Below are 72,089 nucleotides of genomic sequence, written 5' to 3' on the forward strand. Positions count from 1 at the left end.
TTTAAAATTCAGTGATACCTCCATTAATCTGGACTTCTGTTTTCAGAAAACCTCAAGTGTTTTTGAAACAAAAGGGAGTCAGACTGAGTCCAGGGATTTCCAAAGTAACAAGTATAAAGTTCTGCCATTAAGTCAATCATTTAACAATTATTTGGCAAATATTTATTTTCTGGGAGTCCCTGTGTAAAATGTTACAAAAATTTTGATGGACAGGTCTTGAGGCAACTTCCCTATCCAGGAAGATGCAGTAGACAAAATTTTCTCTATTCTTCCCACCAAGGAAAATTAAAGGTCCTAGATATTACATATAGAACAAACTTAAGATGACCCTGAAAACTGGACAGGATAAGTCAAGGGATCCAAGGGATGATGGTAGTGTGTTTCCTAGATTCTGCTGTGACTTCATGTATCCCAGACTGTTCATGAAGAAGCTGGTGACCTTGAACTGCCAGCAGATGCCGACAAAAATCCCCAAGAAAAGCCTGTCCTCTGTGGCCAAAAGACCAGGAAACAGACAGCCTAGCAAAACAGAAAACTTTTTTGGATGACAACTACTTTATCCCAGTCAAACACCATAGACCAAATTGGAACTCCACCCTAGCAAAGGCCAGGTAGTGAGCCTAGACTTCCACCCTTGCCAGGCTGTAGCAAGATGACCCAACTTACCTGCCAGGGTGGTGTCAGAGAAGACTGAGTGAGGAGCTAGAACTTGCATCCCAGCTTGGAGTAGAAAGCTTACCATCCCTGGTGCCAGTGGAGTCCAGCAGGGAGCAGTGAGGAGATGCTCTCCCAGCCAAGGAGTGTATCAGCAGATGCCTAGTGGGAGGGTCTGAATTCACACTGCAGCCCAGCTGTCATAAAGATTCTCTCATTTCTGGGTATTAAAGAAGGCTGCGTGGAGTACCCAAAACTCCACCCCACCTGGCAATAACAAGTAGCATCCCACCACCTTCTACCCATCAGACAATACCAGAGGAAGCCTGAAGAAACACAAGACTTAAATGAGATCTGGAGTTTTATAATACTGAAAATGTTCAGATTTCACCGGACTATAACTCATTGTGCCATCAACCAGGAAGATTTCAAACTGAATGAAAAAAGACACCAAGAGACTCCAAGATGCTGCAGATGTTAGAATTATATGACCAGAATTTTAAAGCACTCATAAAAATGCTTAAATGATCATTACATATATTTTTGAAACAAATGGAAAAAGAGGAAACCTCAGCAGAGCAGAGAAATAGAATATGTAAAGATGAACCAAATGGCCATTTTAGAACTAAAAATTATGATAGCTGAAATTAAAATAACTCGTGGATGTGCTCAACAGCAGAATGGAGAGGACAGAGTTAAAAATCAGCGAACTTGAAGAGCATAATGGAAATTATCCAACCTAAACTAACCAAAAAAATAGGGTAAAAAATAATTAACAGATCCTCAGAGACATGGTGGAGTATAATAAAAGATTTAAAATTTGTGTCATCAGAATCCCAGAAGGAGAGGATAAGTGTGCGTATACTGGGGATAATGGAGAAATATCTGAAGAAATATTGGCTGAAATTTTCCCAAACTGGGGCAAAAATCATAAGCCTATAGAATTTTCTCATTCCTTGAAAGACTGTGTATTCTAATTGCAGATTGGGAATATGGAGGGAGGAATAGATGTCAATAAATGCAGTACAATGGTGTAAGCATTACAGTAAATATTTGAGCAAAACGATGATGCAGAGGTGATTAACTCTGATTGCAGGAGGGAAATACATTTCACAGGGATGAAGACCTGAATCTGATCTTCAAGGTACAGAGGTTAGCAAAGGGAAATGTAAGAAAGAGATGTAATAAGCAGGAAAAGTCTTTGGCTTCTTTGTTACTCTGACTCATAGTGTTTTTTTTTTGACTTTCATTTTATATGTACCTTTTAAATTTATTGTTCGAGATTTGCAAATACTAACTACTATATATGAAACACTATAAACAGCAAGATCCTACCGTATAGCACAGGGAACCATTTCGAATACCTTATAATAGCCTATAATGAAAAAAGAATATAAAAAGGAATATATATATATATATATACACACATATATATATGTACTAAACTGAGTCACTATGCTGTGTGCTGGAAATTAACATTACCATATAAACTGACTATACTTCAATTTTGTATGTGCCTTTAATGTGAGATGATGTAGACTCTAGGCTTGAAGTAGATTGGCAGTAGCACTTCAGAAAATAGGAAAGATATGTGTGGATTTAATACTTCTAGGCAGATCCAATGATAACCGGAGAATTCTAACTGCAAGTATAACATACAGAAAGGAGCACGTAGGAAACTGACTAGCAGAATGGCAGGTAAGGACCTCAGTTAAACTCACTTGCCCTCTAAAACAACACTAATAGGGACAAGACCACTAACATCAACCATTTCAGGACACTAGCAGTTAATCAAACCCACAGAATCAACTGGAAATTGTCTCTCCAAGAGAAAGTACTGAACCTCCGTAACACAGGAGGGTCCATGGCATTTATCTTCAGGTAAAGCATCAAATACAGGAAACAGTCCAATTAATTGGTTGTCCAATAAATTATACCTGATACCAAAACCAGACAAAGGAAAACTACAGACTAATATACCCTATAAATACGGATACACAAATTTTCAACAAAATACTAACAAACCAAATTAAGTAATGTATGAGAAGGATTATAAAATGTGACCAAGTGGGAATATCCTACAAAAGCAGAATTTTTTGGATGATTCGCCTATGAAAAAACAAACATATTTTATCATATTAATAGAGTCAAACATAAAAACCACATGCTCATTTCAATATAGGCGGGAAAAGCCTTTGACAGAATCTAACCCTTTTTCATTAATAAAACACTTAAGATCCAGGTAGGAGAAAGAAACATCTTCAATCTGATAAAGAATATCTTCAAAAAGCCCACCACTGACATTCTACTTAAAGGAGAAAGAATGGATGCTTTCCTCTCATGATCAGGACCAAGGATGTTCCCTGGTAGCTACAGAAGGTAGCTACCTTTATTTAAGAGTGTACTAGCATTTCTACTCACAACAAATAGGCAATTCTCCTAACCCTTTATTTTTCTTTTCTGTAATATCTCTTCCAGTACCTTGATATAGGACATTTCCTACTTTGCAAAAATAAAATAATTACATTTATCACTTATTTTCCCTTGTATTAATTCAAAACAATGGAAGCAGAATATTTGCCTTAGACAGAACTTCAATGATTTCACATGTATGCTTGTAATTAATAGACAGGATCCTAGAGTCATTTACATATTTTTATTCTTAGCTTGGCCAAATTAGGTGCTGTGAGTGTTATGACATAATTGGAGAAAACATTTGTTTGGCTAGGTTTTTCTTTATTTCTAGACGCAAATATATCACTCAGACTTAGTTGTTGTGATTAATAATAGTGTTTCTAAATTTTATTCTTACCTTCACGGAGGTTTCGTGTTTCTTTATTTCTCTATGTTTATCCTTCATCACTCATTTTATGACACAATTTATTTTCTTGGTTTTTCTCACTCCCAGCTCCAATGATAATATAACAAGATCTTATTTGTGATTCAAAATATCTCTCTTGCCTTTTGTGTACACCTTTCATTTTATCTCCTTCATCTAGATTTATAAATTGATCAACTTGGTTCCAAATACAAGCCTTCAGTAAAATAGACACTGATTCTATGTTAATTTTAATATCTTCAAAGAAATTAACTATTACAAACCAAAACCAGAATGGTTTTGATTATGATACTTATCCTTATTTTAGTTTGGATTTTATTATTTCTAAAGACAAAGAACACCTGCCTAGCTATATCTATTGGTATAACTCTGTAACACATATCCCCTAAGACATCTTTACAAGCGTGTTATGTGAGAAAAGTACAGAAAAAAAGAAGGGAGAATTATTCTCTCCAAGGAACCAGTGTGATATGATATTGAAGGTTATCTGCACACTTAAGAGTGATTTTTTAGAAGTTTCATTGAAAGGAAATGTCATAACCTATAGCCCATTCTTATCTGCTTTAATAAAAAAGGCAATGAATGTCACAACTCCTTGATATCTCTTATAAATTTTAAACATGTCAAAATTGCATACTATTATTCCCATAACATTTCCACGAGGTATGAAAATCAGAAATATCAGTCTGAAAAGCCATGCAGTATATTCTAGGGCCTTTAAATTTGTATTTTATGTGATATTATGCAAAATATAATTTTTCTTTTCTTGTGGACATCTCCTATGAACTTACCTTATCCTCTCTTTTTTGTTTTTGAAATCATCTCATAAATAGCTAGCATGCTTGCTAGGGTGCTGTACAGATTAAAAGTAGTATTACTATTATTGTTGTGATGATCAGTGCTATTTTAGGTTGAAAGCTATATTTTTCATGTTCAGAAAACAGACATCTATCCATATCTATTTGTAAATGTTTCCAACATATTCTAGACACTTGGCCAAGAGGCTATTCAGTAAAACATAATACAGAGAAGGAAGAATAGCTTTCCTAAATCTCAGCATGACGTAATATCAAAGCTGTCTATTAATTTAGGAATGAGTTTTAGAGGTAGCCTTGAATAGACAGATCATGACCTATAGGTTAGATAGAAGAAAGTGGGGGCTAAGCAAAGGTAACTTACATCCTTACAAAATAAGATGTAAGTTACTAAAGAAAATGGTATTGTGTTTTGTGGAATTTCAGGGGCTGAGTGTCAACATAAAATAATTTTTATTGCACTCTAACTTAAAATATTCAAATGACTGTGACATTTAAAAAAACACTGCTGCTATACTCTGTATAGCACTACAATGCAAATAACAAATCAATTAAATGGTTATTATTTATCAATTATTTCAGTACACACACCTTACCCTATGTAATGGATATATTGACAGGAAATTATATATATTACATTTGGGAAATTCAATTTTATGTTTGAATATATTCGATAAAGCTCTAGACTTTAAAAGACAGAGCCTGAAAAATCTTTCATTAACATTTGTTTTACAGATAAAAATATTGTTGTATTTCTTTTTAAATATTCTTATACTTTTTATAATGTTCATAAAAATGTATTATTATGACAGGTAATTAATTAGACAGAGCCAACAAAATGTATTCATTTATCCATTCAACAAACACCATTCATGAGTATGCAAGATTCTCAGGCAAAATAATAAATGAAGCTATCCTCAAGGTTAGAGTTCAGAAAAAAAGGGAAATGATTACATTATCTATATTTGAGAATCATACATTATAATTAATACCTTTTCATGATATTCATTAATCGGAAAGAGCATTAAAGTCATAATTTTCTAAACATTTTGTTTTATGTTTATGTAAAGGTACTCTGAGCCTCACAAAACTTACTACAGTGTGGAAAGCAAAATGAATGCTTCCTTTGCATCAGACAATTGCCACTAAATCTGGTCCTGGTGATTTCATTTTAATTTGACATCTGAAGTAAATGTATCAGATTTTGTGGTTGTTACCTGGGTGAAAATCCAAGAATATATTTTAAGGAGATTAGGTTTAGGGCTCATAATGATGGGATGAGGGTTGAAACTGACTTAAGAATCTGATCAATACATATCAATTCTATCTTGTCCATGAAGTTTACATGATTAATACATATCACAGGTTGATCTTTTCTCCAAATCCCTATAGACTGTACGTATTCATTTAAACTCTCCTTGTCTGTTTTCATTATTATCAATCAGTTCTTACGTGTCTTGCAGGCAAAGTAATCCCCTCTGTGTCTCCCATATTCACCTGGACATCTAGATGGTGCTGAGAACCCTTGATCTTATGCGAAAACTCACCCTTTCATGATATTAGTGTCTTAGTGGAAATTACATTAAGTAGGAAAGGACTGAAGAATGATCAGTGCTTGGAATATTTCTGGAATAATCATAAAAAGTATGACATGTTGATGGGCATAGAAGAAATGCAGACTTTCATGCCTTCAATAGAGCACACTTAGTGCCTGTACATAGAATAAATGCTAAGTTGAATTGTTTACTCTGATAGGAATAAAAAAGAGATATCTTATCTGTCTTTATTTAAAAATCTGCTTCTGCCATATCGGCCAACCCACTGTAGAATTCTGCCTAATTCACACAATAGAATGTGGGGAGAGGAAGTAGGCTGGCAGGAAGAAATTCTGTTAAACTTCTTTTAGTCCCCAGACAACACAGGTTTTCACTTTCCCTCCAAGGTCATCTTCCTTCGGTGAGTTGCGGCTTATATGTTATGTTTTCTATCTCCTTCCCAGGGCATTGTAAGAATTAATGAGATCCTCGACCCAATTCACATACCTCTCCACACCTCTGTGGATCTCCGCCACACCCCAAGGAGTATTTCACAGGCATCCTTTAGTGGAATTTCAGTGTGCTCAATTAATAATAATTTAATTAAAAATTTATTTTAAAAATAACATCAAATTCCCCAATGTTTTCAAGCTTACAAGCATTCCTCTCTGTACAACACATATTAATTAGGGATCCCAGCTACATTTGGTGTTCTTTGGATGTCTTGAACTATCTAACCGAGCACTTTCCTCTCCAACTTAAAATTTAAAAAAATAAATGTAACTGGGGGGAAATAAAGTATAAAATCAATAAGCATCATACACCCTATTCATTACTTCTGTATGCAGAGTTCTCATTGCAATTATTAGAACTCTGCACACTGAGGAAATGAGGCAGTGGCAGAAGGGAATGCCAGTCTGGCACTTTACCTCTACTTTTCTGATTATATTAAACTTAAATCATCAGGATGTAACTCTTAAGGATCAGTTGAATTTTCAAGATAACTTTAGTAACACGTTGATACATTTCTGAAGTGTCTCCCCTGCCTGATAGTTTCTTGAATGAATGAATGAATGAATGGGAAATTATTTAAAGAGAGGGAAGTAAGAGAGATGGGAATGGAGTGAGAGAAAAGGACAGGAAAGTGAAGGAACTAATTGTGAACTTGAACCCTGAAGGGTTGAATTAATTTGCCAACTTTTGAGTCAATTTCTTGTGTGTTGCAGTAGAGAACATACTGGCTCTGTGATCAAAAATTATGTGTTTTACTATAAACAATGGCAACTTAACAAACACTCAGTATGGCTTTGGGCAAATCACTTAACTTTTGTGCTCCGTGAATTTCTAATTTACATAGGGGGAACTAGGTCATCTCCAGGGCCTCTTCCAGCACTAATTTTTATGTGTCCGTGTTCTGTTTTTATTGTCTGACCCAGGGACTGGCCCCGTGTCTCAGAAATCCCATTTCACTTGTCTATATTTCCTGCTAAATAAATTGCTCACTGGCAGAGCTCATGACATGTTCAGTTCCTATAGTCACAGGTCCTGCACAAGGTAAGACTTGAACATACATTGGCTGAACTATAACAGTGAATACAGTAAAAATAAATAAATAGTATTAAGCTGCAAAAGCTATGTGAATAAGTTTTTTCCCCAAAGTAAGCATCTCTATAACTAATGTGTTTCAGTTTTAAAATTTTTCGTTCTGAATAAGGTGAAAAATAAATGAGAGTGAGAAACACAAGGCCTATTAATAAATAACAGGTAGGTTTTATTGAAAAGTAAAATCGAGAAAAGTAGAATGACCTGTATCACAAAGCCTGTGAGGAAGAAAAGGAAACTTTATAAAAGGAAGATAGTCCACAGTGGCCTCACTCCTCGCCTAAACTGCAGAATACTTGTGTAGTCTATGTTTAATGGTCCACAAGTGGCAAATTATCATTTTTCATTTGTTTTTATTTCTTCTTGGTAATTGGAAAGATAATATAATAGCATCAAAAATAACATTTATGACTTCTAACAATAAGGACCCAATAGAAAGCAACTATTTTGAGACTTAGTGAAATATCCATGGGCAGTTCTGAGAAGAATGAGCTAATCACTAAACAGAGCTATCTGATGAAATACCCAATTTAGTTGCTTTGCATAGATGTTATCTCCTGTCACATCAGGAGGAGATTTTCATACGAAATAATTAATCAGCATTAATCTTGACTGTCTCATTAGTCTGTCCCTCCCGCTTCTGGCTGTTAACTTCATAAATGGCAATTAGTACAAAGTAATGTATCTAAAACAGGACTGTTTCACATTCTTTTCCTAACTCTCTAACATCTGTGTTTTTGTTTTGTAGTGGGTTATTTTTTTTTTATTCTTTCCCTCTTATCTGGTTATTCTGCTTCCTATATTCAAAATAGCTTCATCTTTTTTCCTGTTTCTTTCTTACTTCTGTTTACACTCTCCCTCTACTAAACCAATTTATTTTCTACCTGACTCTTCTTATCTGGCATCCAATACTCATGGATTTGATCTTAACAAATAATAGAGTCAGCTTTCCAGGGCTGGTTAAAGGCTCATTCTCAATCTGCTACTGTCTCTTATGGGATGCTATTTGAAAAGAAATTATATCATAAAAAGATCATTTAAAGGACAGGCTAAATCTTATTATAGTATAAAGCCAAATAGCCAGATCTATATACATGATCGTCTCATATCAATTTAGCCTCTCACAGAATCACTTCCTCTAATTTCAGTTGTAGTGTTCTGCCTTTGGCTTTATCTAAGGATGATGTTAAAAGAAAAGGTTTTTGACAACGGCAACAATCAAAATCCTCTAAATACATACCCTTCCAGGAGAGAACAAAAAAGAATCATCACTTTCCGTCACAAATTGGTATTCTTCCCCCACCCCCTTTGTTCTTTTCTCTCTTTGACAGCTAGGAAACTCAACTTCAAATTTTACATTATGTCTAGCAACTGGTAACAAAACAATACACCCCACTTACACCTGAAAATAGAAGTTTTAAATATTTCTGTTTTCTACTATTTACCTATATTATCATGGCTTCTAGATTCAGAAATGAGCCATGTGTGCTGTATCCAAAGTCTGATGAAGTATCCAACAAAGCTGTTTTGAAGAGATATTATCTCCCATCATGTCAGGAGATTCTTATACAAAATGATTAACCAGCTTTAGCTGGATATAAAACTTCCATGTGCTAATATATATGAAGTGTGATGTCACAGAATATTATAAAATTGATTCTGTATTTGGAGATATGTAAGCTGACATTTTATCTGCTACTCACATATGCAGAATTCTATCCCATCTTAATATAGGATGCATTTGAATTTTTAATGGTTAATTGACAGTTTTTATTTGAATAAAGTCACAAGAAAAGCCCAGCATATAGAATTTCTAAATTGAATTTCAAAATGATGCTTTTCTTATGAATAAGTTTAATAACTATGTTAAGTTGCATTGAAAATATTTTCCAACAAAGAGCATTATAAGGAGGTGATACAGGAGTTTGAGATCCTCTTTGACAAACATCTTTATCAGCAATCCGGATAATGATTATAATGGAGTTAATGTGCACTTCAATTTTCTACTTTTATAGAGTCAATATGTTTGCATTTTAAGCAAGTTTCTTCTAAATGGCCCCCATAATGGCCATTTAATGTCTTCAAAGTTAGGGGAAAAAAATTGCCTTCAGAAGAGAAATTGCAAATATTCTTCATTCATCTTTTTAAGTTTCCATGAGTAACGTCGGAAGAAATAACTGACACTGGGAACTGTTATTCTATTACTGTTAAATGTTATTAATATTGTTAAAACCAGGAGCTGTATGCATTGTACCCAACTTCTTTCTCTAACTGCATTAGGCAGGATTGACAGAAAACGAACTGCCAGTGGACTATATCATTTTCTCTGTTACGATAATACACACATCAGTCTCATCTGATTTTTTTATGCTGTTTCAAAAATCTTCATAAAAGTGCAGGGATATATTTGTTTTCATATTCTTTCTCATTGAAATTGACACATTGTAACGGACTATACTTCAATTAAAAAAAAGGAAATATGATCATTTAAAAATTGGGAAGAAAAAGTGCAGGTAGAGGGTCCATGGTCAATTATTAGCCCATTTGTTTCACAGATGAAGAGTAGAGTTGTGGGAAAAGTAAACGAGGTGAAAGGTTAATATGATAGGTCCCTCCATCGTATCAGTTTACCAACCTATAGAGTAAGGACACTTGCTACTATAGCCAATATCAGAAGACTGGTTGGCATAGATCTAATTCATATGCAAGCCAAATCCCACAAGACTTTAAACGTTTAGAAGGAAGTTAATTGCAACTATTTGGGAATGACATGCAATAATATACAGAAGAAGTTTTGTAAAAGGACCCAGAAACCAAGTTTCTCTGTTCCCTCTAGCCCAGGAGCTGGAGTATCTAAGAGCAAGTAAGTAAAACACTATAGGGACAATCATGAGTGAATTTGCTGTCATTTCACTTAAATTAGCATTCTCACATTTCAGTTGTTTGTTATTTATAATTCCTGTGACATATCTCACAAACATTTGTGACACAGTGTGTGAGTACAGTTGCTTCAGATGTAATTTAGACGATGACTAGCATTCTCCTGTGGGTCTTTCTCAACTTTCAAAGGTGCAAATTGTTTATTAAACGTCACTTACCCGTATCCTTCCTAACTAAATATCTGTTATTACCCAAAAGCCTCAGGCACAGGAAGGCAGTCTATCAAAATATGAGTATTTAGCTAGGAGTTTCCCCCATTGAATATTCCTTCTTATTCAGGGTACAAGAGTAAGTATGAAAGAGAAAATAATATTCTTTTTTTTTCATATTGTAAGTGAAGAATAGAGATGCCTAGGTAAGTATATCTGCATCCATCATTTCTAATTTTTCATAAATATTAAGTATATGTTTTTTTCAGAATTCAGTAAACAATTTTAGGATACCCCTGAATTAAATTCTGGTCTCAGAAGTATATAGTAGAACTGTTGTTTTTTTCTGTGTTCTGGGGCAAGTTATAACTGTACAGACTTGAATTTAATAAAGGTAGATTAGTTCAAATAGAATGCTACCTCTTGCAAGTTTAGAAAAAAAATTTTTTTTCTCTATGCTTCATAAAGTCAATATGTTGAGTTCACTATCATGAGAGGTCACTGAGCCCAATGCCATGGCTCTGTAATTTTATGGCTCTTAATAACATTTGTTGTATGCAAAGCAAAGGTAATGACAGAGCAAACTGAACCTTATGCTTCATTGCAAATAGTACTTTTCTTTGTGGTTCATGAAGAGTAAAACAATACATTGAAAGCCACATCTAACTGCTGAAGGAAGAAATTAAGTAATAATATTCATGGATTTAATTTTTAGTTGATTTTCTATGCAGGATGTGTCCTAATCTATTTTGCTGTATTCTAATGCCACTCTTGTATTTGGAAAAAAATAAATGTTAAGAAATGTTAGTTGATAAATATGTTGATCTGTGCCAAAATTATCCAAGAGAAGTTTCTTTTTGATGTCCTTAGTCTAATCATTTATTATGTTTTCTTTTTTTGCCCAGCAAGGGTCTCTCCAAGGTTGAAAACATCTTCTGCAAAATAATGAAAAAGGAACTCATATTAGATATAAATGGAACTCAGCTATAAATGATTTGATAAACTTCTAAATTTTATTATAGGACAAACTCCATTTATAAGAAACTCAGGATTAAGAGAGATTTCAGGAATTTTTGAGGCTTTGTTCATAGGACAGTTCTTTAGGGGACTTGTCAAGACCTTTCAGTATGTCATGGGGATTACTATTTATCCATAATATATTTGCTTTAGAATAATTATATATTATTAAACACCTTTTAGAACTAGTAAGTGAGAAAATTGATCCTAGAAATCAGTTCCTATGATGGTTAAGAAGAATGTATAGAAAACAAATTCCTCTTCAAAAGAATAAAATATTATTTTCCTTGTGCAGTAAGATAAACTGTGAATTAATTTTCCATGTTCTTTGTGAGCTCAAACAAATGCAGCTCAAATTAAAAAGCAAACCTAGATTGGAAAACCTATTGACTTAAGGCACAATGTCCATCCTCTTGACACTTAAGGTTAAAAATGAAAAGAAGTGAAAAAGTGGTCTATGGAGAGTCCTCATTTATAGCATAAAGAATGAAGATTTGCATGCTGCAGAAATTGATGGGAATTTTTGATTTGTTGAATGGAGCTTATTAATTGCTTTCTTCAGATAATTAAAGCATTTGGTATTCAAAATAATTGGAATCATTGAAAATAAAAGATTTAACCTTGATAGTTGTTTCAGTTGGACGACTGAAATCCATCCCAATAAGAAAAAAGTATTCTCTTAAAATTTCTAGTGATACTTACGGTGTTTCTAGATGCATAGTGCACTTTCTGTTTAAACAAATCAGCTATGTTATTCAATATGACCCCTTGGGTTTGAGTTACTAATGCAACACAGAGTGGCAATGTCTTCTCTTACTTCAAGGTCAGGCAATGAATCAACTACAGAAACTGAGGAAAATGATGTTGTTTAAGGTCATACATATACTGGTATGTTTTGCTTTGATTGGGGGGTTGGAATTAAGGAGATGGACTTAATGTATAATAAATTCTTAATGATTATATTTTTTCAAAACAAAATAAAACTTCTGTTCTTTGTTTAAAGTAAAAAAACAAAAAGAAATTAAGAAAAATGTAAAAATTAAGTGCTAACTGGTAGAATTCTAAGGGTACCAGAAGTTTGGACACTTATTAGATACATATTTTTTATTGTATGTGTTCAATACATACAAAAATAAGGAATTATTTTTTAGATAAAATATCTGATGCTTCAAAAATCTCAACTCAGTGGTAGATCTTTATACTCTTTATATTAGAAACCATTGAGGACTTCTGTATAAAACAATTACGTCATTTTCTAAAATAATCCTGTTAGTTTCATTGAAAGTCATGGTTGAATTTGTCCTGAGGCCATTTTGTAATCAGTTGTGGAGATTAACCATTAAATTCTATTTTTGAAATTAAGTGGAAGTAGCTCTGTTTGCAAAGGTAATGTTCAAATGATGAAACAAAATGAAACAAAAATTACTGAATTCTAAGTGCGGGTTCTTAAGATCTGGTTTTAAGTTTTAATTGCATTAAGTTGTCAGCTTTGTGACATTACCAGGTGAATTATCTCTCATTTTTCTCTTGTAAAAAATGAGAATAATTCTATCTACCCATTTACATCACATCTTGTTGTGAAGACCAGGCCAAATTAATGTTCATGAAAGTGCTTTAGGAATTCACAATAGAATTTTTATTCCTTTTTTATTTTCAGATTCCAAAGAGTAAAGCATTTAATTACATTTCAGAACAAGAGAAGCACTGCTGTGATCCAACCAAATATGAAGCAAAGTTCTCTCCGATTTCTACAGAAACCACTATTTTCTCAATTTATTCGATTTGAAGAACAATAAAATCAATTTTTCCTTTACAGTATTTATCCAAAATGTAGTAAATAACAGAGTAATTGAAATAAAGCATATGAAATATTTCATAAGAATGTATGAATATATGACCAAAATAAATTGTGGAAAAAGATAAAAGACTTTCATCTTCAAACAACCCATTTTTCTAAAATCAAAATAGAATAAACTTGAATAAGAAAAGAGAGGAACACACACATAAACAAGTCTATACACTTAGTGAACAATCTTATGGTTACTGGGGAGAGAGGGCGGGAAGGGATAAATCTGGGAGTTTGAGATTTACAAATGTTAGCCACTATATGTAAAAATAGATTTTAAAAAGTTTCCTCTGTATAGCACAGGGAACTATGTTCGATAGCTTGTAATAACTTCTAATGGAAACAAATATGTGGGCAAAAATATACTTGTATATTCATGACTAGGATATTGCACTGCACATTGGAGACTGACCCATTATAACTGACTGAACTTCAATTGAATAAATAACTAAATATAACAAAAACAAGTCTATACAGAAACTACACAAGGAAAAAGAAAACCTGAGAAAACAGCAGAAACTGTGGCACACAGATACTGAAACACTGAGTGCCTGTTATGACTGCATTGATTTTGTGTTATTTCCCATTTATTCCTCTACCTTCTGTTATTCAGGCTTTACACAGACAGTGAATTTGAATCATTCTTCCGTGTTTTTTCCAAAGACAATCTGGAGAAAGTTTCAGTCCTTCCTCTGCTGTTGCTCAAAGACAATTCTTGATTAAAAATAAATATATAAAGAAAGAAAAACTTTGATCCTGTCTCTGGCTTCCGCATTTTCTATTCCTTACTTTGACTTGCTTGTTTTCCCCCTGGATCCCTATCAGGAAATGATCTGAAGCAAGATCTGTAAATGGTGCTTATATCCCCAAAGACACATGTTTTCCGAGTTTCTGACCAAGTTTAAGACTGAGAATGTGCACTGCAGAACTTTGCCATTAAAAAAGGAAGTTTCAGTCAAAGAAAGTTTTAACTTGGTACTTTATTTTCAGTGCATTGAGTGGCCTTTATCTAAAATAATCATGTGTTCTCACCTCTTTTCATATCGATAAACAAGAAGAGTTGTGGATTCAGTTTTTAAAATGTTGAAATGTATCTCTCTTTGTTCCAATGCATGAGTTTTACTAAAATCATTTAATGCTTTATAATTTATTTTCAAATGCATGAAAAACAAAGTTAAATATTTTAGTACTTTATAATGATTTACTATTTCCATTTCATATTCTCTGGGAATTAAATACTCAATGTGTTAGCAAGATTGATTTGCTGGACTGTCCTTTTTGGTGTTCTTAAGCAAATCAGCTAACCATTTCATAGGTAAAAATCAATCATGTTTATACCCCAAAAAGATGATACTAATTTTTTTGGCTATTTTTAATTGAGGTAAAACTTTCATATCATAAAATTCACTCATTTTAAATGTACTATTCAATGGTTTTTAGTAAATTTATAGCTGTGCAACCACCAACACAGTACAATTTTAGAACATTTCCAAGACCTCAAAAAAGGCCCATTTTGCCCATTTTTATTTACAATTCTCACATCAAACTCCAGACAACCTAATGTACTTTCTGTTTTTATAGATTTGTCTTTTTTGGACATTTAATATAAATGGAACCATGTAGTGTCTGGTTTCTTACCCTTAGCATGCTGCTTTATAATTTATTCATATTAGTATGTATTAATACTTCATACTTATGTGTTGATTAATAGTGTTCCATTGTATCCCATTTTGTTTAGTCATTCATCTGTTGATGGAAATTGGGTTGTTTACACTTTTTGGGGGCTATTTTGAATAGTGTTACTGTGAGCATCACACATCATATACATCATACACATGTCTTGTGTGAGCATATGCTTCCATTTCTCTTAGGTAGACACTCAGAAGTAGAATTACTGGATTGCATAATAAGCGCATGTGAACTTTCAAAGAAACGGTCAATTTTTTTCCCAAAGTAATTGCATTATTTCCATTTCTATCAATAGTGTATGAGATTCTAATTTTCCCACATTCTCACCAACACTTGTTATTGTCTGTCTTTTAGACTATGAACATTATAGTGGGTTTGAAATGATATCTCATTTTGGTTCAAATTTACTTTCCCTAATGTCTAATGATGTCAAGAATTATACCATGTGTTTATTAATCATTCATGTATCTTCTCTGTTGAGATATTTTCATTGGTGAAACTGGATATTTGTCTTTTTATTATCGAGTAATCAGATTTTTTTTAATCTTCTGGCTATAGGTCCTTGATCAAGGACTTATAAGGTATATGATATGCAAATATTCTCTCCCAATCTGTGACCTGTATTTTCATTTTCTTAATTGTGTCCTGTGAAGGGCAGGGTTTTTTAACACCTACAATTTTGCTATTTGTTTTCTATTTATTTGATATAAAACAATAAAGAAATTTATAAAAACAAAGTGAGAACTATTTAGCAAATATTATTGTCAAATCAATAAGAAACTTAGTAGTTTAAACACTGGCTACAATGAATGAACCAACATTTGAATAATCACACTGCAAATGGTGAATCAACAAATGAAAACAATATCCAATCTCATTAGTATTCAAATAAATGTGACCTTTAAAGTCATGATTGTGTATTTTGCTTACTAAATCAATAAGATAAAAAAAATCATCATGGTACTTCTTGAAGTCATTGAGAAGGGGCAAATTGATAGCATCTATTTTCTTATCTATATTCTGTATCAATTGACATAATTTAAAAGTCCACAGATGGAGAACAAACATTCCCTTTATTACTGATAAAGAGTTAGCTGGTGAACAAATCTTAGGATGAGAACCAAAATGGATCTGCCAATTCTATGGTCAACCCCTTCCTCCAGTTCAGCCCCTGGGGAGGTAGGTTTGATTTTGCCCAGATTACTGTCTCATGGATCCAGGTGGAGAAAGAAAAAGAACCAAGTAGAGTTTACACAGGGAAGAGAGTTACTAGATAAGTTATCAGAGAAGGGATTTATTATAGAAATCGAACATTACTCAGCAAGTGAAAGAGCTTGGGAGATGAATATCTGAAAGAGAAGTTTCGATTATTAAAGAAGTCACCAACAAATTGATCTGAAAAACAAGGCATATCTAACCAATAACGTAGGATCATAAAGCAATGCCGGCAGAGAAGGTGTTTCTTCTGTTTTTCTGCAGCTCAGAATTTTATGAAGGGTGTGGTGACTCTCTCGATCAGCAAGGCCAGTAATTTGTAAGAAGAACTGGGCATGCAGTAAAGAAAGATAAGAGGCATCTCTGTGATCACTGGCTTTGCCACCAAATACACGATCTTCAATAAGAAGTGGTTTCTGATTTTAGTTTTCAAATCTCACATCAATTTTTTTGGACAACTATAGCCTGGAATGAACAGGCAAGGGGATGCTGAGAACTGCAATTCTAGTTTAACTAATTGACAGTATAAACCATCAAGGGATCCCCTTGCACCCACATTAGCTTATGTACATCAAGAAAGAAAGACCAACGATTATTAGCTTCAAACTATTAACTTGCTTCTCTGTAGGTTGGAGTAAGGGCTTGGTCAAGAGGCCAGATTGTTTATGGAAGTTCTTTTCAATAAACATAAAGAATGGGTGAAGGATCATTCCCTTGGCTATATCCAGTATTGATGAGTATATTTGAAAATTGTCATTCTCATATATTAGTGGGGGAAACATATGTTAATATATTTTTGGAAGGCAACTTGAAAATATGTACTAAAAAGTTGAAAACATGAATGCTTTCTAATACAATATTTTCATTTATAAGAATGTATCAAAAGGCAGTAATTGGAAATATCTGAAAAGATATATTTATAAGTATATTATTTGTAGCCTGTTCAAATAGGAGAAACTTAAAAAGCAAATTCAAGTTGCTTCAATATAGAATTGCTTTAAAAATTATACTGCTAGCGTCATCATTGTTAATAATTATTAAGCCTAAAATATGTTATTATATACAAAGAATATGATTTTATAATGGCAACTAATGACAGTGTATATTGTGTGAATATGTTAATAGGGTTATTTAATAGGGTTACAAGAATTCAGCTAATATTATTTTTCATATTGTTAAATGCTGTTTGAAATTTTGCAATGGACATGTATCACACTAACAAGAAAAATACAGTGATATTGTGATATTTTGAGAGTAAACAAATACATGAAAACTGGCTATTCAAGTAAATATTCTGAACAAGTTCACAGTGTTCTTTTTTAAGAAAATTGAATTTATTTTGGATGACTGCAGCAAAACACACTGGTTAAAAGACTCTTATCAATGTTGGGCTTGTTTAAAAAATCTCCAACATAAAGTTGAAAAATACGAAGGTACTGAAACCTACTGAAGTTTTAAGGAAATTGAAAACAGTGTTCTTTCTTTAAGGCTGTTGAAATGGTTTCGATATAATCCTTTTCTTAAAACAGTTTACTGCATTTAATGGGAGCGTCAGAAACACTTTCACTTCCTTTTCATACGAGACCATAAGAAGATAGAGCTTATTGTTTCTGTTCTATTCTTCATTCTTCCTTTGGCTTTGATTCTAAGGACAGAGCATCCTTTTCTTCTTGCTACAGATATGACTCTGCATAAATCTCGTAGGAAAGCTCTCTATGCAGGAAAATGATACAGTGGGGGAAAAAAAAAGTTCTTCCTCTTTTCTATATAATTTTTCCCTCTCTGAGCCTGTGGTCCGACCCTGAGTTTTATTATGAATCCCAGTTGCCAATCAACTTTCTTTTCTGAAACATAATCGCTGGCTTCTTGCTTTGTTAGAAGCATAGACGTTTAAACTATAAGGGCTCCCTCGCATAAGCATCCTGCCATGTTCCAGTGTCTTCTTTCAGCTCTTTCCCTGTGAACAAAAGGGCTTTTAGAGTGAAGCTTAAAATCAGATTTGTGGACAAATATTTTTCTTTGAGTTGACTGAAGGTCAAACTCTCTGATTTACATTGGTAAAATACCATCGAGACACAAGTACATTACCTAGTAAGAAAGCATAATCGAAGCATGGAATTACACTTTATATAAACCTTCACATAAAATGAATGAACAACAAAGCACATTTCATAGCAATCCACAGAGTGGTGTGCATTTTGATGACAGAACTGTGGCTTCAGGATATGACCACAGATTCTGAAGCCAGGCTTCCTTGGCAGCAACATTCAGCTCTGCTGTGTAGCCTTAGACAAGTTTCTAAGCTTCTCTGTGCCTCAGTTTTCCATTTGTAAAACAGGGATAATAATAATGGCTCCACATGGAATCGCTATAAGGATTCAACAAGTCAATATTTGTCAAATATTTAGAAAAGCACATGCGGCTACCAGCACTATATATGATATACAATGATTATCAACTTCAGTATTTTTATAGAAGGAACATGAGAATCGTCAGTATCATTCCCTCCGTGTTAGAGAGTTTAGTGATTTTGTTCTCTGTGTGTGTAGCAGTCACGTTCATAATAATGTGGTAATGACTACAAACAACGTTAAGGGTTTACTATGAGATATATTTTGTAGTCAAACACTTTATCTGCATTATCTCACCTTTTTCACATAAAAATCTATGAGACAGATTAAATATACAGATGAGCCAACTGAGGCTGAAAAAGTTTGCCTGAGTTCAGTGAATGAGTGACAGACCAAACTGTCCGATGCTAAAGTCTGTTCTTAAACGCCATGCTGTGTTCTTCCAGAACTAAAGTTGAAGGTAGGAGACAAACTTTGTTCTTGTTTCTCTAAACTTTGTTTATAAATTAATTCAAACCTTGTTTAAAAATCCAACTGGAATATGATGTCCCCCTTTAAATAAATCACTTATATGCTATTTATAACCCACATTTTTCTTAAATACATATCCTCAGTTGACTGGATACACTTATCTTTTACCCAATTAACGTTAATCAAAGATAATTAGGTTTCTAAAGGGTGTATTTTCTACATTGATTCAAATGAATATGATCTAAAATACCCAGAGTTAACATGGCAAGAAGATAAGCAAGGTTTAATTCACCAACATTATTATAAAATCATACATTCTCACTTTTCCAATAAGATAGGATCCAGACATTACAAGCTGTCTTGGGATTTGCAATTTTAAACAAGCCTTTTTTTTCCTTATTTTGTAGCTCAGATTTAATGATGTCTTAAATCTTTTTTTTTTTTTCTCTTGCAACTTTGGGAATGAGAACGATCTAAATTTCATTCTTATTTTTTGTTTTTCTCCTGCAGAAACTGTGGAGGATCAAAACCAGAAATCTTGAATTTGTCTAAATCAAAGAAAATAGGTGAATACTGGCTCATGGAAACGGAGTAGATTTTGTAAACAGAGGGCCGTCAATTTATGTTTTAGTCTTCCCTTTATCTGTGTTTTTTTCTTCAGGTGCATCTAAGGTCTAAATCAGAACCTAGAAAAGCTGCCTGCTCTGGTGAGTTGTTGTTAGTATCTTTACATAAATTAGAAAGAGATCTATTTTTCTTAAGAAACTTTACTGCCCTTTGGCCACAAAAGAGTTGTAATACACATACAAATCTAAAATTACTCCGATGTAAATGCAATTTACAAATTGCTCCAGTTGTCTGGGACCCAACTACACGTTCATTTCTGCCCTTTCTCATATCCCATTACTCATAAATAAGGGTGGGCGAAGACTCCAAATGAAGAAGAACCAGCACTATAAATGAAGCAATAATGATATTTTAAAGTAAGTAAAGAGAATTTCAGAATTTCTATTTTCTAAATTGCCTTGAAACTGGCCATGGAGTCTGTTGAACTCTGCTCAATGTCACATTAATTTCATTGATCAACCTCAGGATTATCAGGGGCTCTAACATTATTCTCATATTTGTATATAAGTTGTATTCCCAAAGTATATGGTTCATAAGATTAAATACTGTTGAATTATTTGTGAATGTTCCATCATCCTGTAACTTAATGAGAAGGATGTCTTGAATGCAAGTGTATTTGTTTTCTAGGGCTGTTATAACCAAGGACTACAAGCTGTTTGGCTTAAAACAACAGAATTGTATTGGCTCATGGATCTGGAGGCTTAGTGGTCCAAATTCATCTCTTAGGGTCTCTAGAATCATGCTCCTTCTGAAACCTGTAGGGGACGATCCTTTTTTGTCTTTCTGCTTCTGGTGACTGGCTTTCCATCTATGGTGTTGGTTGGCTTGCAGCTGTAAAACGTCAGCCTATGCCTCTAGTGCCGCATGACATTCCTTCCTCCTGTATCTGTGTCTTAGAGTCACAGATTTATTCTGTGTCTTCTCCTTTTCCTCTAAGGACTCCAGTCATATTGGATTCGAGCCCACACTACATCAGCATGACCTCATCTTAACTTGATTATACCTGCAAGGACCCCATTTCCAAATAAGGTCACATTCTGAGATACTGGGGGTTAGGAATTAGTTTGACATATATGTTGTACTTCCTTCACTTATTGTTTTTTGCATGGTTGTTTATATGTCAAAGTTATGCTAAATTAAGACCATGCAAATTTGAACATATTTGTAGGTACCATGACCACACTTAAACAGATTAACTGATCCTTTTGACCAGCCCCTACTTTATTCAGTGCATTATTTTTATTCCAATTTTAGATAAGGTTATTATGCAATTAATATATTAAGTAGTTACATAGATATGAATGCACCAAATATTCCATGCCAGTTTAGTAAAAGTAACTGTTAATCTTATATTGTTTTTTTATGTCCATACCTAAAATCTTATGATTGATTTTAAGGTTAAAACCTAGTGAAAGTTTTTTAAATTAACAAAAAAAAAATTAGGGCAATGAATTTCATTCTAGGTAATCACCTAAGGATACAGAGGGAAAGCCCAGGTTTCCTCCTCGAGTCCGGAAATACTGCTAATCAGTAATTTTGCTATAAACCTACTCATGAGCAATAATTGGTGCTCTTTCTACGTTAGGTCTCCTTTTGTACCTGAACTTTAAACTAACTTTCTAGGGTTTAGTTTCAGTTACAGTCACTTTTTCAGGAAGTTCCTTGCTGGAAATTTCTTACTTGTTTGATGAAGCTTGATCCTTCAGCCTGACCTTGTTTTAGAAGTAGTTGCTTAAAAGCTGTGAGTTTTTCTTCTATGTATTACTAAGAAGTTTTCCTCTGACAAAACTGAGCTAAATTCTCTTCCTCTGTGACTGCATTCTTTGATTAAGTAAGGTGAGCCTCCAAGCAAAATGGTGTTCCTTCTGCAGGGTGGTCTGTTGAGGAAACACACAGGCATATCTTCAGTGTAGGGGATGGAGGGCCACATCGGGCTTGACCAGCTCCCTGCTGGTGCCTTTCAGACTTGCCTCCAGCCACAGGATTGCAGCCAGTGTCCTCCCCTCTGTAAAGCGGCTGCTGCCAGATGAGCCTGTGAGCTTTACCCTCCAGCATCTGGCTGAAGCCAGAACACTGTCACCTCATATTCACATCTCTTTCTGGCTCCCAATACGAATACTTGAATATTTTTAGTTGTAAGAGTTTTGTTGTTAATACGTTTTGTTGTTAAACTATGTATATGCTATAGGTACCATATTAACATATATATGTACGGTAGGGATTATGCCATAAACTGTATTTCCAATTGAGTGTTTTTACTTCAAAACATGCCTTGCACACTATTGCATATATATATGTAAATATGTGTATATATACATATATATATGAAGCTTCATATATATACATATATATATATATATATGAAGCTTGCTTCTACCTGACCTTGTTTTAGAAGTAGTTGCTTAAAAGCTGTAAATTCTTCTTCCATGTATTACTAAATTTTTCCTCTGACAAAACTGAGCTAAATTTAGTTTTATATATATATATACACACACATAGAATACAGCATACTCTATATGTAGACAGAATATATGTATATGTAGGGTAAAGTCCAAATACTTAAATATTTTTATTTGTAAGCTTTTTTGATAATATATGTATATATATTATATATAATATATGTATATAGAATACAGTAAAGTTAAAAATATGTGTATATATGTATAAATATGTATATATGTGTATATGTCTATATCTATATCTATATAAATATATATAGAATACAATAAAGTTTAAAAAACTGAAAACTGCTGCTATACTATGATGATTGTCTTTGGTTAGAAACATCTAATCCACTTTCTGCTAAATTCTGCAGTAGGAGTCAAATTTTCCTTCTATCTGACACCTCCCTTGTATTAAAACATATGCTAGTAAAAAAAAATAAAAGATTTACGATTTGAATTAAGGTTAAGTGACAGTTAAACTTTAATTGGTTCTCACACTAACGTATTTAACATAAGAAAAAGTACAAATTCAACACATTCAAGATTTGAGGATAATCAAGCAGAGAGTGAAAATAGTTTTCAGGTAAAGGGCCATCATTTCTGTATTAAAAAGCGCTAATAGATGTATTAAGTAGTCTAGTAATTGCTGTTTGAAACAGCATCCCCACACACAACCACACCTTGCCCTTTCCCTTCTTCCCAGAATTCTACACTCCATTTTTTGTGAAGGAAATGAAAATACAACTGAGACACATTTTTTGTGTTCAAATGACCACTACACGGTATGTGTCTTCCCATTGCTGAGCCAGATATGGAAGATGGAGTAAACCAATGGTTTTCTTCCTTCTGTTTTCTTTTTCTTTTTTTGTGAGTTTTTCATACAGAATTTCAAATACTGTAATGGAGAGCCCATGCTATTTACACATTATACCCACATATTACCTGAGAAACCTTGGAAAGTTCATTTAAAAATTTTGATCTTAGTTTAGCAATTTGTCAAAACAAAATTAAAGAGAAACTGGATAGATCATAACAAATAAATTGTACAGTTTTCAAATAGTACATCATATATTTAAACTCACTTGAGAATTAAAGTTTATAGTTTTTACTCACAGAAAATTTTCCCCACTATGAAATTGAGACAGAGAGAAGCCAAGTTACAGATTACTGGTAAATTTAGAGTCACTTTACCAACATTTCTGCTTTTTTATCTGGGATCCTTTAGAGCACATCCATCAGTTCCTCACTTATAATTTCGTCCAATTGTAAACTCAGCGCATAATGCCAGAACCTACCACTTCATTTTGAAAGCAGGTAACAGCAAGTCTTGTTCTCAGTTACCATCTGTGTGACTTTGGATAAGCTGCTAAACCTTTCTGAACCTCACCTTTCTTCAAAAAAATGAAAATTGTAGTTGATATATAGAGGAATACCAGAACAGAAGGAAGAAACATAAATAAAAATGTAAAAGTATATGTCAGAAAATATACAAAATGTATTATTTGGTATATGACTAGTTATCTTTTTAGTGGCTAAAAAAAACCTATAGAATGAATTCCAATTTTGGTTACATAAATGACTTATTCAATAAAATATCTTGAAGTCCGTAAGTAACAAGGAAGTATGGGATACACAGTATAATGCATACACCTTTCACCTTGCAGTAGCGGGAAAGATATATTTTCAAGTAAAAATAGTTCATTAAAAATACAATGTATTGCATAATCTCCACCAACACATCTGTGTCTATATTGATATTGATGGTGATACAGACATACAGTATATATAAATATGCACAAATAATACTTTAGATGGATATACTACAAAAACTAAATAGCACCTCTATATAGTATTATATTAATTCTGATTATTTTTTATTTTCTTCCTAAATTAACTGCACTAGTTCTATAATAAAAGGAAATTCACACTTAAACCAAAAGTTAAAAAAAAAAAAAACTACCTCCAAAGCCAGGCATAACAAAACATACCCTCTTGAAATGACAGTCAAATGTTGATTCTGAGGAACAATTCCAACAAAAAAAATAAAGCCAACTTAAACAACCAAAATCTTTTAAAGAGAAAAACATTTTAAAATCATATACATATTCGACAACTGCTCCCTTTCCTCTGGTCTTTATAGCTGAGGAAAGGCAAAAATGAATTCAGTTACAGGTGATTCATAATTCATATAAATTCATTTTTTAAGGATCTGAGTTCTAGCAGTTATTAATTATTAGAAGATTTACAGTATGTTTAAGAATGATGCATAGCCTTGTCTGATAGAAAAGAATGGATCCTATCCAAAGAGCATGGAAAGAAGTGTTGCATTTATATATAAGGGGAGAAGATTTAATTCCATCATTATTATTGCCATTTTTAACAGCAATACAACTCTGAGGCAGCCATCATAATTATTGTTATAGGCTGGGAGGATGTGGGAGGGCAAGGACATTTTTATAGATTAATAATCTCTTGAGGTCATGGATTATCCAATGTGTGTCTTCTCTACTGAGGGGAGTGGAAGGTGAGGGAGCTCAGTCTGATTAAATCTGAGAACCCTGGGCTTCTGCATGAAGATCTTATTGCTTGGTGGCAGTGAAATCTTAATTAGTATTTCCCTCCTGTTAAACAATTCCAGTGGTTAAGAGACACTGAAATAATGGCATTTGCTTCTCCTGAAATGTTCTTTTTTTAACTTTTTTTTTAAGCTCACATTTTCAGAGGAACAATAGTCTATAAACTGCCAATGTCTTTTTATGATTATGTGCCATTGCCTTATATCCACCTGGATTTTTTTTTTCATTTCCTATTTAAAATTCATTTTGTTAAAAACAGCATAAGAAGCTATTTTTCTCAGGTTAGGTCAATCATCTCAGTTTTTATTACAACAAAGATGTTTCCACAAAAAAAGGCTAAACTGAAAAGTGAATTATGTCTGTACTTAGTCTATTTTTAGAGACATAAATAATTTCAGATAACTTTGTGAAGGTATTTCTAGAATAATGTTATGACTCTTTCATTTAATTATGATGCAGTATAATTTAAAACCACCGACAACTCTTCTGAAACTGAGACTGATTTTTTTTCCAGATTTACTCTTAAATTTCTAACAGAAATTGTAATATCATTCTTCATTCATCTTCATTCATTCACTTAATATTTATTTGGAAAACGTAAATATGTTGAGAGGTTTAGAGATGGATCTTACTCTCTGGGTACTATCAAACTATTTGGGGAAGACACATTATGCACAGGAAAAAACAAATACCTACCTGCCATCCAAAAGATTCATTGATTTATAAGGTGAAACTTTAAAAAGTTTCAGTAAAACAAAGTTCAAAAAACTAATTAATTTTCATATATAAATTTTTACAACTGGTTTGAATGCTGTGTTTGTATCTTTCCTATAAATCAACCAGGAAGTATATTCTTTGAGCATCTTAATCTCAATTCACACTTTTGTGAGTGAAAAGGAGTTGTTGGGGTTTCTGGAACAATGCTGTAAAACAAGACTGTCTCCAGTAAAACAGGACATAGGATTACCATTTTTTTAGTCTATTTTTTAGTAGACTGAGAAGTATCAATGTCTGCTCTTTTCTGCCTAGTGTTGTTTCTACAGATCGGCAGCAGTACTTAATTCCTTAATTCCTCTCAGTAGGTAAGAGAAGTGAATAAGCAGTGTGTGGTTAAGAAAGAGTTGGATAGTCTTTATATTTTAAATCAAGAGATGATTGGAATGTGGATAAAATGGTAACCTTAGGCCAGGATAGCTGCTTCTGTTTGTTATCCTAGAATCACAGCTGTCTTATCAAGTCTTCTAGGAAGTTCAAGGAAAACTGGACAAATACTAAGCAAACACTATACTTCAGTTAAAGAAAAAAGGAAACAAAACCTAACTCTCTACATCTTAGGTTAATGTAAGCTCAATGTTCTTCAACTGGGAATTTGAAGAGAGTCGTCCCACTGTATATAGTTGGACATATCTCAGTCATGGTTCATATGCCCTTTATCCTCTAATACTAGCTTGGTTCTGTTAAATTTCTTGGTCATGGAAGAAATATATATAAATTAAGAATACACATATTCTTAATTGAGAGAGAAGGGCCCACAATTCTCACCAATAGTACATCAATATTTTGCCAGTCATGTAGCATCAGGAAATAAATAAACTTTGCTAATTTAAACCCTTTGAATGAAATGATTAAACAGTGAAACTAATAGTTGCAAAACAATATTAATGGGCAAAGTATGTGATATTTTAAAATTTCTTCTTTATATGCTATTAGCTTTGATTCAAAAACAACTCAGAAGGGAATCTAGGTACATATTACCCTCTTTTTGTATAAGAAGAATGAAATTCAAAGAAGGTCAGTGATTTTATCCAAAGAATAGATTCATAAACTTTTAGATTTGGAAAGAACCTTTTAGGTACTGTGACTATATTTTTCTTTTAATATTTGGACCCTTTCAAAAATGAAGAGAAAGCTAGAACTTCCTTGGAAAACTGAGGTATATGTTTTAAAAGCCATCTGGTCAATTACACTCCTCTAATTCCATCTATGATAATTTAGTTCTGACTTGAATAATTCCAATGATGGGAGAAAAATATTTTGTGTGACTAGTTATTCCTTAATAGACTTTTTCTTATTATTTTATTTATATGCATCCAAAATCTTCACCCATTTATCTTTTACCCATTGATTTTTAAGTTTGAACTTAGAAAACAATCTATCCTCCACTTAAGAATCCCTTAAATATCTGAGTACATTAGTCACGTCCCTCCATCTATTACCTGTAGTTCCTTTTCCCAACACCACCATATTTTTTCCATTGTCCCTTATGAAGCATGCTTTTCAGACACCTTAACAGTGTTGGCACCCCTCTTTTAATGTATTCAAGTGTCTTTTTCCATGATTCGTTATAAAATATACCATTTAGAAATGAGTGTAGACTACAGTAAAACTAACTGGTAGAACCAATTGTATTTAAGCATTGATAGATTTAGAACTGTTTCTAGCTTCATGTTAGCTGATAACGATTGGCATCATGCTGTCATTATGACAGACATCCAAAGTCTGGTTCTCTTATGGGTGCCATTGTCAATGGCAGAGACCCTCCCTTGGTAGTAATCCCACTGATACAGGAAAATGGGAGGTGAGGGCAAGAGGATGGCTGTGTTCCAGGTCTCAGTTGAGTCCCTGGGAGATGCCCAGCCAAGTGAGATTCCTTGGCTTCCAGCAGGAAAGAATTTAAGAGTGAGCCACAGTTGAGTAAAAGTAGATTCATTCAGAGAGATACATACTCTGTAGACATAGTGTCGACCATTTCAGAAGGCCAGAGAGGCCACAGGCATAGGGGTGTGGGGGTGGTGGGGTGGTTAAAGTGAAAATAGATATACACTCCATAGACAGAGTGCAGTCCATCTCACTCAGAAGGGAGAGCAGCCATGAGGTTTGGGGATTGTTCATTTTTATGGGCTCGGTAGCTTCACATGCTAACAAGTGAGAGGATTATTCCAACTACTTTGGGGAAGGAGGCAGGGATTCCCAGGAATTGGGCCACTGCCCACTTTTTGACCTTTTATGGTAAGCCTGGGAACTGTCATGATGCCTGTGGGAAGGCCATTACCATGTTATTATATTACAATGAGCATATAATGAAGCTCAAGATCTACTGGAACCTACTGGAAGTCAAATCTCCTGCCATCTTGGACCTCATAGCCTGTAGGGAGTTTAGTTTTCCACCTTCTTGGTGTTAATTGCTGTGTCATTCCTTGAATGGCTGTGCCCTGCCACCTTCCCTCCTGTCTCACCACTAATTCTTTCCCTTATAGGAGAAGCATTCCTCTGCTGCCTCTTGACTTCCACTGTTCTCCTGAACCCTGGGGCAAATCCTCTTATTTCCAGGATCACCTCTCCTCACAGTCAAAAACAGAAGCCCTAGGTTGAGCTGCTGGGTTCTGATTACCACACAAGATCTTATATATCTTTGCCTCGGCAAAGGGGAAAATTTCTGTAATCTCCCTTATAGCATATTTTTCTTAGTTTCTCCATCCAGACTCCTGTCTTAAGACTTCTGGCAAAAGAAAGCAGGCTTCAGTTTCCACTTTCACATGTGTGTCAACCCCTATCTAGCCCACATCAATCTGCTCTAAGGATTTTCTGGTACAAAACCTCACAGTTGCAATGCCACAGTGCAGTCAAAATCCTGACCAGCAGCAAGATATCAAGGTACTCTCCTGCAGGAAATCCCCTTCCCAACTTTAAAAATTCACCTGAAAGAATCTCTTTCATTCTTCCAGTCTTTTATGATGTAACTCTTTTTGAATTGGGTTTTCTGACCAGTTTTGCTGTTAATAAGTACTAGCGTACCAGCCTGGATATATTCAAAAATCATTTTTTAGAATGTGTGGGTATTTAATGCTTATTGTCTTCAGCTTTAGCCTTTAGATAGAATTCTAAAAAAAAGAAAAAAGTTTAACGTTTTGATGCATTAGCCTTTTCCTTCACAGAACATGGGGGAAAAAAATCAAAACCATTAACTTTAATCTATGTACAAATCGTGGGAAAAATAGAGTTGTAGTAAGAGATGCTGAAACAGCCTTTTGTACCTCAGCTCCCACTGTTATGCAAAATATTTAACAGCATGAAAACAACTTAATAGTCATAGAGTCACTGGTCCCATCATTTCAACCCCTGGGTGCATGCATCCTAAAAATGTTTACATAATCCTTATTTCTATAGGAATTCTCAGTAAGAAAGACAAATCAAAACGCATGACTAACATAATGCTGTCAATATTTATGACACTGTGTAAAGCTAATCCACATTGTTGGGAAGGAAAAAATCAGCTTCTTTATAGTCCAATAGCTCTTAAATAATAAAGTTTACTTTGGATCATTAATCACAGAAATCCTGCTTACACATCCCTACCCTGATCTTTTAAATCATATCACATCTTCTTTTCATTTAGTAAAAATTTACATGATTTGTATATGTTTCTCTGATTTATAGTTTTGAAGTAGAGCTTTTGTAAGTCTCATTTAGTGTGGAAATCAATGATGCTGATGCTAAAAGGACTTGTGTAGGTGTGTTTCCTTCTTTCCCTGCAATGCTGTCTAGCACACGTTCCTAAAAGGTCCCTCCAAATATGTTATTTTAACATTAATGTGGAACCAGCTAAGAATTGCTGATTTTAAAATCTACATTGACCTTTCATTTGTAGGACTAATATTTTAAATCTGATTATTAACAAGTATTTCTTTCCTATAAATTATCCTCAAACCTAGACTTAAGAAATAAAGAATTTAGAATTGCAAATAGAAATTCAAAATATATGGAGTCCAGTGATCCGTTTTAATACTACTCAGTTCCTGAATGCCCTACATGAGTTAATACATTTTGGATACTGCTTTCTGTTTCTTTAAAATATTCAGCTAGCTTACAAAAACATATAGAATACAGCAACATAACATTCATAGTTGAAGAAATAAAAGAGAAGCAATGAGCATATTGAAAGAATTGAGGGCAGTTGATTAATGGAGAGAAGACTAAGATTATGAAGTCTCACTTTCAGTAGTATCTACAGTGATGCAGAAGGGCCACTCCTCTGTTTTGGGAAGAATTATATCCATACCTGGAAGATGAAAATGTATATGATTCACGAGTATTTTTCAATGAGATGTCATCATTTTTCAAAATAAGTCACTAATAAGTGTTTTAAAACGTTCACTGTAAAGAAAAAATTTTAAAGGTTTAGTGAGTTAATTGTAATGTATACTAAATCTATGTCTTTTTTCTTTTTTTAACCTTTTTTTATTGAGGTATACTCAGTTTAGAATGTTGTGTCAATTTCTGGTGACAGCATAATGTTTCAGTCATACATATACATACATATATTCCTTTTCATATTCTTTTTCATTGTAGGTTACTATAAGATATTGAATATAGTTTCCTGTGCTATACAGTATAAACGTTGTTTATCTATTTTATATATAGTAGTATCTGCAAATCTTTTTTTTTTTTTTTTTTTTTTTTTTAGTATCTGCAAATCTTGAGCTCCCAATTTATCCCTTCCATCCTCTTTCCTCCCTGGTAACCATAAGTCTGGTCTCTATGTCTATGAGTCTTTTTCTGTTTTATAAATACATTCATCTGTGCTCTGAAAAAAAAAATCCACATATAAGTAATATCATATGGTATTCATTTTTCTCTTTCTGTCTTATCTCATTCAAAATGATGGTCTCCAGATCCATCCATGCTGCTGCAAATGTGTGCCTTTTTTATTCTCTTTGATAGAAATAGACAATGACCTGTTATTATAGTTTGTAAATTAATCCTTGTAAATCATTTAAAGGTTGTATTCACCACTTAATTGACACATCAATTAAAAAAATAAACAAAACCTTCCTGTCTTTTTTTATACGTTCTGTATTTTAGTGTATTTGATTATTTTGAATTTCTTCATGATTCTTTCTAAGTTTTCAATGAACACACTAAACCGTGGATCCAAGATCCGACTACTGGACTACATCTGAAGAGCTGAGATGTTTATCACTGAATTTCCTCCCGGGATATTGAATCATTCCCAATCTTTCCCTAGAGGGTCTTTTTTGGGGTGAATAAACAGCCAATTTGTGCTTAATTCCACTACTTAGAGACTTTATAGTCAAGATTTTTCTCAGATTGCCCATACGTGCTGCATGTGTAAAGACGCGTTGCTAACGCAGAGGATATATAAAAAGAGGGACAGAAGACCTGGAGATCCTTCTATTTTGCACCAACATTAAAAGGATTTCTTTGAAGGGAACCACACATTTAAAATCTGGCCTTTCCTGAAATTCCATTTCCTTGCTCCTGATAGTCAACATCTTGCTTCTGGGTTACTCATTTTCAATATTGCTGAACAAAAATCTAACTTGCTTTTGGGTGATGGCTATGAACTTTGCCACAATATATAACAGTAATTTTGAACGTTAGTAAGCTCTACCCTCTGCATTGGAAATCCTGGAAGGGCATGAGTGGCACCTGATCTGTTCATTATTAGATACTAGCACCTAGCGTACATTCATTCAGTTAGCACGTATGTATCAAATAAATGCTATGTAAAAGATTCTGCTCTAAGGTTACAAAATAAAAATGCTTGTCTTCAAGGAGTTTACATTTCCACTATCTGATACATGCAAATACTCGATAATCATTAGGCTGCTTTATTAAATAAGTGAATAAGCAAATGAGTTAGTGCCTCCAGAAATGATTTCCATGTTTATAAAATAGTTTAAAGACAGCTAAATAATTCTTAACCTTGAAGACCAATCACTATTTAGTGGTATAAGTTCTCTGAGGATTTTATTTAGCACTTTTTCCTTTTTTTAGTGTGTTTCCCTCACTTTAATCATTTTCCTCTCTTTACGCAGACATTATGATCTTATATATTAAATCACATAGCATATATCTTAAATATATATGAGTTAGAGGCCTATAGAGAGAGGTGATACATAAATATACAAATAAATTCAATGTAAGTCTATTTAATATTTTGATCTGATTTGAAGAGACAAATAGAGCTGCTAATTATTTCACCCCTTCTAAATAACCACAAATCAAATTCTTCCAGACTTTTTTTCTTTTCATAAATTCCAATCACCTATGTAACAAAGTGCTCATATATTTCACTAAACTGACATTTATTTTGTTTTGGTTTTATACTCATTTTCATTCATTCATTTTGTTCTTCCTTTTCTTCAGCATATTTTTATTTTCAAACTAATGTATCTCACACTAATCTGTGTACTTTCAATATGGAGAAGAAGACTGCATAGGTCATCATTATTATTATACATTTATTATAATCATTACTTTCATTAATTAGGTCTGATGTAATTTCCACTGTGATGATGTTAAACTCAGTATGAATTATTCATTTTTAATATTTACTCATGTTTTAGTATGTAGTATTCACTTTTAGTATTAAATGGAGTGTTTTATACTATTACAAGTTATTTAGCATTACTGTAAAATATTTTTATTTAGTATATAGAATTATTTTTAGTTAGGGTTACAAATACAAGAAGAATTTAGCTGGGGGTATCTATAAAAGCTGTAATTGAGTCTAGTTCTTTTATTTCCAGGTGACATCTCGCTTATTAATATAACTAAGCAACCAGTTGCTTCTGAGTTGCCAGAGATTTGTTAATATAATGGGCGTATTATGGCACCATTTCTATATAGTTCATCATTAGGGTGCAAATTAGATCTTTCCAAATACTGCGAATATCACTAATGTCCTTATATCCTCTTCCCTTACTTAACAATTCAAATTCCAGATTACCTGTGTATGGCGTCGGGTTTTAGTGGCTTCATGTTATAAATCAAAACACTTGAGATACTTTTCTGTAGATACAATGGGTGCATCAGGATTATTTATAGCCTATGCTATGTATAGCTCAGCGAGTGACTTAAGATTGAGTTACAGCCCTTTACTGAAGAACAGACTTTTGGAATAATAGAAAAGTTAGCATCCCATCATCCAGTGCATATATTCTCATGAGTGCTCTCATATTCAACATATGAACTGTCAGGGTAATCATTTACCATGGGTGCCTCTGATGGATGATTACTCATTTCTGCCTAATGGACCACTCAGCATTTCAGTTCAACAGTAACTAAGCATATTCTTTATAGTTTTCAATGATCAAACACCTAGTATATTGCTAAGTCCTTAGGAGTATTCAGTGGTTCTTTGATGATGATTTTGCTTATGAGCCAAATGGATTAGGAGAGCAGAAAATAGAAAAATAATCAATGGCAAAATCTTACATATTTTGGTACTCCAATATTAACTTCAAAGGAGATGGGCACATTTGTCTACTAAATATGTGACTATAACAAAATACTGTTCAAAATTAATTTATTAAAATACTGATATATGTATACAATATATGAGAGGTGATTCCTTTAAGTTTTTCAATATGTTTTATATTTTCTATAAAATGCTATATTTTATACCTTAGCTTCAATAATAACTGTTATTACATTGACAACAGTGTACTGAGTTTATAATATTTACTATGTAAATATGTATTATATTTTGGAGTATTTTTAATTAAAGATGACATTTACTTTCAAATAAAAAATAATATGTATAGAGTAAGGTTAATATGATGTATCATATAAAATTCTCCAGTTTTAATGTAAATGTTTAGATCATGTTTTATTTGGAATTTCGTTCTGCGCAATCTGTGTGTTTATTTTGCATCCATGACCACACTTTCTTGAGAAACTCCACAATTTGTTTATATTAAATGTAGCTCAGGGAGGCAGAAGAACAAATATCCCCTTTCATGGTATACAACTAATCAATGATGACGATATGAGTCATCTATTATTTTTAATTAGTAAATGTCATTCTTAAGTAGAAAAATGTTAAAATTTAATGATATAAAGATTTTTTTTTAATTCTCCATATTTACTGAGTCCTGTTTTTCACTGTGTATACAGAGTAACACAGAACTCTTATTTTGTCCATTTAATTCCATGGGCTAGCTTTATACATTCTGCACTTGTCAATTTGGATTTTGCCTTTCCAGAATCAGAATTAATCCTGTGGTGTCACATGGAGTACTGAAGCACAAACAAAATTAACATTGCCAAGAAATATTCCCTACAGTCTGCTATTTACATCAGTTAACACATATTGTGAAAGATAGAGTCTTGGCAACAGGCAAATTGGCTACCCAATCTGGGCAGCATCATATTTTTCTTTTAATATTTGGAACATTTCTATTACTTAAAATATTATAACTATATATATATATTTTTTTTTCTGGACAGTGACTGAACCCGTATATTTAAATGAGAATAATATACATTTTACTATATAAGTAACTAAGTTATTTACACATACGGTAAACTGTAAATGACGTAAAAATGAGAATTTGGTATTAATTTCTAGGTTTTTTTTTTAATAACACTGTAAGGAATGGATGAGAGCCTTTGGTCAATGGAGGAATGTGTCTCCATTCTGGATTGTTTTTATCTAAGTTTTTATATGTTCATTCAGTTCTGCACTCTCTGATACAAAAGCTTAATTTGTTATAGAAACTCACTGCCACATACAGATTTCTTTCCTAGTACTTAAAATGTGTTTCATGCACTACCTTTGCATGGGTTGCTCTCTGCACGATGCCTGTCTATGCTGATGACCTGGGTTATGTGTATCGGTTTCCTAGAATGGTCATAACAAAGTACCACAAAATGAGTGGCTTAAAGCAACAGAAATGGCTGACAATTCTGGAGGCTAGAAGTCAGAAATATGGCCCTGCTGACTAAATTGTCAAAAGGGCTATATTTCCGCTGAGACTGGCTAGAACCCTTCACTGCCTCTTCCTAGCTTCTGATGATGGTTTTCAGTCCTTGGGGTTCCTTGGTCATTTCACTTCTATTTCTGTCCCTGTCCCTGCTACCTTCCCTCTCTCTGTCTATGTCTCTTTTTCCTCTTCTCATATAGACACCAGTCATGTTGGATTAGGAACCACTCGAGTTGAATACAACCTCATCTTAATTTGACTACATTTGTGAAGGCCTTAATTCCAAATAAACTCGTATTTATAGGCATTGGTTGCTACGACTTCAACATATCTTTTTAGGGAGACACAGCTCAACCCACAACATTTAGCTCCTCTTGTGGTGTAGGCTCTGTGGCTCTGACCCCACATTGAATGCTGTGTATTTTTATGTTGCTTTCCATTTCACTGAGTCATTTCTTGATTTGAGAACAGTCTGGAGATGTGGTGATACAATCTGAATGTCTGAGTCTCCCTCTAAATTCATATATTGAAATTCTTAACCCCTAAGGTGATGGTATTAGGTAGTGGGGCCTCTGGGAGGTGAATATATAATGGCAGCAGAGCCCTCTTTACTGAGATTAATGTCCTTATAAAAAAGGCTCCAGAAAGATCCCTTGCCGTCTTCTGCTAATTGATTACACAGCAAAAAGATGGATGTCTATGAACCAGGAAGTCTTCACCAGTAATGAATCTGCTCGCACCATGATCTTAGACTTCCAAACTCCAGAACTATGGAAAAAAAAGTTTGTTGTCTATCAGTCATTCAGCTTATGTCTGTGAGATATATAGAGTCTGCCAAATGTGGGGGTACCATCACTTGCTGATGCCTTTATTTATTTTTTAATGTTAAGATATAAGGTCCAAGTCTACAGATTTAGAGATAGAATATGGTCAAAGGGATATGCACACCATTTTTCTCCCTTTACTCCCTTTAAAAGTGAGACAGGAGGGAAAAGAGCAGGCACAACCATTAAAAGAATGACAGAGCAATTGAAGATAGGACATAAACTGGTTAGAACATACTCAACCCAAGATGGTGGAAGATTTGACTTCCAGTAGAACTTGAACCTCATTACAAGCTCATTGTAATACATTAGCATGCTAAATGACACACCCACAGGTTCCATGACTGTTCCTAGGATGACCATAAAGGGTCAAAAAGTGGGTAGGGTACTCTCTTGCCTTTTGAGATGGACCACACTCTGGCTGTGGAAGATGTATCTCCCTGAATAAATCTACTTTCACTTTACTGTGGCTTGCTCTTGATTTCTTTCCTGAAGGAGACAAGAACATACTCTCTGGCAACAAAAGTACAAACCTAATCAATATCCACTACTTGCTCTGTTTTCAGATTTTTGTCATAATGTTGGAAACTTCAGTGACTCAAAGATCCTGGGAACAGGAGCTGACATCGCTAAGAGGTTGGTGGTGTTTGCAAAAGAAAATGTCCTCAGCCAAGCTCCAATAAGCAACCTCTGTACACCATTCTAGCAAGAAGGAATTTGTGTTCTGACCCTCTTATTATATTCTTAGGGCAGGAATGTCAGCTCTTTTATTTTTTCCCTAGGGCAAGATGGTGAGTCTCTGGTGAAATTTAATTACAAACCCTGCCTTATCTTCCTGAAAACCAATCACAACCTTGCCCTTGTTGAAATGAGTTACTCTTTAATGGATTTAGGAAGAAATACATATCAAAAAGAGCTACATAAAGTGCCTCAAGCAGGGAATGCCTATGTTATTCATTCTCATTTATCCTGATATGCATATATCTTAGAGTAAGAAGTCCTAGGTCTGCATGCATAACTTTTTTAAGAACAGTGATGGGGAACTCTGTTTTGCTGGCATTTTTATAAGGTTGGGATGGTGGTATTCAGAAGAACTTCACTGATGTTTTCCCCAAACACTACAGTAACATCTTTTAGAATATCACATGCTGTAGGAGTAGGAGCTATTTTTATTTATCTATTTTAATACAAAGAAGAGCTACAATCTATCCTAAAATGAGATGCACTGTTGTTAAAGTCCATAGATGAAAATGTTCATATTTAGAATTGAGAAGTTTCACACCAATAATTAAATGAGTTTGGATATAATACAATAATATCTATTTGGGCTTCAAAGCTGGACAAAGCCGGGTTAGTGTTCTGGTTCTATTACTTATTAGAAGAGGAGAGATTTGAGGCAGACTAGTTGAGTTAGTACAAGAAAAGTATCTCCCATACACATGGAACTGATTTCAGTCATCCAGTTTTAGACCCTGAATTCCATTTTTTGACATTTGAATTTAACATTCTATAAGAAGCATAAGTTTTGCTATAAATTAATAGTCTCAAAAGAGGGTATGTAAAAAAAAACACATTTTAGCAAAACCCTAAGGATGGATGAAATTAAAGCATGGGATTTGTAAGCCAAATTTTCTTGGGATGCTGAATCTCTCTGCTTCCAGAAAACATTGGACAAGCCCTTCATCTTGTCCACATACCAAAAGTTAAATATCAAATTGTCATAAACTGGCTACAATTTTTTTTAAACAATCAAAGGACGTAACTCATTTTTGGAATATAATAGCTTTAACGTTTTATATTTTACATACCTAAACTCATTAAAGATCAGAAAAGTGGAAAAACTTTAGCTTCCCTCCAGTAAAAACAGGTAAAGTAATATAAATCTAACCTCTTATTAAAATATTATTAACACACCAAATTCTTATTAAAATATTTTAGATAAGATATTGTTATCTAACATGTAAGTTTTCGATTTTCCAAATTATGTCTACTTCTAAATAAACTGCTTTGGAAAATGAAGGATAACTAACACACATTAAGTACAGAAATTATAAGTGCTCAGATGTATAGATTGTCACAAAATAAACACATTAGTGTAACCAAGTTACTAAATAAAACTTTAAATCACCTTTTCACTCTTTCCTGGTAACTATTTCTCTGCTCACCAAAGGCAAGCATCATTCTGTCTTCTTTCATCACAAATTAGTTTGGCTTATTTCTTAATTCATTCATATAGTATTATGTGAAAGGTGCCATTCTGTTTCTTTTGATGAACATTATGTTTTCCAGATACCGCCTCATAATTGTGTGTCCATCATTTTCATAGCTATATAGTTTTCCACTGTATGACAACACCAATACGTATCCAGTGTATTTTTTATGGATATGTAAGTTACTCCCTTTTGGGAATAATTACAAATAAAGAATGCTGCAATGATTATTTTTGTTCATGTCTTTTGCATATTTGTTGGCATTTACTTGGGTATGTAAAGCCATTACAGTTTATTGATTTTAGACAGTAGGGCCATTTTAGATATTACAAATAGTAATGACCATTTGTGAATATATATTTATTTTGTTTTTGTTAGGACTACCCCTGGCATTCTAAGATGTGCCAATGTTCAACTCTGTCAGGTATTACCAAACAGCTTATTCTAATATACATGTGGTCATTCTAATATACATGTTCAGCTGCAGGTTTTGAACATTTCAATTATTCTACAACTTCACCAGTACTCTTGGGGTCTTCAGTCTTTTTCATTTTTACATGTTGGTTGCTCTCATTGTAGTTCCAAGTTGAATTTCCCTATGCTTAATGAGGTTGAGAACATTTTCATACATTCATTAGCCTTCAGCACATCCTCTTTTATAACTGTTTTTTTGAAGTAAGATTTTAGTAAATTTTTAATATCTACATTTATTCATATTATTCTAAAAGTATGTGGGGTTTCTGGAGCAAGGAAAGATTATTATTACTTACAGCAATAACTGGATCAGTACTCAATGCCCCATTTTTTTCTATAGCAATGCAAATGAGAGCCAGATATGCAGGTCCCTTTGCACATCAAAGAACTTTCTTTTCTTTGCAAAAGATTTATTTCCTTATTTGTTTATTTAATTTTCTTAATTTTATTGTAATAAGACCTCTTAACATAAGTGGTCCACATTGTCCACAAATTTTAAATGTAAAATATATTATTGTTGAATCTGGGTACAATGTTGTACAGCAGATCTCTAGAGCTTGTTCATCTTACTTAACTAAAACTTTATCCTTGTTAACAACTTCCATTAGCCCCCTTCTCCCTTCCCAGATTCTTGTACCTACCATTCTAGTCTTTGATCTCATGAACCTGATTATTGTAGATGTCTCCTATAGGTGGAATTATGCAGTACTTTTCTTTTTGTGTCTGGCCAATTTCACTTAACCTAATATCCTCAAGGGCCATCCATATTGCTTCACGTTGTAGAATTACCCTCTTCTTTATAGCTGAATAGTATTCCACTGTGTGCATTTATCACATTTTCTTTACCTATTCATCCATCTATGAACATTTTAGATTGTTTCCACATCTTAGCTACTGTAAACAGTTCTGCAAAAAAAATGGGATTGCTACTATCTCTTCAATATCAAATAGGGTTTCTAAAGTCACAGGAAAAGAACTTTAAAATAGTAAATTCATATAGTTTATATGTATACTGACCAGCTTTTACCTTCTTTATCTGAGAGATAAAAGGAATCTAATCTCCTAAATGTGAACACTTCCTCTTTGAGAATAAAAAGGGAAGGTGCCTGGATTTTTATACTCTGGAATATAAATAAATGTATACTTACATTGGGAGAGGGAGACAAACCAAACAAAGTTTGCAAGTCTTAAGATTTTTTTTACCCTACTTTGCAATATAAATAACATGGCTCCATGTACTTACATCTCTCTGGAGTACTCACTAGTTATTCTGTCGTTTTATTTTTTTAACTTTCAAGACCTGTCCATTAGCCCAAGTTGCAGGGTTTTTGCTTGGAGACCCCTAACTTTCTGAAACATGAAAATATTCATATTACTTCTCAGCTATTTTTTGTCCAACTTTTTAATTGAACTTTTTTCTTAATCATATGTATTTATAAAGTTATTCATATGTTTTGGATATAATTTTTGTCATCTTTTATGTCTCATCAATTTTGTATGTATTTGTATTTCTATGGTTTAATATAGATATTTTATGCTGACATCTTCAAGTTTACTTATCATTTCAATACAGCAGCTATTACTAAACTAATTTGCTGCAATCCTAATGACAATATTCATATTATTTAATTTTAGAATTTCCACTTTATTATTTTTCTCTATTCCTGATCTGTGGTGAAGTTCCCTACCTTGTCATCCGTTTTCTTGAAGATATTAATAACAGTTAATTTAAAGACAGCGTCTGACACCTTTGATAGCTAACTCACCCATGGGCCTCTTTCAATTGACTGTTTCCTCTTGGTTTTGTTCCTTGATAATTTTTGATTGAGTTCTGCGCATTCTGTAAGGAAATTGTAGCTGCTCTGCATGATGGTATTTTCTCCACAGAGAATCTTATTTTGCTTTTGACAAAGAGTTAGATTAAAGGTAGATCGTCTTACATCTTAATCATATCTCAGATGGTGGTGCTTGGACACTGGATTTTTTCTAGTTTCTTTATAACTCAATCCTAAGAGTTAGCTTGTCAGATCTCTCTTCTGAAGTCCTGGGATGTATAAAAAGGTCCATCCTTCCCCTAAAATCCAAATTTTGTGTTCCAGCACTCTGAACAGTGCTACTGAAAGTACTACTTCAGAAAACTTTGTCAAGATTCTCAGTCTCTAGGTATCATGCTATTTTTAAATCAGCAAATGTCAGTTTCACCTCAGTGTATTGCTCATCTCTCCAGGACTGTGGTCACCCAAGATCCAGCTGCCTCAGTAGCTCCCTGATACTTTCAAAAGATTTTTAGTGTTGTTGTTGTGTTTCTTTTGAGTTTGTTTTGCTCATCTTGTTTTGCTATTACAACCAGTTCCTAGTTATTCTTGGAAAGAAAGTTTATTTTCCAAAATTTGGTCTGTCATAGTCAGAAGTGGAAATTTTACTCAGGCTATAATCGTGCCTAAATTTCTACTTATTATTTAACACTGAGTAAAAATGTTTACTCTTTTATATAATACTTCTCTGACATTCCAGACTGTTGTTTCATTGTTTAATATCCTCAGAGCTACACTTATGAAGGTTTGTAACTAAATTGTTTTTTGATTAATTTGGTTTATGTCTTTATTTATCACTAGTCTGTAAACTCTAGGAATGGAGGTGATATATTCATTTGCTTACTGTATTATCTCTAGTGCCTACCATGTACTAGACAATACTTTTCAAATCCTAAATACAACAAAAAAAAGAAGAAATGTCCAAAATTCAACTAGCAACTAATAAGTGTTACATTGGTCTAATTTCAATAAATTATTATAGATTAGTTACACAAATCTCTTGGGAAAATATTCTCCAGCTGTTAAAATGCAAATGTGCCCACATTTTACTTGAGATATTTTCTTTGTAATAATTTATTAAAAGCCAAAGCAAATAATGTGGATGCAGTAGTTTTATAATGACTTTCAAATGAAAAAACAAAACAGGGTATGCTCTATGTTTCTAAAAATACTTGAATCTCCTATGTGAAAAACAAACTAAAAAGTAGATTATAAATAAGCATAGCTGTATGTAAGTACTGCTATCAGAGGCAAATATGACAAAGCTCATTCAAATGTTAGAAGTGCAGTTAAATAAAGCCTGCATTTAAGAGGCATGTTCAACAGCAGCACATTTTATAGATAGCCTCTTAATAAATCAACACGATATAAAAGTTAATTTATCATCATGAACTCTCAACTCAGTATACACTATTAATTCTCTGGTGTAATTCTCGTCTTTGACATACAGCCTAAATATTCTCAACAGATTACTTTATTTGATAAATCATTTTTTCTCTCTGTCTAACTATTCTTTTTGAGTCTTAATATCTTATCAGCCCCTAAAATCTGCCCTTCCAACATGTCGTCTACTCTTGCAAAGTTACACAAGGCAAAATATATCTATGAACACCTTGGTTTAATAAATTTTATAATCTTGGAATTTTTTCCAAAGAAACTTCAAGTAAGAGCTAGATGCCCCATTGCCAGAGTCACATAGTTCCTATTAGCAACAAGACTGTAAAAATAGTAACTGTTAGAATAACTTCACCCTGGGGTAAAGGAGAAATAAAAGTTAGTCATCAGTTAGATATCAGGAGTACAATTAACCTATTTTTACAAAGGGATAAATTTTTGAATTTGTTTGCTGAGGTTAATGTCAGATATATTACTGCTTATATATAATTTTCTAGAAAATTGAGTAATATTGGTATAAAAAGCAATGCATTTGGAGCAAGACAGTTTTGGCATTTGAATTCTGGCTTCGCAATTCATTATGTGCTTGATCTCACATTTTTGTTTCCACATCTATAATATGATGCCGACAACATTATCTACCACTCAGACTTAAATGACTAAGATAAAACATTCACAACGTGCATATCAGAATTTCTGGCACAAACTAAACACCCAAGGGGTGCTACTTAATCTTTGCTCCTGTATTAATGTCTTTAAATATCTTTTATCTATTGTATAAATGTTATTCATTCTAATATTCATTTTGTAACCACCATGTTAGGTTTATAAGTTGAAATACTTTCCAAAGAGTTTGACATAAATTATTTTCCTTTTACAGAACCACTCTCTTCAAAAAGTAAATCTTGTGGAAAAAGCTGAAATATAAATAAGATATTTCATTGAGGAAAAAAGTCATAAATAACGTTTTGATCAGGGACTAAGATGCAACAAACGTCTCTGCCTCTTGAAATCTCAGAGGAAAATGCTGACGATGGAGCTCAGCCTGACTTGAAGAATTATAAGGAGCTCTATAATCGGATAATATTCACTGTCTTAAACATAAATACAGACAATATAGTTCATGAAATACAGCTCCCAAAGAGAAAATTTTATGAGGCTAAATACAAACTCTATTCCCTCCCTTTATCATGACCAATTGTTATTACTGTTATGCTGTCAGGAACCATATGGAAGCTACCAAATGCATGCAAGTCAAATGATACATTACAAAACACAGGGACCCAAAATACAGAGTCAGATTTCAGAAGCAGCTTTTTAAAATTCCACCCACCTTCCCAGAGCCTTCAAATTAGTGTAGAAGGTTGGTCTCCCACTTTCCAGCTACACCGGTGAAGATGCTCTTGTTGACAGCAGAGAGACATCCAGTACCCCCAAGTTCCTACATCTTCTTGGATTGGCCACAGGCATGTGCAGGCACATCTGGTCCACTTCTTGGCAGAGATGGGCAGGACTGTGAGGGCTGATTTTGGAGGATGGGAGCAATGATAAAGCGTTGCCCTGGTATCAAAGATGAATTTCTAAAAAAGCCACACTCAAGAGCAAGCTCCCATTTGCCTTTTCCTCTGCCTATCCATATATATTATTTCAAAGAAATTATATTTTCTTTTTCTCCTGGAGTTGCATTAACAAAGATCTTCTTTAGTAACTCTAACTTCAATTTGAAGCAGGATTAGGGGAGAAGAGAGGTAGGAGAAGGAATGAGGAGGGGAAAATAAAATAAGTTTTACCTTCTTGCATTTATATAGAGAGAGGAAATTTAAGCTGCTCTTTTCATTGCATCGTATGTCTGTGTTTTCTCCTAATTAGGCATAACCTTCTTTAATAAGCAACCAGAAAGATAAGCTTGCAATTACCCTCATATGAAATCTCAAATTGTACATCCTCAGAGGAGTTTAACCAAGTGATCTTTCCTTTTTATTGGGTGCTAATCCAGGTACTAATCCTCCCACTAGCATCTGCAAGCATCCCCATCATGTTCTGAATCAAGGGGTTCCGTCTTCTTTCAACAAGAACTATTCATTGAACAATTAGCATCTGGAGAACACCAAAACTTACTTCATCAGTTTTTATTTTCTAATAATATCTCAGCCATAAAATGAGGATTTTAACCATTCTAGCATATAAAGACAAAAATTAAAAAAAAGGTATCTTATAAGTAGTTCATTGGCCAATAATATAGCACTATACAAAGAGAAACCAAAAAAAAAAAAAAAAAAAGGAGAAAATGCAGTCAAGATCTGTGTGGGATAGTCATAGAATCTTGACCTGAGCTTCTCAGGCTGGATGGCTGGCAGGGCTCATCTGATTTTCAATTAAACATAAAATGTTTAAATCTCTCTCAACAATAGAATTTGTTCTTTTTCTCTAATGAGAAGCACAAGTTCAATAAAAATTAGAATTTTTTGAACACGTCACTTGACATTTTCAAAATATCATCTTGGTTAATTCTGCCCTTAATGGTAAAATAACAGTAATGAGACTAATAAAATTAGAAAGCAAAAATTACCATTTTTGAGGACTTTTACTTCTCTTACATTTCACTAAAAGCTTTGCGTGCATTATCACTTAACTATCAGTATAGCTCAGTGAGGTAGATAATACTTCCCCCATTTTATAGATGAAGAAACTGAAGCTCTGAGATATTGAGTAAGTTAGCATGTTTATGTTAATACAAAGAGCCTGGCACCCCAACTTCGTTTTGTGCAAGTCCAAAGCTCATGCCTCTGGCAACTGGCCTACATTGCCAAATATAAGCTCAAAACATTCCTTAGCATTTTACAGTTTGCCAAATATTTATCCTTTTTTCATTGATGCACCTCACAATCTCATAAATCTGCTAATGTATGCTTTATTATTAGCATTTCTCTTTTTTATTTTTTAATTATTTCGATTTTATGGTGACGAGAACACCTGAGATCTACCGTCTCAACAAATTTTTAAGTGTATAATACATTTTGTTAACCACAGACACAATCTTCTACGGTAGCTCTCTAGGACTTATCTTACACAATTGAGACTTTATGCCTGTTGATTAGCAACACTTCCTTCTCCCTCCCCCAACTCCTGACAACCATCATTCCACTTTCTGATTGCATGAGCATGACTGTTTCAGATATGGCATATAAGTGGGATTATGCCATATTTGTCCTTCTGTGATTGGTTTAGTTCATGTAGCATAGCATCCTCAAGTCTTATCGATGTTTCCACATATTAAAGAATTTCCTTTTTTTTTAAGACTGACTAGTACCCCACTGTACACATCTATACCACATTTTTCTTTATCCATTCATCCATCGATCGATGTTTTCACATCTTAGCTACTGTGACTAGTGCTGCAATGAACATTTAAAACCTTTTGCCAAAATACACAGGAGTGGGACTGCAGGATTTTATGGTAGTTCTATTTTCATTTTTTTGCGGAACCTCCATGCTGTATTCCACAGCAGCTACACTATTTTGCGTTCCCACCAATGGTTTACAAGGGTTGGAGAAATGTCTAAGTCTTTAGCCCATTTTTAAATTGATTGATTAGTTTTTGTTTTTGTTTTTGTTTTTTGCTATTGAGTTGTAGTTTCTTATATATTTTGAAAATTAATATAGGATTTGTAAATAATTTCTCCTATTCCTAAGTTGCCTTTTCACTCTATTAATTATTCCCTTTGCTGTCCAGAAGCTTTAAGAAAAAATAAAATAAGGACTCTGCATGTGAAACAGATATGTTCAAGACCACAGAATTAGAAAAATGTCGAACCAGAATTTGAATTCAGTTATTTTGAAAAATCCACACTTCTTTTGCAAAATAAATCCATAGATTTCATTAAAGCTTTTCCTGAAAACATCATATGAAACATTCATTATTTCATAGAACTTTGAAAACCAGAGAAGAGGCAACCAGTATGAAATTTTGGTAATGAAGCCAAGAAGGACATGGCAATGTGTGACAGGCCTTTCAGGCAACATCTGCTTTTGTTTTATAAAGTACATTTTCCATGTGAAATTACTCTGGAAGAGGCTACTGGTATCTTTTATTCAAGTCAATTCCATACATAATATAGTTTAAGTCTACCATCTGAGGGAAAGGACCACCTAACTGTACCCTCATATCTTTATCAGATCTAACTGCTCAGTGGCCTGACCCATCTGTGGGTTGACCCAACAGTTTCAGTTGTCTGAGTGAACTGCTGAATCACAAGCATTTGATAAGATCCCCTAACTTAGTGGATTGTATTTAATAATATCCAGTGCTTTTTTTTTCTTTTTTCATTCCTAACATACAAGATTTAGCCCATTGCTTAGTAATTGAATGAAGAATAAATCAATTTTTATATGATAATTCTGGTGACAGTATTTTGTAATTCATCAGGTTGATGGGGAAATAAGGGACATCTGTCCTCTTATTTTACTCGAAGTCAATAAAGATAAGAAAAAAGGGCAACGTTTATTAATATGAACATTCATCAGGTACATTGTAATTTTTACTTCATTAATGGGAATAGACATATACAGTTGTATTTTGAACTGACCAATGATGTGCCATTATTGGTGTAACTATGAGGATGTATTCCATTCTGCATTCTGATTTCATAACATTAGGAAGCTCTTATTTGAATCAGTCCCCACAGCAATTTGGAATGACAACAATCCATTTAGAAACAACCTGTTATCCTCCTCGAATATAACATGATTATGTAATTTTGTTGTGCACAGCTAGTCCTTTTCTGTCTTAGAAAATGTGAATGTTCTAATTACCCCACTCATCTTGGTTCAAAGCCTATTGTAATTCTTTAAATTGGATTCTTCTACAGAATACAGAGGTTGGGAAATTATTTCCTGATTGAAAAAATGTGAAAAGTCAATTTACTGACTTTACACTCTTTCTTTGATGTCTAAATATTTATAGTAAGTTTGAATACTTCTCAGTAAAGTACTTAATATTAACAGTGTTTAATAATTCTGTGGAATTCTAGTCATTGTAAAGTGTTTAGAAATTGCAGGTATTTTTTGTACAGCATCACTCTTAAATAAGTCAATATTCAGGCTACATCTTTATGCAGCCCAGAAAAATAAACCAAATGAGGAAAGCCTGTCAGTGTAGCTTACCATGGTCTATCTTCAAAATGGATATGAATTGCTCCTGCCTTACTAAGCATGTGCAATCTATCCAGATCTTTAAAACTGCTGCAGTTAGCAACACTGACTGATTTGCAAGTTCTGTGATCTTTTTTCCCCCAGTATGTATATAGCATAGCTAAGGTTTCCAAGATGAGATTGTAGAGGTCAGGGGACACCAAAAACATATCATCATGCTCTGGTGTCTTGTGCAAATTCATTCCCAAGTTGTGCCCCCAGAAAATGTAAGTTTAATGAATGAATAAATGTTATTAAGACCATTTTTACATGAAGTGGCCAAAATAAAATCAGTTCCAGAAGCTCTAATTTAATCTGACAAACCCATCCTGTCTATATAAATCCAATCTAGGGAAAATCAGAACTTTTAGGTTTGACTGACATCATTGGCACCATGTTCTGTAAGCCAGTACGTGTTTATGCTGAAAGAGCACTTTTTCACTGGAAGAACTGAGCAGATTATAGGAAAAATATCTCTTCTAATTTAATATCAGTAGCATTTAACATAGTGCTTCAATAGCCAACACTGAGGGGCCAAGGGATCAGAAACTTTCCCAAATAGTTTTTGCCTAGGATTGCAATTAATTGACCATAACCTATAATGACCTGTTCAAGAGTAGAAAAAGAAAAAGAAAATAAAGAAAATAATATAAATGAGATGAAATAGAAGGAAGGAGAGAAAAACAGATAAAAGAAGAGATGAACTGAATAAAATAATTCTATTATTACATGATTTTGGTAGCATTCTGGTCGCAGGTTAACTATTATACTTTTAAGATATGTTCCACAGAGCCTTGGTGTTCAGAGAACAAACAGAAAGAGGGGGATTTGCCAGATGAGCAGATTTATGGCTCCTTTCCCCACTTCCTCTTTCAAATAAGATTGCTCTACCTTTCTATATAGTTTCATATTTCTACAAGATATTTCATGTGAAGAAGGAGTCCTGATATCTTTCAAAAATGTGTTATCATTATTCTTTTTATAGTCTCTCTGTCTAGGGGAAAATAATATGTAAGGAGGTAAAGAGGCAATTATCTTCATTCTATACTTGACACAGCGTACATTTCAGTCTGCAATCCACCACCCATTAGCTACTGAAAACAAATCTTCAGGAAGATCTTTTATGGTTCCCATTTTTAGCTGCAAAATCATCTCCTTCTATGTCCCCTGCTTAACTTAGACTCTTCCTAAGGTAGCAACTTCTTTTGTCTCTTGACATACCCTATGCTTTCTCTCTTCCATAACATTTTGCATCTATTCTCTCCCCTACCTAAAATACTCTGACACTTTAGCCTGTCTTCATACTCATCTTTCAAAGCCCTCCTCAAATGGAAGTATATTTCAATGCCCTATTTACAATTCCCATCTGGATGGTAACTTTTCTTTCTCTGCATTTTATACTCCAAACATGTATTATGCATTATATATTTACTTCTAGTTTCTGTTTGGATCAGATATAAAAGCAGCAGCACAGTATACTGGTGAAGAGAGAATGTTCTGGGATTAGGGTGCTTCAGCCAAGTCTGTTTTGTCACTTTCTAGGCACCTGAACCCAAACTAGTTACTTAAGCACTTCGTGCCTTAGTTTTCTTATATACAAAATAGGGAAGATAAATGTTTCCCATTTCGTAGGCATTTTGTGAAGTTTAAATAAAACAGGCAAAAATAGTATTTTGTACATAGTAGGTGCTCCATGTAGCTACTTATTAAGATCATTATTATTTATGAATATGCATTGCTTCCCCAAAAGACAACAGGAACTTTGCACTTGGTTTAATGTTACTTATACATTATAGATTATATCAAGGTGCTTGATATGAAATAGGTAAAGATTACTTTTAACTGAATTGAAATAAATTAAATCAATGTCCCTTTTATAGTTCCTCAATGATAGAATCTGGCTTTCTCTCTCTCTCTCTCTCTTTCTCTGTCTTTTTTCTGGGTTTCCTAGTACAGCTCCAACTTTGGTGATCACATTTGGTTTATAACATTCTTTGTGTGCTTTAATTGGAAATGTGCTTCTCTTGTCTCCCAGAAGGGTAGAACAAAGAGGAAACATACAGTAATTTAACCCATAAATGGCAACATTTCACCATGATATGATAAATTCCCTTTACCCATGCATTCAAGAGCTCTATGGAGGCACTCTACGTATCTTGTAAATGAGGACCCTTCATGAGATGCCTTCATGAAGCACAATGGCTAACATGCATCAGGAGTTTCCTGTGCTCATGTCTGTATGATACATTTCTCAGATGTGTTATATATGAATATATCCCTTCAACAGACCTAAGAGAGTAGTATGATTAGTCCTTTTTATCCACTTAAGACAATGAGTTCAAAATATTTACATGATGTGGCCAAAGTTTCACAGCTAATGAAGTGGCATTGACACAACATTGTAAACTGACTATAACTAAATTTAAAAAAAAAGAGGAGAAAAAAAAGAAAAGAAATGGCAGAATCTGGATCTGAAGACAATTCTTTTTCCAGAGAAGGTAGCTTTTTACTAGATTGATTCTTTAAAAAAATTTATTTTTTTAAATTGAAGTATAGTATATTAAAAATGTGTTAGTTTCTGGTGTACAGCATAGTGATTCAGTTATACATATATGTACACATATATATGTATATTCCTTTTCATATTCGGTTTTATTATAGACTATTATAAGACACTGAATATAGTTCTCTATGCTATACCATAGGACCTTGTTGTTTATCTAGTTTATATACAGTAGTTAGTATCTGCAAATCTTGAACTCCCATTTTATTCCTCCCCACCCCCTTTCTCCCCAGTAACCATGTTTGTTTTCTATGTCTATGCATCTGTTTCTGTTTTGTAAATAAGTTTATTTGTGTTGTTTTTCTTTTTTTTAGATTCCACATATAAGTGAAATCATATGGTATTTTTCTTTCTTTTTCTGGCTTACTTCGCTTAGTCTGATAATCTGTAGGTCCATCCAGGTTGCTGCAAATGGCATTTGTCATTCTTTTTTTATGGCTTAGCAGTATTCCATTACATATACACACACACACACACACACACACATATTATGCATTATATATACATGTATATACATATGCATATATACATTATATATACATATATGTATATACATCAAACTCTTTATCTAATTATCTGTCAGTGGACATTTTGGTTGCTTCCATGTCTTGGCTATTGTAAATAGTACTGCTATGAAAATTGGAGTGCATGAAGCTTTTTGAATTAGGGCTTCCTCAAGATATATGCCCCTCAGTGGGACTGCTGGGTCATACGGTAAGTCTAAGGACTAGACCTTCCAGCATATGGCAAGTTTGTACTGGCTGATGGTTAGAAACTCCACTGGGACTATTCGGGCAGAAATCTTGATTTTTCTCCATACAATATCTTAATGGGTCTAGATTGCATTTGCAAGATACAGTTTCCTGATACTAGGATTTCTTACCTGATGGATGGCTTCCACCAAGGATAAAAAGACAACTGCAAAAGTTAACAGGCATTCTTGCATATTCGGCTCAGAAGTTTACAGCATTAGTTCTAAAACAATTTATTGATTACAAATCCAAGGGGAGTGGCTGCACAAGTTCATGACTAGCAATGACTAACAAGATATGGTTGGTTGTGAGTCATTGGGGCAATAATGGGGCAATGCATATCAAACAGATTGGCATGCCTTTCTGTCATGTAAATCCCCAAACTCTCAGGTATTTTAAAAATGTATTCATTACTTTAATGTTTTTGTTACCCGAAAAGGGGAAGGAAAAACATCCCAGTTCTTGTTATACCCAAAAGATAAGAATTCAGATGGGGGATGGAAGCATTGTATAGCAAAAGATTTTAAAGGTTTTATGAGCAAAGGGAAAACACATCTCCAAGACCAAGAGGTGGGCTGATCCAGGGGCAGATAGCAATGGTCTTTATTTGTCCCCTTCTTTTATACCCTCACTTAGAGGTGGTCTCTTGGTTAATTAAAAGCACTTGCTCATGGAGTGCTTAGCCATGCTTGTCCCCTTCTGTGCATGTCCTTACCCATGATGCATATAGAAAAAACCATGGGAGATGGGGCTAAACCACAATGCTAATTATATCACAATGAGCATTGGGTCCTGTCCAATTAGTCCTTGTCGCTACCATGCAGTGTGGCTGTTGGGTTCTGATCGGTTTCTTCCTGGCACTCATTTCGGGGAAGTAAAGCCCCTTTATGCTGAAGGCAGGCATACTTCCATCTTCCAGACCATCCTCCCTCTATTCTATCTTATCTGCTTGATACCCCACTTATCTAACTACCTACTATCTAACATTTTCATAACAAAAGATGATGATGTGGAAAGGAATAGATGTTAATCAAATAATCAATCAAACAATTATAAAATGAAAAGAAGAGAGCAAGGAAAAAAAAAAGGTTTCTAAGGAAAGAGAGTAGCCTGTGCAGAGTCCCTTTGGTTATGAGGAAACACGCTAACTACAAAGAAAGCCAATGTGGCTGGAGTGCAGAGACTGAGGAGGGGCAGGATGTGAGGAGAGGCCAGAGAAAGAGATGGGCTTTGTAGGGCCTTTTGGAATGCATTAAGGGAGTTTTCCCTTCATTCCAAGAAAAATGAAAACTTGTATAAGAGTTCTAAGCTTGAAAATTACATAGTAAGATTTCCAATTAAAAAAATTGCTTTGGCTGATACACAAAGAGTTTCTCCATTTATAATATTGGAATAATGTTACTTCGTAATGCTTAAGTATTCAGCATAGTGTCAAGCACATATTAAACACTCAATAAACATTAGTTCTTATTATTAACTGCTGTTATTATTACTGCTGTCTGTTGTTTCTGGCAGCTTAGAACTATATTTATTTTCACAAAAATTAGAGAAGTTTGGCTAGATAGTCAAATGATGGGGATTGTTGGCTGGAAACACAGGAAGGGAGGAGAGTCCTTCTAAAGAATTCAGCCAGGTCTGGTGCAAAAACTCAGCTGAAAGACCAATGCCCTGTTTAAAATAATACACACACCCAAGCACTGTGAGTGCTTAAAGAGCAATTAAGGTGGAACCATAGGAGGCCTAAGAGAGCCTGTCAAACAGACCTTTCTGGCGAAGTTCTATCTAGTCAGGATGAAAAGTAAAATCTCGCTAACACGTGCTCTCACAGCCAAAATCATGCCACTCAGCCTCACTGCCCAGGCCTCAACGAGTTTTCAGCATCTCCAGTGAGCTCTGAGGAGACAATTCCTCCTGTGACCTCAGCTGCAGATATGCCTTGTTCCTCCAGGAGTTTCACTTTTGAGGACTTAATGGTCTTTTCTTACCATGTGCTTTAGTCAGGAGTCCTTGGTCTGCCTGTCTGGCCTCCCACAGCCAAATGAAGTGACAGCGTGAAGCAACAGCAGTAGTGAAGGAGGCAGATTTTTATCAGACACTTTATGCCTTGCATTTATTTATAAATTCCTAAAGAGTCATTCATCAAACATTAATAAGAGCCTATTATGTGCCAGGCATTTTTCCATATTCCAACAATCTACAAAAACTGACTCTCAGGAACTTAGGTTCCAATAGCAAGGAACAGAGGTAATAAGGGAATAAATAAATGAGAGGAAAAAATAATTTCCCTAATGATAATTATCAAAACAATAATGAGATAAATTGGTATAGTGGAAAATGACTAGAATAGTGGAGTTGGAGTGTGTATGGCATATGCAGCTATATGAAGGAGCCATGCTTAGCATTCTGGCGGGTTCTAGGAAGAACAAACACTAAGTTCAAAAGTTCTAAAGGCATGAACAATATTGGGACATTGGAGGAACAGAAAGAAGTTCAGTGTGGTTGACTATCAATGCTATCAACAGAGAGTGGTAGAGGATGAAGTTGGAGAGGTAGACAAGGGTCATATAATGAGATTCTTATGCTCATGCTAAGGAATTTGAATGTTCTTGAAAGTGCAATGGAAAGCCATGGAAATTAGCAGTGAAAATATATGAAATGATTTATGATATGTAATGATCAGCTTGGGTACTTTGTGTTGCACAGACAAGAAAGAGTTTGGGGAAATAATTTAGGATGCTGTTTCAAGAGAAAAAAATGTTGTTGGCTTGGATCATAGTGGTAACACTGAAGAAAGAGACATTTGGACATCAGATGCAAAATTCTAACATCTATTAGAATAAATAAGATCCTTGAGTTTATGAATAGTTTTGGAGTGAGAAGTATTACTTGCCAAAAAATGAAGTTTATGATGGTAAAGCATGTCAGTGCACAGAGAGTAACTGGTAAAGGAGGATGAAATAGTATGTTTACCCTGAGTTTGTACAGTATCAAATATAGTTTTCCAGTGTCTAATAAATGGTTGCTTATTGTGGAGTATCTAAAAATAAAGAAGAGTTTTAGGCATTTCTTCCATGTGATTGTAGAACTTGGTCGTCTAATTGTACTCTAATTCCTCAAAAAAAAAAAAAACACAGAGTTGCTTTTTGTCTTAAGTCTCATCTAATGTGGAAGAAGTATGGCTGTCAAGTAGGCTTACATGACACCCCTGCTAGAAGTGGTAATAACTAGGAGCCCAAAATACATAGACCCTTACTGAATTTTCCTCTTGGACTATTTAATACAGTAAAAAAAAGTCCATCTTGGTGCAATGATGGATAATTCCTACTATTGTGCTTCTGATGTCCATTAACAGAAAGAAGTTAATGAAAATAAAATCAGATTGAGAGTTAATAGATACACCTGGGGGTGGGGGGTACGATTCACATGCAGGAAATGTTTTTAACTAGCCCCGTGATAAGTCACCTACACTGAGTGCGTCTCATTTCCCAGTTTACAGAGTGATGATGTTCCTTCTCCCTGCAAGATTCAAAGATGATCATACATACATGAAGAAGGTATTCCACCAATGAAAGGTACGTTTGAAATACAACCCCTACCTAATAGTACAATCTTTAAATGTGAACTCGAACCACTAACTGATTCAGAGACTTGCCCTAAGCATTACACAGGCTGAGTAGCATAGACTGAGTTTATACATTGAATTATTATCTTAAAATCCCTCATTCATGCCAGAAGTCAATCTAATTTTTTGAAATTCATATTTTAATAACCAAAACCGAACACTCTAAATATCAAAAAGAGAAGTGCAGGTACTTTTCAAATCTAAGAGTGAATGTGATAATCCTTAAAGATTAGAATATGGGGGAAAACATAAAGTAGTTAATATAAAATTAGAGTAAAATGCATAGCATATGTTTTTCAGATTCACCTCAGATCCTTTAAGTAAGTATCAGATTGAGAATAATTCTTTATTACTAGATGTACAAACTTTTGTTCACATTCGAATAGCCTGAAGGTAAACTACCCCAAAACAGTAAAATCAAGAATACTTAAGAATTGCTTAAATGTAATGACTGATCTTTCTTATTATCCATTATTAGTGTGAAAGTCATTAAAATGATATATGACCATCATACACATACACATAATTTCAAACCTCTAGGACTGGTATCAGGTATATTTATTCTTACATTATTATGCAAGATATATTAACGGCCAGCTTTGATCCACTGTGCACCCTGAATCAGTTGTCACACTTCTCCATAGTGATATATTTGGTTATACTCTGGTGGGTGTTTGTGCGAATATAATTGATGATTTAAGCAACTTGGCTCAGAGGCTCTTTTAATAACTCCTGCTGAAGAAGAGGTAATAATAGTGGACAATACTGTCATCTGTCATACAATACTTCAGAATGTTCCCATTAAGAGAGAACCACTCAGCAGTTTTTCCAGGTGTTACCTATCAGCTACAAATACCTCCTTATTTTTGGCTTCACTCTGCGTCAACATAAATTAATAGTGGTTTTACAAGTTAATTTCTTTTACTATCCAACACTTTCCCTGAGAGCGTGTAATGAATTCATGCACAGCGGTGACACATCTCTCCTATCTATAACAGCACTTTCATTTCATGTGTTTGATTTGTAAGTTAGTGAGAGATAAAATGATATAACCAAAAACAAGTGAAATCTATATACCTGTCCCTATGCATTAATACTATGCAGAATATTGAAGCACAAGGATATGTAAGTTGACGCAGTGGGTAAGGGGTACTGCTGAAGAGGGAGTTCTTTGGAGTATGAAGGTCCTGGTTGAAATCATTTCTCACCACCTCTAGCAGTAGGACCATGGGCATATTACGAACTCCCTCTAAAAATCAGTCTTCACCTTTAAGCTGAGGATCATGAGGTAGCTACCTGAGAGGATACACTGTAGATGATACCCTTAATATGACTGGCATATATTAAGCATCTGAAAAATATATATATTATCAATAGTGGTATTATTACTGTGATTATTAATATTAGAAATAGAAAATAAATGACATTTTTATTTGTGATGGTTTTAAGACATACCTGCTAGTTGTCTGACAACCCCTCCTACCAAAAGGTGGATTGTAATCCTCTCCCTAGTAACTATGGACTGGCCTTCGTAACTCACATCCAACAAATAGAATGTGTTGGAAGTTGTTCTATGTCTTCTAAGACCTAGTCACACATTGGGATAGAGTTCCCTTCTGGCTCTGGCTCTTTTTGGACACATGCATTTTCAGCTCTGAGTAGCCATGTAAGGAAGGAAGTCCTTGAAGCCACCATGCTGTAGAAACCACACAGAGCTTGAGGGGTGGCCAGGGAGGGCCAGCTGTTCCATCCCCCAGCTGTTTGATGCCTCCAGCCCATAGCCACATACAGGATGGTTTCAGCCCCAGCAGGAGTCTGCCTGTCACTGCATGAGAGATCCCAAACATGGTGCTATTGTTCAAGCCTCCGTTGGGTGGTAGCTTTCAGGTGGCAGTAGATTCCCAAAACACTATTACGAGGTCACCTCACTCTATTCTTCTGCCTTTTTTATCCTCCCTTTCAACATCTCAGTAATCTGATTGTATTTTTATGACTCATGTAGAAACGTTTCTTTTCAATCGGTAATACTGTATTCCTCATGGGTCTGTGTGAAAGGGGCTAAGGGATATGGAGAGTGAAAGATGGTGGGTTACTGTCCATTGCATGGGTATGGACATAGGCATGGGTAAAGGTATGTAGGCTTTTATGCAAGAGACAATGGTTTGGTCTCTGTGGGCACATTGGGGGCACTAGACAGCTGCACCATGTCAGGTTTCTTAGGCAGTAGGGCTAGAAAAAGGACATGGATTTAGGAACATTGGACATAGAGTGGCCACCAGCCCAGCCATTGTGTTGCAGTGACAAAGCTCCACTCACAAAGCACTCCTCTCCTGAAAGTGCTCCATAATCATACATGTGGAGACCCCTGATGTCACAGGGGCTCATAATAATGAGAAGACACCTGTGAACAGGACCGACCATCTATTCTTGGGGAATGTGCTACATCATGTAGCTCATAGAACCTTAGAATATTAGATCTGATATGGACACTCTAGGCTTCCCTACAAAATAGCCCAAAGGAAAAAAAGGGATGAAAATGGCCAGAACAAAGTAAGCCACTCTCCAAAGCATTATTCATTTCTTCTGATTTCCATCATCGATGTTTAGTCATTTTACTAATTAAAAGATGTAGTACATCGATGAGTTTGTTGTGTTTGTTTCACAGAATAATTATTAAACGTGACACTGAATCTCCATCAAAGGACAAGATTTATCCTGCAGTTTTGCTTCAGGAAATGTCATATGAGTGGCACCTCTGTAACTTTTCTCATTCACAATTTGAACACTACCCTCTCTTAAAATCCAGTTCACATATGAAGCCATCCATATAAGCCTAGAAAATTGTGAGTTTGTGTTAGAAATTTACCAAAGATGTGTTCTCAGGCTCATGCATACTTTTTCAATGTAATTATACAGTTTCATGGGTACAGAAAAGGTGAGACACTCTGACTTTCAGGAGGAAGGTCAGTCTGCCATAAACACATGTTGAAATTTGGAGTTAATCTGCATTAAAGAAACGTTACTTTGTAAAGTTAACAGTAAAAAAACAATGACATTTAACATTCTCCTTTACCTCTTTTCTCAGTATCACGTTTTCCTCTCGTAGTCTTCAATCTTGGAACTTTCAAGTATTCCCCTCTCCCCCTATTTCATCAATCTGTTTCCCTGGGAGGCAGCTAAGGCAAGAGATTTTCGAGGTCCAACTATGGGGGCGGGAAGGGGATAAAGCAGAATTTTACCTGCTCCCTGAAATATGTGACAAACCCTGAAGAAAATAACGCATGTTGTATACCAGATTTTTACTGTCATGTTAATTGCCTCCGTCACCACAGAGTTTGGGTTGGAGCAAGTGTCTGGGAACCTACTGGCCCCTCAACAGCAACGCGAGCCAAAAGAAAGCAGGTTTGGAGCTCCCAAAGGGGTCAGCGGACAGTTGCTGTTATCTGCGCATGCGTGGGACTCATTACCACTGGAGTCACGTTACATTGGTGGAGGCGTGGCTGTCAGAAAACTTGGTCTCTCAAAACTTACGAAAAATATGCATATGAATAAAACTAAAACAGGATGCAATTATATGTTCTCAGCAGGGAATTTTCACGGAATTGAACTGTCCAATTGACTATGTTAATGCAACAGGGGGTGAAGGTGGTAGGTGGGGGACTTGAAGATAAAAGCTCAAAATGGTCTTTGAGCTTCCTTTTGTCTGAATGAACACAGTGTAGTCAGAGCAGCACATGGAGACAATCTGAACTGAATAGACAGTAAGTAACATTTGAAGTTGAAGCAAAATCCAAAAGAAAATATCTCCTCCAACTATCATTAATCTTAAAGTAGCCTTTTTAATTAATATAATTAGAGGTTCTAATTACTGAAAGTCAGGTTAAAGATGAAAAGTACCATGTAATGAAGATGATTATTTTCCTCCTTTAAGCCCCAAAGGAAAACCAAATGTAGCTCTTTCAACTTCTGTGGTATTTTCTATATTAAATAATTATAAGAATTAAGGGAAAGAAGCAGGTTGAACAGAGTATGTGAAAAGTCTGATTAAACACAAAGAAAAGATAGCTTTGATCTCTCTTAGGTCATAAAGGAGTCTTAAAGAATTAGATTTCAATGATATTCTTATTATTATGATCAGGGTGGGATACAAATTAATGCAATCTTTTCATAAAGCAATTTATAAATAAAGGTTCTTCAATATAAAAAATACAGAATAAATTATGACATGTATACATCATGCATTATTGTAAAATGGAAATTTTGGTTAAAAATGTACTGTCTATTATAGGAATAAAGACTATTCTATAGTAATAAAGAGACTCCACATAGAGTATAGACCAGAGGGTTTACACAAAAGTCTGGCTGATGGAGAGAGTGGCATAGCTCTAGACTGTGAGATTATTTGGAGACTCAGGCTCTTTCCATCTTATTTCAATTCCATCTCCACATGGAATTTCTTTCTATAGTTGGGTTACTCCCAATTCTGGCTTCCAGCCTTAGGACAATGGAAAAGAAAGAGAAGGAGCAGTAAGTAATTGCATTTTTAAATTTGGGAGTTTTGAGATTTTCAAATGTTAACAACTATATACAAAAATGGATAAAAAACAAATTACTTCTGTGTAGCACAGGGATCTATATTCAATATCTGTAATAATCTTTAATGAAAAAGAATATGAAAATAAATATATGTATATATATGCACGACTGGGACACTTTGCTATACACCAGAAACTGACACATTGTAACTGACTATACTGCAATTAAACAAACAAAAAAAAGGATGCAGATTTGAAGGTGCATATACTTTTTCCATTTGAATCTAGTTGGCAAAATGTAATCACCTGGAGATAACTAGCTCCAAGGGATACCAGAAATGTTAGTTTTTTAAGTGGACAGCCATGTACCCATTAAAACTTGGTGGTGCAATGGCTTTAATATTGAAAGGAAGATGCATGCACCCCAGTGTTCACAGAAGCACCACATATAACAGCCAAGACATGGTATTAATCTAAATGTCCATCGACAGATGAGTAGATAAAGAAGTTGTGGTATATTTATACAATGGAATACTACTCAGCCATAAAAAGAATAAAATAATGCCATTTGCATCAACACGGATGGACCTAGAGATCATCATTCTAAATGAAGTAAGCCATGAAGAGAAAGAAAAATACCATTTGACATCAGTCATATGTGGAATTAAAAAAATAAAAAGGACCCTGTGAACTCATCTACAAAACAGAAACAGACTCGCAGACATAGTAAACAATCTTATGGTTACCGGGGAAAGGGAGTGGGAAAGGATAAATTTGAGAGTGTGAGATTTACAAATGTTAGCCACTATATATAAAAATAGATTTAAAGTGTTTCTTCTGTATAACACAGGGAACTAAGTTCAATATCTTGTAATAACCTTTAATGCAAAATATGGAAAGAAATATGTATGCATACACGTTACTGAGACATTGTGCTGTACACCAGAAATTGACACATTGTAATTGACTATACTTCAATTAAAAAAAAAGAAAAAGGAAGAAAGAGGGAAATATACTGGGATTATAGGAATCCATGTCATCAGGTGTAACAGCAAAGATGTATGCAGGATATTTTGAAGCACTATTTTTATGGAATAGTGTAGCACCAATAAGTGATTTTACCAAAAAATCTGTAGCATCAAAAACAATGATGTCACACACACACACATACACACAAAACACTATATATTTTACATACATATCCCATGGAATTCAAAGAAAGAAAATGAACTTCTGATTTATAGGATATTGAAGTTAATATAGATTAAATAGATAGCTTTATAGATTACAGCAATAAAGTTTTATTTTTTAATTTTTTAAAATTTTTATAGTTCTTTAAAAATTATTCTTATATTATTTTATTAATGGATGTGCTGGAGATTGAACCCAGGACCTCCTACATGCTAAATACTCACTCAACCACTGAGCCATACCCACCCCCATTAAGTTTTATATATTCTGTTTTATTTTGCCCCACATAATTTATTTTGAAAATTGGAGAAATTATGAAGGCTTCATATGTCTTGTTATTTTTTCTTCTGCCTGTTTTATTTCACATTTGACCAAGCTGCCACTGTGTAATTCGATATATAGATTTTCATAATTACTTTATTATATGTTATAAAGTGCTCTTATTTGTCACCTTTGTTGCTTTTTAGTTGGGAGCAGGTACTTGGAACAATTTTGCTCAACCTTTTCATGATATAAGTTACATGGCTTTGGGTGAATCACCTTTATACTTCATAGCTTTAGATTTTGCCTCGTAATAAAAACCAAAGCTTTTTTTTAATTTCCTTTAATGGATCGGTTATAATCATTCACAGGTATTGATAAGAATATGTTTGATCTTAATTTTAGCATATTATTTTATGTTCATCCATGTTTGCAGGGTTTTTTTTTCCTTTTCAAATGTATTTTCTTTGTTCGTTTTCTCCCTGTTTGCTGCTTTTTCTAATAGTTATAATATTTCAATGACAGATTACCTTTATATCATGCATTCATAAGATACACTTAGTTCTGTATTTCTATATATATTAGTTTCATCCTATAAGAAAAAAATAAAATTTATTCTGTCCTTTTCCTCTCTTCTCTATCCTTCTCTTATATTCAAAGATTTAACCTAAGGTGAGTTTTCCCTTAGTGTTCAATTTTGTACAATTAAGTATAATTCCACTATTTGTTTTACCAGGTTTATGATACGATGTTTTGACTCCTAATTGTGACAAAGGAGATAATCCAAGTTTTCAACTTTTCCCCTCATGCCCTTCTCAATATTTTCAGTTGTTTAATCATGTTTGTACTGTATTTTGTCACTCTGGTCTACATTTTCCTTTAGAACTTACTTTTATTGTTCAATATACTTAATGCTCGTTCTTGTGGCTTTGGCTAAATTTTCAACCACCAACTCTTGGCAGACTGAATTCATTCCCTATTAAATTCCTCAGGAGATTCTTGGGGGAAAAAAACTATTTGGAGCTTTTATAATTGAAAGTTCTTGGATGGATATAAAATCTTTGGCTCAACCTTTATCTTCTTAAGAATATTTTAAGCTCAGTGTCTTTTGGAGTTGAATAATTGGGTAGAGTCTCCTGAGGAAAAACTTTCATCTTTTTTGTTCACTTTACAAGTTACTTTTTTTTTTGCCTTTACTGCCAAAATGTTTATTTTAAAATTCCAATAACTTTGCTAGGCTGTATCTTAATATTAACCATTGGATTTCATTTCCCCTGGTACACAGTATAACTTTCAATATGTTGATTCAAGGCTTCCTGTTCTAATTATGTTTTGAAACATTTATTCTGTTCCATTGCTGTGACACTTTCTCCTTTCACTGTCTTCTAAACCTCTCATTTGCTAGCTTTTCCTTAACTCCTTGATTATTTGTGTGGGTTTTTTTTTTTTTGATGGGGGGAAGATTTCTTATTTCCATTTTCTGTATTCCTCATTGTGCTCCACATCGTCCTTTGTGCCTCACTCAATTTCATCGGAAATTCTAAAATCGAACAAATTTCACGTTCTCCTTCATTTCCTTTCCCGAATTTTGCTAGTTGACAATCTTGGCAGTTCCCACATTCTGCTTCTCTCAGGTCCAGGCTGTGCCTTCCCTGAGACTTTGTATTTGAGATTTGTCTTCTTTCCTGTGAGTAACTCATGGTGGAATCCTTAATTAAAAATTTTCTTCTAATATTTACGTATTTACTGACAAGTGTTTTTCTTTCTCCATATGTTTTGCGGCCCTTCCCCAGAATTTGTATTACAGTCTGCTGAATTCTTTTTAGTTGCTAATAGTTGAAACAGTTGGGCTTTTCTGAACCAGTTGCTGGTTTAGAAATAAAACTTTTTTTGTTTTTCTTTTCCCCTAATTTTTATTTTTTGCTGGAGAGGGGCAATGACATCCTAGATTGCCCTCCAGGTTTTCTATCTCAAAGGCTGCCTCCTCTGTTGCCTAGATGAACAACTGTCCTATTAAAATATGGTGCTTCTGTAGGATCTCATTTTGTCTTTTTGAAGACAGATAGGTTCAGGAAGCCTTTTGTTCCTAGCCTGTGCCCCCTGTGCTCTCACTAACTCCCATAATCAATCTTTGCTGGACTCCAAGGCAAATGATAATGCACTTAATACATGTAACTTTGCTAAAACTTCTGAGATTTTTCTACCTCTGGACTGCTACCCAATCTCTTCCCCTAGAATCCTACTAGGAACATTCTTTACCTGCCTGCATACTCTACTATTCCTGGGTAGAAAGTTTCCTGTTCCATCTCTGCCCTCAAACATTTGCAATTCAGGATGGATAACTGAACGTCAAGAACAGATTTTTGTAAGTTCTTTCTGGGAACTGCTGTTGCTTTGTCCCTCACAGCTCCATTGCAAAACAGCCTCCCATTTCCCTTACAAGGAGCTTTGGTGCCATAGCTCCATGCATATCTTTGATTATTAACAAGTTCTTTGCCCATGTTGGCATTTATACATTTATTGCTCCAATCAAAGTGTAGTTTGAGGTTTTTTTCCTTTGATGCAGAATTTTAAAGCAGTAAACAGGAGGGATTCACCCCTTAGATGCCCCTGTCTTTATAACTGCACCATTTCAATTTCAGTAAGGAAATCAAATCCTTACTGGGTAAATTACACGCTGACATTCCCAGGGAAAGTAGTGTCAGAGAAGGTACTGGAACTCATGTTTTTAAGTTCCATTCTAAACCGCATTTGCCACACTTTATCCCTTCTGTTGCACTACACGTGACTAGGGATCATTAATGTTTTGCTTTTTATACTCAATCTAATGTTAAGGTTTTAGTGATATTACATAAATATTATTAATTTCTTATGATAATAATTGTTAAAAATTCCTTAAATTCAATTGTTTCTTGGTTGTGTTCTAGGCTGGTGGTCAGCTGTTACACACAGGGGAAGTCGTACTACTTGCTGCTTGCAGATAATCATTGTGATTATTGGTAAATTATTAAATATGCTAATGGACAATTCGTATAATTTGGGTTCAGTTGGGGGTTAGCAATACAGTTGTTTATATCAGATATAAGTGTGTATATATACAATGCATATGTATATATATTTGATATATATATATAATTGATATATAAGTATTTATACACAATTCCTGTGATTAATGTGATTTAAAATTATTTTCTCAACTCAGAAGGAAGAAGAGAATGAGATCAGTGAGGTGGGACCACTGAGATTTCCAGCAACGTAGGGGAGACTTTGAATGATAAATCCTTGTATGCATTTTCCACTTATAAACAAACCTAGAGCTGTGGAGAACAAAGGGAAAAATAATAGCGCATACAGACAAATTCCCATCAGATGATATTATCTGGTGCTGCAAGAAGCTTATAGAGATGAAGAAACTACCGCAGAATGATTTTTATGATCAGTATTCCAAATACACATTTGCTGTAAGTATTGCAGGAGACATTGCAGTCATCTTTAATTTCAGAGGTCACAACATCTCTGGAGAATTCAGCCGTCTCAACAAATGCTCACAAAAATTATTTCCAAGGCTCTGATACCATAAAGTGAAAAAGATACAAATGATCATGAGCATGAGGTTGAATCCACGGACTTGTGCTTTATCTGTAATAGTTTAACCCACTGGAGTTTTCATTGCTCAGACCACTTCAGTCAGAGACTGCAAGGATTCTCATTCACTAACCAATCTCTACCAGTGAGTTGCAATCTACGTGTTCAGCTTTAAAAAATCTGGTGCTCTAATGAATGTGTGGCAGAAGGTGCATGACAAGATTACTGAGTAGTTCACCCCTCAGTCTCTTTTTCTCTTGGGTTTTTCTTTCCGAATAATAAGGTCTGAGAAAGCTACGTGCCACCTGAGATGGGCAATTTGTCCGCAAGCCATGTTTTGCACACTTATTTAATTGGATAGTACGTAGTTTCCAAGCCAGCAAAGAGAATTTAGAAAACATTCCGATGACTGTATCCAAAGGCTCATTAGCTATTTCCTAGAGCCAGCTCTGTTTATGCAAATAGAGTTTAGGACCAAAGATCTAACACTACGAGAAAAATCTCACTCTTCCCATAATAGAGGAACCCTTTGTGTAATATCCAGTTAATAGGACAAGCTATTTTGAATGCAAGCAGTCACTCGTGCCAAGCAAATTCTTGAAGGAATGATGCGGGCTCTGTCCTCCACAGGCTCGTTGAAGTGGTCACTGGTGTGCCAGTTGTAATGGCCTGAGTCGAATCATCCATTTATGGAAGCCAAAGAAGATCGCGCCTTGTTTCCTCTGGCCGTTTGCTGAGCTATGGCTGCTGCATCTCTAGCATTGGATATAAACAAACCACATCCTCATTTCAAGAATGGCAGAAGATTAGAGAATGGCACTTACCCAGAGAGAAGAGGCAAGAGACAGATGAAGCTTCACAAAATAGAGCCGCAAGATTTGAGGTTGGTTGTTCTTACTAAGATATATTTTTTTCCCTCTCAAGAAATTGGGTCCTCCAGCCATCCATTCACTCATTAGCATCAACAGTAACAACAACAATGCCCATTGGCCGGGAACACACAGGTGTGAAGATGAAACACAAATAGTTCTCTTTGCTCATGTGCGATTCTAACCGGCAAACTTTTAGAGACTGAAGAATAGTTAAGTACTTCAGGAAGGTACCGACGCTGTCTTTCTTCATATGTTAAAAGTCTTGATGTATTGGGAGTACCATGTATTCTAATTTTACAGATCCCGGAAGCAGCTGCTTTATTATTACCCAAAGCATATAAGAGAGATTCCTTTTGCTGTAAGTACTCAGTATTAACTCATAAGACAGCCAACGTCCCACAATAAGAACTTGATTAATCTTAATGAAGTCCACACAGAGACAGAAATCTATGTTCCCAAATTGTATAGTCTAGAGGTTTTCAGAAATCTTATTTTTCTTTTTTTCCTAGACAAATTAGGGTGTTGTAATAGTCTCAGAAGGCTTAAAGTGAATTCTGACTCTCTCATTATTAACCTCTAATACTAGTGGAGTTATGGAATTACGATAATTCCATTTTCTTATCTTCAAGGTGAGAATAATAATTATGACCCCTCCCACTCAAGTGCCTTACAGAGTTCTTTTGATAAAGCAAAAGTTTATACATGAAAAAACTTAAATATAAACTAGCTTTCAAATGTTTCCTGGTTTGATATTGGTGGTGGTTTTACTAATCCTTTTGACCACTTTGAGAGGCTACAGGGAGGAAAAATATGAGTCTTGCACTCCTGGTTAGTTCATATATTTCATCACCAGAGGCTAAAACGTCAGACTGGGGTTATCATTTGCTCCTTAGAGTGTCCTAAAGGATACACATTGAATTAAATCAGCAAAATGTTTCTTCCATTTAAATACAATGACACCTAGGATATGATTCTCCAAAAGATATCATTTATAAAATAGAAATGTAGATTTGCTTTTTTTTTTTTCCAATCTCTTCTAAGTCAAGCTAAAGCGTACTTTCACCTTCGGTAGGCGTAGTCTCTATATTTTTCATCAGCTTTGAGAAAGATACTTGAAATATTCTGTCATCTGTTAGAGATGCCTGGTAAAGGAGCTTGATTTGCGTGTGAAGATCCCCTACTCCATGTCCATACCTCTCATTATGCTGTGAAGCATGTAACATGTGGATGTTTTCCATTTGGACATTTTTCCCTGTTAGAAAGATATTAGAAATGGAATGTCATTCTTAATTCTAAACAGATGTCCTTAAAATGTGAAGTGAGTTTCCCTTTGAACCCAGAATTATTTTCATACACTGGTTAAGGGACATATTCTCTCTAAGACAGGATAAAGTTTCACACTTCTTTGCCATGACAGCAAGGCAAACCTAGTTGAGAATTTTAAACAACTTCATGCTCTTTTGTGCTCACTTCCTTCTCAGGAAACACAGACTGCAGAAGGAAGGGGATGCAGAACTTCCCCCCAAGTCAGCTCTTTCTGTTCTCTTCAAAACTTTCTTGTAAAGCATCTCTATGTTTTAAATGATAATGTCAGAAGAGGGTTTCAGGTTTGGGTCATTTAAACTGACTCAAGATAAAGTAAGAATACAAAATAAGTGGGAAGGAAATAAAACCTGTATATAATGACAATCTCTATTTGCAAAAGGCAGGGTGAGTTCAATCCAATTTGTAGACTGTATCTTCCCTCTGTATCCTCCCATTCAGCAGAGACAGATTATCCTCTGCCCATAGAGGGTGTACAAAAAGGCTTGTTGCTTAGATGTTTGGGCGATGAATGATTCTTAAAAAAAAAAAAACTTAGATGTAAAATGTTCTAGCATACCTACAGGTAAAAATCAGCATTAAAAAAAAAGCAAAGAGAAAAAGGATTTAAAGTTTAATTTTTTAAGATGTAAAACTGAAGGGTTTAAAATTAGAAAGATTATGACAGCAGCCGACTATCATCTAATATCTGACTTAGGGCAAATGTCTGAAATCGAAAATATTTAAAGCATTATTAAGCAGGCATTTGCCATTTTAGGAATAGAAAAGATCCACTGCAGAATGACTGGACCTCTGAAATGAAATTGATTTTCATTGTGTCTGTCAAAATTGAAGACAAGAAAAAAAATCCGCACAATAAAATAGCATTTGATACAAATGGTGCTATTATTACATATAAATTGAATATTGAGACGCTGTACAATCTTCTTGCAAACTAGATATGCTGACATCTGAAAATGAAATCTGTAATAGGGAAATACAGTGAAATAGTAAAGAAAAGTGAATCTCAGCATTAAAAGCACAGACACCCCAGTGGAATACAAGAGTAAATTATATGAAGTGACTTTCATTCTTAAAGAAGGAAAGTTAGAGTTAATACTGGAATTTTCAACTGGGAAGGAACCTGGATACATTTTAGAATAAGAAAATAGCTTTTCCTCCAAAAGCTAGGGCTTATAACTTACTACAATTATTTCAACAGGTTATTTTAACTTAATTTCCAACCCACATATAATTTAGAGAAAACATAATTTATGCTGTTTAGCTTGGTTTTCTCACAGCTATTGATGTTCAGCAAACCTTTGCATTTCCAATATAAGCTTTAAATGATATTGTATGAATAAATACAATTGAATCCCTGGAGTTCCACAATTAGCTCAAAAGTCAGAATCAACCTGGCAGAAAAGCTCTTGACTTTGCCACTCAAAATGCATTTTCTTATCCCTACTGTCAGTGTGGGGAGCACCAGAATAAAAAGACATGTGCAGGTCACAGCAAAGGAAAAGATAACGCTGAAACAACCTGAATATTCTTCTCAACGTGTTTAAATGGATTGTGATGTTTCCCTGTAACACGATGTATGCAGTGAAAAGAAAATGTAAAGGCAGGATTCATGCGGTGAGCAGGGCACCCGTGTCACCAAAGTCGAGGCTGAAATTGCGAGTGGGACTGAATGGTGAAGCCTGACATCATTTGTTAGTCGAATGAACTTTCTGAATAGGTTCCCAGAAAAAGAAGTCAATGAAAAAAACGAGGATAACTGTTGACTTTGCAGAGAGGCAGAAGAAGAAGAAAAATTTTTTAAAAAGACTAGATCAAAGAGTCTATTCCAATATTAATTTAAATGAAATAATAAGAAATATAAAATGATTAAATAATAAATTGGAGAGTAAAATCTCTTGTATTTTGTAAACACATATAGCACCATGGTCTGCCCATGACCCTTTGGTTATATTTTTAAAGGGTCGGGTTGGCAACCGTAGCTGAACAGGAATTAAATTGTATTTCTTCACTTTCCTCTTTTCCAACTGCTTTTTATTCTGTCTTCAACATCTCATTCTTGACCCTTGTCCCAGTGTTTTAAAACAGAACATGAATGTTATATGAGTTGATAGAGTTAAAGAATTTTAGAAATTGAAATATTCCAAAGTCAATCATAAAACCTGGAGACTAAACGACCTGGTGGTAGAACAGGGGTTTGAAATAAGAACTCCACATCACAAGCAAAACTATCTTTGTAATCCCTACTGCTCCACGGAAGCCCTACCCCGGAGCTAGAGACAGAACACAAACACAGAAGGCATTGTGGGCTGTGTCCACCTGCCTGCCTTTGCTTTTATCATTCCTTTTAGAATGGCTCTAACTCTCCCTCTAGACCTGGAGCAATCTGAAACATCTTTCAACATCAACTTACTTTTAACTTCCTCTTACTGGTGTCCTTATCTGCAATTGGTTTCCTCCCAAACACTTCTACTACTGGTCTTGTGTCTTACTGTGATTACTACCATCTCCCTGTTTTATAATTTTTCATGTTCCTGATTAGCTCTTTACTTGGATAGAAACTCCCTGAGGACAGTCACTCTGTCACCACTTATCATTCTATAACCCAGCATAATGCTTTGAATTGTAGCTACTCAATGAATGTCTGTTAAGCACACGCACACACACAGGTAATGAAAAAATCGATACTTAGAACTTGTGAGAGTAGCCATTCAGAATATTGCTTCCGAAACGTGGTTGGAGAGCAGTCTGTATCCAAATTGGCAGTGAGACTTGACCTCCCAAATGTAAACCTTTGGAAGCGGGTCCAGGAATTTGCATTTGTAACAAGACCCTCAATAATACTTGAGTCCCTTAAGATTTATGAAATAACATGGGTGTGGAGGGAAAGAGGATGAGAGATTGTCATTGACTTTGGCCTTCAATCACCTGTAATTAGTTATTTCACTACTCCTCTTTTCTGAGTTCTCCATAAACATCTAGCCAACTCCCTGGTTTGGGATGGTCGCCAGGAATCAGAGAATCTGACTTAGAAAGGATGTGTATTAGTTTTCTAGTGCTGCTCTCACAGGTTATCCCCAAGTTAGCAGTAAAACAACACCCATTTGTTATTTTACAGTTGACATGGGTTGAAAGTCTGGCCACAGCCTGGCTCATTTAGGTCTCTACTGGGGCCTCCCAGAACTGAAACCAGGATGGCAGCCATCTGTGTTCTGGTGTGTAGACTTAGAACTTGCTTCTAAAGTCATTCATGTTGTTGCCAGAACCATTTCTTGCGGTTGTAGTACTAAGGCCAATGTTTTGTTGCTGGCTGTCAGATAGACACCTTCCTTGCTCTCTAGAGAGCTTTCTCTCTGTATTTGGACATGGACCTGTGGTCTCAGAGCCTTAAAGACACTTAGAATCGTTCTCAGACTTGAAACCCTCTGAGTCTCATGTCCATCTGCTGCATCCTTTCCGCCTCTCTTCTCATGCATCTCTCTTTTACTAGAGGTGTATAGAATTCACTGTTTTGTCTTTATGTTAAGTCCTATCAGGTCCACCCTATAATTTCCCTATTTCAAGGTTATGTCTTCAAAGTTCTTTTTGCTTTTTAATATAATACTCAGTTTTCAGGGCTGCGGCATGGGTAGCTTTTGGAGGTCTTTATTTGGACTGCTATAAGATGTAAATAAAGGCGTTAGTTCAAACTCCCCCATTGCTAAAGGTCCCCTCTGAAACATTTCCCTAAACTTTCATTCACTCCATGTATGCTCTAGAGGGTACACAGAAGTCAGTGTCAAACGTGATGTTATTTCAGCTTCAATCATTTCTGTGGGTCCTGCCAGAATATATTTTAATGCTGCCTGTAGGGACAGCATCATTTCATGCATCTTTATTAAAATGTAGAATCATATAGGGCTTCATGATATTTACAATCCCTACCTCCTCTTTGCATATGGAGCCATTCAACCACCACCCCAATGGTCTTTGTATGGATGCAAACATTGGCAGCCTAGGGTTTTATTCCAAATTATATATGGCTCCTTGACACTCTGATTCAGCCATGCTATGTACTTGCTCCCTGACCAGTGTCATGTCTTCCTGCCAAAATTTAGCTTTATTTGTTCAAAGGTCAGTTTTTGAAATAGTAATTGAGAAGCATCAGTAGGTAATGAGTTAATTGTAGCATTTTTAAGAATATAAAATAAAGCCAGCTACTGGTTAAAGTGATAAATGACTATAAAGAATTGAGTCTTTCCTGAAGAGAAAAATCTTTCCAACTTTTGGTACAAAAAAAATAATGACGATGTTATATTAGCAAACATTGGCCTATTCAGATTGTTGATGTTTTTATTTGCTTCCCCTTTGTCCATGGAAGAAACAGTTAGGACTGTAGTAGCTGACCACACTTTAGGAAAGTTGAATTGCCTTTCCTGGTTTCCAGGAACAAGCCTATATTGTTTGTACTATTAACACCATGCTGGAGAAAGAAAAATAAGTGAGCCTCAAAGCAAAGGGATTTTCCTATGAGTCAAGGACTTCTGATATCCAAGAACCATGGAGAATTGTTCAGGATTTCACAGGGTACTAAGAACTTGACAGAATTTAATTCGTCTCATTTCACATATACATTAAAAAAATTAAAACCTTATTTTAGATAACCAAGCAGGATGCAGTGAGGATGGGAATTAAATACTATTTTCTGAGATCACACAATTTCTACAGAACTGTGATTTGTACACAGAGGGTTGCACTTCAAAGCCCGTGATCTCTCTGCTGGCAAACATGATTTCCATGGAAAGCAAAATATTTAAAACTACTCTTATCAAAGCTCCAGAGAAAGGTTTAATATTCACAACCAAAAAGGACGGCAAGATTGGTTCATGAGCTGCAGTGTGTTTTTCATGCTTTAATTTCTGCCTAAAAGTTTTCATTGTTCTTTTTTATTATTATTATTGAAGTATAGCCAGTTACAATGTGTCAATTTCTGGTGTACAGCATAATGTCCCAGTCATGCATATATATATATATACATATATTCATTTTCATATTTTTTCATTAAAAATTATTACAAGATATTGAATATAGTTCCCTGTGCTATACAGAAGAAATTTGTTTTTTATCTATTTTTATATATAGTGGTTAACATCATCATTCTAAGTGAAGTAAGCAAGCAAGAAAGAAAAATACCATATGATATCACTCATATGTGGAATCTAAAAAAAAAAAGAAAAATAAATGGGGGCACTAATGGACTCATCTACAAAAGAAATAGACATAGTAAACAATCTTATGGTTATGGGGGAAAGAGGATGGAAAGGGATAAATTTGGGAGTTTGAGATTTGCAAAAGTTTTCATTATTCTTATTACATTTCTTCATTGAAATAGTCAAGAAATGCTAAAAGCATAATAAAGCACTAAACAACACAAGATGGAATAGTGCGTAAGATCACTGTCCCTCCTGCCTTCACCCATCAGCTGTGTCCCATTCTTCAGGGCAACCACTAACATTAAGCTGTTTATCATGCATCCTCTCAGAAATGTACACACTCACACTATCTAAATGTGTATGTTTGTGTGCATGTGTGTACACAGATTCTTTCTGTGTACTTGTAGAAACATAGAATTCACAGGGACGTATAACCATTTTTCCAGATGTATGACCTGTTGTCACACATACAAAAGTATCTTCAAGATGATTTTTCAATGTATATGTAAATCTGTTGATGCTATCTTTTTAATATCTACATAGTCTTTCAATATATGCCTCAATTATTAAATCAATCTGCTAGAACTGGAATTTTGTTCTAGTCTTGTTATCACAGACAGTGCAGTAATTTACATACGCATATATGCATCTTTACACACATAGTCTGCAAAATACATTCATCTAAATATAGTTTCCAGGTGAGTGTGTGTGTTTGAATTTCTGTTTCCGCATTACTTTCTAAGAGTTTTTACCTATTTCCACTCTCATAGACAGCATATGAAATGACTTGTTTCCTCATACTCTTACCTACACAACATTATTACGTATTTTTGATCTGTGCCAGTGTGGAAAGTGAAAGATGGTGTCTCATTATTTGTTTAATTTGCATTTAATTATGTGCAAGATTACATTTTCATATGTTTAAAAGCCATTTATCTTTGTTTTTATTTATTACGGTGAACAGCATCTTCATGCTGTGTCTGTTTTTCTCTTGCATTTTGGTCTTTTCTGTTGCTTACTGACTTATAAATATTCTTTTATAATAAGGAAATTAGGCATTTGCCTATCATTTGCACTGCATTTGCCTTTCCCTCTTTATCTCTTGATGTGACTTATGAATTACTTGTCATTTAAAAAATTTTAAATTGTAAGTCAAATTTATCATCAGTTTTTTCCCTTATTGCTTCTGGCTGCTTGTGCATTATTTTAAAAGTTTGATTTCTTTCCATATTTATTTAAAAGACTATGCTGATGGCTAATTTTGATGATGGACTAACTGCATTTCTTTTTTCTATTCTAATATTTTTTCACATGGAATTTATTTTAGTGACCCAAATAGGAATCTAGTTTTATTTTTCTCCCAAAGTTTTAGCCAGTTGTCCCAATACTTTGATTTGAAACATTGAAATTATGATGTTAAATTTTATAGATCAGTGTATAGATAGATTTGGTATTTCTGTTTTGTACCATTAATCTCTCTCTCTCAATTTAAATGGCAACTCCAAATTACCTCAGTTCCAAAGACAATATATTTTAATGACTGACAGGCTAGGGTAGTATTACTTCAACACAAAGACATATTCTCACTATTTTTTTTTCCAAGTTTAATTTTTCACATGGAGCGTAGAATCAGCTGTTTTGTTTGTAAAGAAATAGTTGGCTATATTTTAGATATTGTATCACACTGAAAAGTGTTTAAGATTGCTAAAATATCAAGTTAAGCTCTAAAGAACAATGTGTGTGTTTCAGTGTATTTAATTTCTTTTTTTTCCCTCCATGACTGTA

General features: G+C 34.4%; 1 long non-coding RNA gene across 2 annotated transcripts; it reads right to left on the reverse strand.

Annotated features, from left to right (window-relative positions):
* Positions 1 to 17,681: 17,681 nt before the first annotated feature.
* LOC140685507 (uncharacterized) lies at positions 17,682 to 56,697 on the reverse strand. 2 transcript variants are annotated; one of them, XR_012058754.1, is made up of 3 exons: positions 56,419 to 56,697; positions 42,552 to 42,778; positions 17,682 to 18,258 (listed from the first exon to the last, which is right to left on the reverse strand). It is a non-coding gene; the product is annotated as an uncharacterized lncRNA (long non-coding RNA). The 2 variants fall into 2 exon arrangements; XR_012058755.1 differs by lacking the exon at positions 17,682 to 18,258 and adding an exon at positions 39,294 to 39,359.
* Positions 56,698 to 72,089: the final 15,392 nt, after the last annotated feature.

The sequence above is a fragment of the Vicugna pacos genome, chromosome 14, assembly GCF_048564905.1.
Source record: "Vicugna pacos chromosome 14, VicPac4, whole genome shotgun sequence".
Taxonomy (NCBI): Eukaryota; Metazoa; Chordata; class Mammalia; order Artiodactyla; family Camelidae; genus Vicugna; species Vicugna pacos.